At 41.8% G+C, this 71591-nt stretch overlaps 3 protein-coding genes and 1 pseudogene across 4 annotated transcripts; 1 reads left to right on the forward strand and 3 right to left on the reverse strand.

Moving 5' to 3' along the window:
* Positions 1-1502: 1502 nt before the first annotated feature.
* KARS1 (lysyl-tRNA synthetase 1) lies at positions 1503-16190 on the reverse strand. 2 transcript variants are annotated; one of them, XM_066348088.1, is made up of 15 exons: positions 16039-16184; positions 13560-13739; positions 11881-12040; positions 10599-10764; positions 8902-8995; positions 8354-8540; positions 8144-8269; positions 7079-7198; positions 5762-5924; positions 5488-5661; positions 5244-5329; positions 4889-4974; positions 3659-3785; positions 2352-2495; positions 1503-1779 (listed from the first exon to the last, which is right to left on the reverse strand). In XM_066348088.1, the coding sequence occupies exons 2-15, from the start codon at positions 13703-13705 to the stop codon at positions 1681-1683; spliced, it is 1878 nt and encodes a 625-aa protein (XP_066204185.1). In that variant the 5' UTR covers positions 13706-13739; positions 16039-16184; the 3' UTR covers positions 1503-1680. The 2 variants fall into 2 exon arrangements, with proteins under 2 accessions (XP_066204185.1, XP_066204186.1); XM_066348089.1 differs by lacking the exon at positions 13560-13739 and having other exon boundaries at positions 16039-16190.
* A 14-nt stretch (positions 16191-16204) lies between these two features.
* Positions 16205-27813, forward strand: TERF2IP (TERF2 interacting protein). The gene is made up of 3 exons (XM_066348090.1): positions 16205-17001; positions 24337-24461; positions 26570-27813. Exons 1-3 carry the CDS (start codon positions 16329-16331, stop codon positions 26960-26962), a joined length of 1191 nt encoding a protein of 396 aa, XP_066204187.1. The 5' UTR covers positions 16205-16328; the 3' UTR covers positions 26963-27813.
* Positions 27814-33712: 5899 nt separating this feature from the next.
* On the reverse strand, positions 33713-34196 carry LOC136381398 (UBA-like domain-containing protein 2 pseudogene; annotated as a pseudogene).
* An 808-nt stretch (positions 34197-35004) lies between these two features.
* Positions 35005-43020, reverse strand: DUXB (double homeobox B). Its single transcript, XM_066350198.1, is given in 8 exon segments — positions 35005-35112; positions 35114-35171; positions 36662-36808; positions 38142-38234; positions 38870-38883; positions 40954-41019; positions 41021-41109; positions 42996-43020. Coding segments are annotated over 8 exon segments (600 nt in total).
* Between the last annotated feature and the right edge of the window lie 28571 nt (positions 43021-71591).

The raw sequence follows: 71591 nt of genomic DNA on the forward strand, positions 1-71591 counted from the left end.
GAGTCAGAGAGGGATAGATAGGGACAGACAGACAGGAACGGAGAGATGAGAAGCATCAATCATTAGTTTTTGTTGCGACACCTTAGTTGTTCATTGATTGCTTTCTCATATGTGCCTTGACCGTGGGGCCACAGCAGACCGAGTAACCCCTTGCTTGAGCCAGCGACCTTGGGTCCAGCTGGTGAGCTTTGCTCAAAGCAGACAAGCCCACGCTCAAGCTGGCGACCTCAAGGGTCTCGAACCTGGGTCCTCCGCATCCCAGTCCGATGCTCTATCCACTGCGCCACCACCTGGTCAGGCCATATCGTTGTCATTTCTTGAATTGAGCTGAAAATAAGAGAATTCCACATTGACTAATCAACATGCTATCCCCATCCAACATCTAACAGGCACGTCAAACTTAGCCACATGCTCAACCTTCTTTTCAAAACTGCCCTTCCTGTTTTTTCTATCTCAGTAAATATAGGGCAACTCTACTTTTCAGCTGTTTAGGCCCCAGACTTTGAAATCATCTTTGACTTTGCCATCAGCAAATTTTGCCAACTTCAACACTGACAGAGTCCAATGACCAGTAACCATTTCCTTTACCTGAAACCACCCAAGTCAAAGCCATCATCTCCCCACAGCCCACTGTAATAGCGTAAAGGGTCTCCCTACTTTCACTCTCTCTTGCTGTCCACGTGCTAACTAGAAGTCTTTTAAAAACATCCCTCTGCTCAAAATCTAATGGCTTTCTTTCCATCTCATTTATAATTAAAATAGTCCTCTGCATGACTTCCGGAGACCTGGGCGACGTGGCTGGTCCCCGACCTCCATGTGCCCCTTTCCAGTCACACGGCACCTTTGCTCTTCTGCAGAAACGTGTCGCTCTTGCCGGTTTGTCCTTTTCTCAGACCTCCATCTCTGATCTCTAGTTATGGAGAAGAGGGCTTCCCTGATCACATTTTCTTTAAAGATTTTATTTATTCATTTTAGAGAGGAGATGGGGGGGGGGGAGGAGAGGGAGAAAGGGGGGTAGCTGGGGAAGAGGGGAGGGGAGGAGCAGGTAGCATCAACTCTCTCATATGTGCCTTGACCAGGCAAGCCCAGGGTTTCAAACGGTGACCTCAGTGCTCCTGGTTGATGCTTGATCCACTACACCACCACAGGTCAGGCTGATCACATTTTAAAACCAGGACTGTCCCCATCTGTCTCCCAACTCTGCTTTATTTTTCTTCTTAGTATGTACCACTACCAGAAATAATATGTACTGACTTGGCTCGTTTGTCAGCTCACCCTTCCCTGCCCCCCCCCCCCCCCCAATAAAGAATATAAGTTCCATGAAGGCAGAGACTTGGCTTTTGTTCACTGCTGTGTCCCTAATCCCTTAGAACAATGCCTGGCACCTAGCAGACACTAAGATAAATTTGGTAAATAAAGCGGTATAATCCTGAACTTTCATCAGGCCAGCAACCTGAGAAAAAAGGTGACATTCCAAAGGTAAAAGAGTGCAGCGGCAGAAATAGAGACAAATGGTTTATTTGGTAACAAGGACTAAAAGAGGAATTCTAAATTCCCTCTCTCTGGTGACTGAACTGTGATAGTCAAATGCATAGCAACATACAAGGATTCCCTTGCTGTCCTCAATCTTCTGACGAAGCACAAAGATGCCTGAGTCATGTGACTTGCAATTCTTATTTTCTAGACAGAGGTGCCAGCTGCTGTGCCTTCCGACATATCAGCAGTTGCTACATTCTCTTTCTTGTCTTCAGGTTTCATGGCAGGAAACAGAAGTACTTCCTACAGGAGATAAAATGCATTTTGAAGCTAAGAAACATGCTCTTTTTTTTCATGGTTACCAACCCAATCCTTTTGCCTCTAGTTATTGTTACAACCAAAACCCAGAGATCTGTACATCCCAGCTGCAAAGACAGATGTGTTCTTCAATTCAGCTCAGTCCCTTTCAACTCAAGAGAATGGAAAAGAACACATGAAAAGCACTGCCCATGACACAATGTAATGTCAAAAGAATCAATAAACATGGGGGTTCTCTGAAAATTTGATTTTGTTACCTATAAAAATGGGGTAATAACAGTATCTACAAAGGACAGACTTAAGTTAAATGTGATAATGCATGGAGAGAGCTTAGCATGTTTCTTGGATCCTCAAGAAATGTAAACAATTAGTATTCCTTCTGCCTCAAATCCTGTAAGGTTAGATGCTCTGGCCTTCTGCCTGGGGCACTGCATATACAGTAACTCCTCTGCCTGCTCCTCCCTCCAGCACAAAGCTCGCTCTTGTTCTCCAGGCCCAGGCCCCATGTACAACACAGTGGAGCGCTGCAGGCCAGTGTGCACGGAGGGCCGCTGTACCTTGATGTTATTGGAGTCTGTGAGAAACATGGTGACTCGGTCGATGCCCATGCCCCAGCCGGCTGTGGGGGGCAGCCCATATTCCAGGGCAGTGCAGAAGTTTTCGTCTATGAACATGGCCTCGTCATCACCAGCGGCCTTGGCCTAGAAGAGTGGACAAGCAAACAGTGACACTTCTGGGCTGCATCCCCTTGCCTGAGTAAGCATGGTGAAACGTTCAGAGGGATGGCGTTCCAGGGACGCTGAGGACACACAGCACTTGCTGGGTTTCCTAGGAACTACTGGATGAAGTCTGGAGGTCAGGACTGACAAAATCTACCTCCGAACACACGCAAACTTCTCTGAAACTAAAACAGCTCCACCACCTGGGGCTCTCTGAGCCCAGGAAGACTGATTTTTTCTTTTTTTTTAAAAGATTTTATTTATTCATTTTAAAGAGAGGAGAGAGAAAGAAAAAGTGGGGCAGAGCAAGAAGCATCAACTCATAGTTGCTTCCCATATGTGCCTTGACCAGGCAAGCCCAGGGTTTCGAGCCAGTAACCTCAGCGTTCCAGGTTGACATTTTATCCATTGCACCACCACAGGCCAGGTACCAGTGAGACTGATTTTCAGACTTGGTGATTCCCAAGAGTCCTCCTCTCATTTCCTGAAACCACCTGTCAGTGGCAATATTCATGCAGGCAGCCTGTGGGGCTTTGTTTTCATTAATCTGATTCTGCCTCTCATCCACAAGCCACTTCAATAAATTTGCCATCTGAGAAAAATCATATTGTTGTTAGGCATATGTCTTTTCAAGACAAGTGTCACCTGACCAGTGGTGATGCAGAGTGTCAACCTGGGATGCTGAGGTCCCATGTTTGAAGCCCTGAGGTGACCAGCTAGAGGGCAGGGTTACTGGCTTGAGCAAGGGGTCACTGGCTCAGCTGGAGCCCCCTGGTCAAGGCACACATAAGAAGCAATCAATGACCAACGAAAGAGATGCAACGACAAGGTTATGCTTCTCATTTCTCTCTCTTCCTCTTTCTTGCTAAAAACAAACAAACAAACAAACAAAAACAAATGTTATACTCCCTACACAGATTATCACGGCTAAAACCTCCTCTTACGTAGAAATTCTAGGGCCAGACTAGTCAAATTCTCAATCTTGAAGTGTGACCTCTTCCAGTAAAGCCAGTGGCGTTATCCTTCAATTGTTTGTTAAAGTCACCAAGAGATACAGATGATGGCACAACCCAGGGTTAAAGCCGATTTCCTGGGGAGTACGGACACTAGTGAAACACGTGCCTTTGCTCACTCTCCTTCCTTACCTTGGCCTGTTCTTCAAAGAGCTGCCGCTGCCTCACAGGGTCATTCAGCTCAGTGTAGGCATTGCATATTTCCTTCTTCATGACAAAAAGCTCAAAGCGCTCAGTCAGACCTTCTTTAGAGCGGTGCCTGGGAGAAGAGACCAAAGGGGAGGTTCACAATCTAACACGGGGGACAATGTAAGAAGAGTTCCTGAATTTCAGTCGACTCAAAAGTGTTACTAAAACCTGCGTGTATTTGCAGCACCAATTCACCTGGTACAATAGCAAGGGGAGGGGGTGTGAAAGAAAGAGGGGCAGACGAGGACGATCTAAGCATCTTCACAAACAAACCTGTGTGGCAGACTTACTGAACCACACCTCCTGCTTCTACAGTCCCTGTCACATGGATGCTGGGTTGCCACATGACTTGTTTTGGCCAACAGGACACCAGCAGAGGCTTGCTTTGTGTTTGCATACTAGGGTATATCCCAGGGGTCCCCAAACTACGGTCCGCGGGCCACATGCGGCCCCCTGAAGCCATTTATCCGGCCCCCACCGCACTTCTGGAAGGGGCACCTCTTTCATTGATGGTCAGTGAGAGGAGCACTGTATGTGGCGGCGCCGCAAAGCGCAGCGTCGCTCACGTACAGTACTACTTCCAGTGACGCGGGATGGACGCCTCACGGCTCCAGAAGTGTGTCATATCACTTGTTACGGCTAGCAGTGACAAATATGGAATTGGACATTGACCATCTCATTAGCCGAAAGCAAACCCATAGTTCCCATTGAAATACTGGTCAGTTTGTTGATTTAAATTTACTTGTTCTTTATTTTAAATATTGTATTTGTTCCCGTTTTGTTTTTTTACTTTAAAGTATGTGCAGTGTGCATAGGGATTTGTTCATAGTTTTTTTAATAGTCTGGCCCTCCAACAGTCTGAGGGACAGTGAACTGGCCCCCTGTGTAAAAAGTTTGGGGACCCCTGGTTTATCCTGTTGGTATGCTTCCTCTCAGAACCCAGCCGCTATATAAGAAAACCCAGGCTATGCTGACAGAGGCACAAGTGGAGAAGCAAGGTGCCTGGCAGAGTTCCCAGGTGAAAAAAGCCACGTGAGTTACCCTAGCCAACACTACATAGAGCAGAGACTACCCAATGGTGCACAAAATCTTGAGGACAAATAAACTGTTTTGTGCTAAGTTGTGGGGTGGTTACGCAGCAGTAGATAACTGACACACTACTCTTTAACTTACCATTTTGCCAAAGGGCTCATTATCTGCGGGTGATCACAGATGAATGTAGGATTGATGCATGTCACTTCCAGGAACTCCCCAACAAGCTTAGTGAGAAAGAAAAGCAGAGCTAGAGATCCTTTCTAAATGGCATTTGGATTGTCCCAGTCTAGGTGTAAGAGGATCAGCTTCCACCCACACCTGAAGCTAGAGGGCTTTATCTTAAACTCTTCAATGGCTAAGGATCAACGGAGGTACACCCATAACTATTTTGTACAGCAAAACTGAATTCTCTTAGCTCTAGTTCACCTTCATAAGGAGCAGGGGGCTGGTTAGCACAGGATGAGGGCATGTTCTAGGGTGCATGGCCTTTCACCTTGTCAAGGAGCCTGGCTGTGGTCCGAGGTGGAGGGCATTCAATAGCTTTTGCCACACAGATATCATCAAGAATTTTGCGAGTTTCTGTAATACAAATGCACGAGTTAGGATAGAAGACATTACACTACCCCAGTATAAAGGAATAGAAAGGAACATGTGGGAAACGCCAGCCCTGACACAATCTAATTCAGAGCTAAACAGAAGGAAGGAGAGGCATAAAATGGAGGAGCGCCCCACTTTACCTTCTGTTTCAAAGAGATTAGTTTCGGGCAGCTTCACCCCCAGGGCTTTCTCAAGCTCCTCGACCATGCTGATTTTTCGGAAGGGTGGGGTGAAGTCAATTTCATAGGCTTGGCCTTCTGGGCCATCTGGATGATAGGTGACCTTGTAACCGCCTGTAATGTGCTTTACCATGCCTGGGAAAGAAATCTCATTTAAAGAGGCCCAACAGGAAGTCCTTCTGAAAGTAGCACACCAGTTCCTCAGACTTGTGTGAAAGATGAAAAGAGGGGTCACCTGAAATCATCTTCTCCGTGATTTCCATGAGATCATGATAGTCAGCATAGGCCATATAGAACTCACAGGTGGTGAACTCAGGATTGTGAGTCAAATCAATTCCTTCATTCCGGAACTGGCGTCCAATTTCGTACACCCGGTCAATGCCACCAACCACCAGTATCTAGTAACAGCATATGGCACGGTCATAGTGGGTTATCTTGTCTTAATGGCTCTGCAAAGTTTCTGTCTATAAAAATACAACTTGAGTTTTACAGCTCAGGCATGATCTCGGGTCCCTACTGAAATGCTGAGTATCGACTCTCTTTAGGACTTTGTAGTGGGTAGTAATCTCTTATTCTGGCTGCTCAGGACCTCTGAATACTGAACTTTGTCTGGGCTGTCCCTCTCATCTTCTGAGTGTGAGCCTCGCCAAAGAAAGAAGCATCTGTTGGGGTTAGGATGCAGACACATGACCAAAACTCCCAGCCAATCAGACACAACTGGGAGACTTCAAAAAGGAAGCTACTGAAAGATGTAGGCATCGCACAGAATTCCTCCTGGAGATCTAACTTTTAGGGGTAGTAACTGCAGAGGTCCTAAGGGCAGTGACCTGTGCCTAGTGGAAGGAAAAGATATGAGGTACTCCGTGCAATGATCTTAGAGCAGATTCAGAACCCTCATTATGTGGTCATCAAGCCTGATCCTCAGGTCCTCCTGGAAACTGAGCTTCTGCATATATTTTAATATACTTTTCTTTTGCTTAAACTAGTTACAATATATTTTGTTGCCTGCACCTAAGAATCATAAATGAGTCTTCAATATTTACCCTGGTGATTTGAAGGTAGTTATTTTAAACATCTAGAGAGAGATTAAGTTCTACAAAAAACTAAAATAAGATCTAATTCAAGGAGAACTATAAACGTAGAGTATAATGTTAATCAAAGTAGCCTGAACAGGCGGTGGCACAGTGGATAGAGTACTGGCCTGGAACACAGAGGACCCCGGTTTGAAACCCTGAGGTTGCTGGCTTGAGCGTGGGCTCACCAGCTTGAAGCCCTAGGTCAATGGCTTAGCTGTAGCCCTCTGGTCAAGGCACATATGAGAAAGCAATCAATGAACAACTAAAGTGCCGCAAAGAAGAATTGATGTTTCTCATCTCTCTCCCTTCCTGTCTGTCCCTATTGGAACTCTGCAAGTTGACACTCACATGCCTGATAAACTAGAATATCCTCCCGGTAGTTCAACCCTCACCACTCCTTTTATTTCTCACTGCACCTGTTTAGCCAATGGTGTTCCAGCATTTGCTTCGCCAAGGGAACAGAACATCTGGATTACCTTATGGTAGAGTTCTGGAGCAATTCTCATATACAGATTCATGTCCAGATCATTGTGGTAGGTGATAAAAGGCTTGGCTACGGCTCCCCCTGGAATGATGTTCATCATGGGAGTTTCGATCTAAAGGACAAGGAGAAACATTTAGTTCTCAGAGGTGCTCAAACCAGAGGCCTTGAGGAAAGCTCATGTTATATCCCCAAATAAAAGTTATGTTCAATAGTAACGTGCAAGTACTTGACAAAAAAGTAGAGATAGCTTGATTTCCAAAAGTCTTAATTTCTATTAATACCACACACCATTAACATCGTACAATAGCTTCTTGAATATTTCGTTAGTTATAACATTGAGGTGCCATAGGAACTTAATCCTTATTTATATCGAGTAATCTACTATATATGCATATATGCGGAGGGGAAGGATGTATATCAAACTCAAGTTTGGGGCAGGAAGTTAGCTGGGAGAAATAAAAGGAGATTTTCAGTTTTGCTTCTATTTACTTCTCTATTGTTTTGAATGTTTTATAGTAACATGTACTCATCTTTCTCAAACAATTAAAAAACATGTTGTAAAAATGTTTTTCCTAAAAAAATTTAGTGTAAATTTAAATTTTTTAATGCTACAAAAAAGCAAAATGAGTTGATAACACATTGAACGTGGTACCACTACTGTGTGGATGGCCCTACACTTTGTTCTTTGTCACAGAAGTCAGGTCCTGCCCTCCTCTACATAAACAAGGTGATACAATACCGGCAAGAAAGGGGACTTTTTTTTTCTTTTTTTTTTTTAGAGAGGGGAGAGAGAGACAGAGAGAGAGAAGGGAGGAGGAGCTGGAAGCATCAACTCCCATATGTGCCTTGACCAGGCAAGCCCAGGGTTTCGAACCGGCGACCTCAGCATTTCCAGGTCGACGCTTTATCCACTGCGCCACCACAGGTCAGGCAAGAAAGGGGACTTCTATTGAGCATGAAGGATACTGACACAGGACATGCCTTGGAAAGGGAAGGGAAGGAACAGAAAGAGGCAAGCATAGCAAGGCAGCCTATCCCGTCAGGAACTCTCCATCACCTCTAGGAATCCCAACTCATCCAAGAAACTTCTTATGTATGTGATGATCTTAGAGCGGATGATAAATTTCTGCCTCACAAAGTCATTCAGGATCAGGTCCAAGTATCTCTGACGATATCGGGTTTCCTACACCAAAAGCGACAGACAGAGATCACTAACATGTCTGATTCAATGGTATGATAAACCACAGCTGGAAGTTAACGAGCTTACCTTGTCTTTGAGGCCAAAGTGAAGATGAGGTAACATATGCAAGCAAGGAGACAGCAGTGTGATCTCATAGGGGATGATGCTCAGCTCACCCTTCTTGGTTTTTCCAGGATTCCCCTGAACTCCAATTATGTCTCCCCGACGCAGCTTGTTATTGATACGAATAAATTCTTCTTCTGATTTATAATTCCTGAGTAAAAGGAAAATGTAATCAGTATACAATAGTCTAAATTAAAACTGACCACTGGCTTACCCTGGGACCCTCACTAAACTGTTAATGCTTAGTTAAGATAAGCCCAAGAAAAATCTCAGATTCAAGATCAACTATTAAAAAGTATTATCTTTAATTTTTAACTGTTACACAACCCAAGAGCAGTCATTATTCTCCAGGTGAGCACATGACCTTTTCATTCTCTCTTCACCTTTACCCAACCTTACTGCACTCCTTCTAACCTTAAATACCAAGGGAAAAGAACACCTCAAGGGACTTGTCCCCAGCTGTGTTGTTCTGGTCCAACCTAGAAACCATGTAGTTGGATATTTCTATATACCTGGAATTGGCCATGACTTGCAACTTGACCCCCTCCCCTCGAAGGTCATAGAAGATGAGCTTTCCCCCAGAAGCTCTTTTGGCATGGATCCTACCTGAAAAAGAACAGCAAACATACTGACTGATAGAACCAGAAGCCATTTTATCACATCAGTGGCAAAAAAGCTTGCTCTGTATTTTCTTTTCTTTTTCTTATCAAGTGTGGTAGGGAGGCGGAGAGACAGACTTCCACATGCACCCAGACTGGGATCCACCCAGCAACCTCCCCCCCCCCCCCCACACACACACCCGGTCTGGGGCTGGGCTGATGCTCTGCCCATCTGGGACCGCTGCACCGTTGCTTGACAACTGAGCTATTTCATTCAGTGCCTGAGGCGAGGCCATGGAGCCATCCTCAGAGCCTGGCGCCAACTTGTTCATTGAAACCATGGCTGCAGGAGGGGGAGAGAGACCGAGAGAGAGAGGGAGAGAGGGAGAGAGATAGAGATAGAGAGAGATAGAGGGGGGGAGAGAGGGAGGGAAGGGGGAGGGTGTTGCAGATGGTAGCTTCTCCTATGTGCCCTGACTGGGAATTGAACCCAGGACTTCAGACGCCAGGCTGCCGCTCTACTGATAAGCCAACTGGCCAGGGCTCCCTCTGTGTTTTTTTTTAACAATTTGATTTTAGCCAGAGGCCTAGGTCTTGCCTTTGTCTTCATGACAATGTTGGATCTCCATTCCAACCAGTTAAAGATGTGTAGGAAGATCTGACTTTAAAGATGTTCACTGGGCCTTGGCCGGTTGGCTCTGTGATAGAGCATAGGTCTGGCGTGGGGAAGTCCAGGGTTCAATTCCCGGCCAGGGCACACAGGAGAAGCACCCGTCTGCTTCTCCACCCTTCCCCCTTTCCTTTCTCTCTGTCTCTCTGTCTTTCTCTTCCCCTCCTGTACCACAGCCAAGGTTCCTCTGGAGTAAAGTTGGCCTGGGCGCTGAGGACGGCTCCATGGCCTCCACCTTAGGTACTAGAATGGCTCCGGTTGTAATGGAGCAACAGCCCAGATGGGTGCATATGGGAGTCTGTCTCTCTGTCTCCCTGCTTCTTACTTCAGGAAAAAAAAAAGAAAAAAAAAAAAGAAAAAGATATTCACTGGATTCCTAGAAGATGGCAATGTTGGTGGCACATAGGTATTTTTAGATCTTCCTGAATTCACATATAAAAATGAAAAGTACAACTAGAAAGGCAAGGTCAAAAAACCATTGAGAGAATTTACGACAAATTATAGGGATATTCCCAAGAATCCCAATAGAAGGAATAGGACAAATCACCAAGAGCCCCAACACCTCTGTGTGGGGAGCAATGTGGTGCCCAATGGGTCTGAGAACTGGAAATTTCCCAAACAGCCATAGGAATTCACTGGAAAATGTGGCAGGCTAGATGGAAGGTAGTAGGCGAAAAATTGAGAAAGGATCTGTTCACCACCATAAAAATGAGTACAACAGGCTGCATTAAGGTCTAGGAGATGAGGCCCTTTAAAGAAACCCCCAGGAACTCTAAATTTAACAAAGAGGGATCTCTTCTATGACAAGGCCCCACAAAATCAAATAAGACCGGGGAAACAAAGGAAAGAGCCTGGGAATTTCAGAAAGCAAGCTGTTATATTTCTGAACACTTCCTAAAACAAGAGAAGAGGGAGCTCAGAGAATCTGGAGTCTTCCTACCTGCCACCTTTAACGTAATGTCACTCAGGTGGTCCCCAGGCTGCAGGTGACTGTATTCTTGGATGAAGTGAGTGAGAGAGACGTCTACATGGAACTTGTGTGGGTACGGGTCTTCCCCACTAACCTTTAGTTGCTGGATTGCTTGGCTGCGGATCTTGTAGTATTGCTATTTAAATACAAAAACAAAAACGCTTTTGGGAAGCTGAACTTGGTCAGACCAGTGGCTCATCTGGCACAGTACTGTATTCGGTCTCAGAATGGCCCCAACACAGTGGGTTTCTTTAACTGCCCCCACCCAATACCTTTGAAATCACAGGACTGGATGTGGAGTGAGATCTGTACTTAAGCAAGATTCAAAATATAGAAAAATTGGAGTTCTGCCTAAAATAATAAACCTAATTGGTACAGTTGGCCTTGGTTACCACTTTTGTGGACACATCTGCATGGTGAGTCAGTTCTTTCCCACTTTCTAACCTACATCAAACGTTTCCCCAAGGCAGATAAATGGGGTCTGGATGATGTTGAAAGATATTCTATAGCAGGGGTCAGCAAACTTCTGATGCAACTACTCAACTGCTGTTGTAGTCTGAAAGCAGCTTCAGACATTTGTAAAAAAAAATGGGAATGGCTGTTTTCTAATATAATTTTATTTATAATACCAGGGAGGAAGGATGAGATGGGGGATGAGGGGAAGTGGATCTGGTCCACAGACCATAGTTTACCAATCTCTGGTCTAAAGTATACCTTAGCCCAGTGTTTTTCAACCGCTGGTCTGTTGACGGGATGGGTCTGCCAGAAATTTCATGCCGGTCTGTGCAATACTTAACCAGCCTGATGTTGTATGTAGATTAGAGACCTAATGATCTTAGTCGAATTCACTTATGCTCAGGGTGATTTCTGCCTTAGGGGTCCCTGAAATAATTCTATTTTCACTGGTCCCCCAGTATAAAAAGGTTGAAAACCACTGCCTTAGCCCATCTTTAGGAAGACAGTTTTTCTGGGACTTCATTAAGGCCTAGCTAGTTCCAAGAGGAAGAAGAATCAGTCACTTTGAGTACTAGATTCTCCTAAATGTCCGATGACATCTGATTAGAAAAATGCTCAGGGCCTGTGTTTTTAACCAGATGGAGTGGCAAGCTCTTCCTGATCCTTTTGCAGTGACTTAGGGCCTAGAGCCTCTTCCAATTCCTAGTTTACCTTAGTCACTGGTTCCCAGAATTTGCCAGAAGCCCCAACAAAAGCTTCCCTGTGCCCAGCTGGGGTGGTGGTCCAGGGGACTCACGTTTGGGTCCAGGCTCTCCTCTTCGGCCCCCACATCATTGTCAGTGGTGTGGTTGGTGGCATTGGCACTGGCCTGGCTTAGTTGTTTCTCACTGAGCTCCTTCAGTTTGGCCTCCTTCTCCGCTACTTTCTTCTCAGCTTTCAGGCGTCTCTTTAGCTCACTGTTGGGAAGATGAAAATGTTCAATGTGACAGTTGTCTGAAGAGTCCTCTACTATGTTCTGCCACATAGCCACTTGTCAGAAATGGGGGAAATGCTCTTGATCAGTTTTCCACCCCTCGTCTAGTCTCTTGGTCACTAACTTTATGCAAAAGAGAGACAAAACAAAAAATAAGCTTAGAATAAAGGTGTGAAAGTTCTTTCTCAGTATCTTCTTTTCAGTTTCAGGTCCATGGCAAAGAAAAGTCCTACACATCAGTTTATATATAGCATAGGAAAAAAGGTTTTCCAGAAAAATCAGCAAGATAGGTTTTTCTCAAGCTAATCAGGCTAGGGAGCCCCTTGAGGCCCGGGACTGAATCTTAGTTGTCTGGTATTTATCTGTTGTAGAATATGAAGTTCCTTGAGTATCAGACCTGATACGATAAGGTAACATCTCCAGCTCTGTCTGCCACCTCTCCCTGCCCCCCTCCAAGGAGTGGTTTAGTCTGGGATGGGAAGGGTGGCTCTTCAGAGTTCAAGGGGACACTCCACTGATAATCTCTCCTTCAGCAATGATCAGTGCATTGACAATGGCCTTAGCATTAGTCTCACTTTGCCCACTGGAGCCTGGCTCTGGCAATAACTGGATAGAACAGTGTACAAAGCTGCACAGCAGAGAGGTTAATGTACCATCTCTGGAGTCAGACTCCCTGACTATCAATTATGTGACCTTGGACAAGTGACTTAATTTCTCTCCATCTTGTAAAATGGTCAATAGACAACCCTCTCCCCAGATGACTCCTCAGTAAGGACTGAGATAATGTATACAAAGAGACAAGCCTGGTCCTGGCATTTAGTAAACGAGCTATTACAGGTATCCCTCACTATCTTAATCCTTTACTCTCTGCATCCAGGACAGAAGCCATACAAATTTGGTCAAATCCCTCACCACCCACTCTTGGTACCTGTCATCTGAGACTCAAAAAGTAAAGCAACTCAGATAACTTGGTATTCCTTATGATCTGAAACCTTGCTATGTGAACCCAGAAACCAAACACACTTGGGTAGGGAGGGATACTCTACTCTCATTATTCAAATAGAATAGATCATTCTTTCAAACCACCCATGTTAATAGTGTGCTATAATTCAGTCAGAGGTCATCTAATCCTATCTAGTTCTTCCTAACATTAATATAATAAAGGCCCTGGGAATAGAAATAAGACTGGAAACCAAATTAATCTCAGGAACAAATCCCCAAAAGACAGGAATGGGAAAACAACCAAAACTATTGTAGCTATCCTTTACACAAGGGATTTGTTTCAGCTCTGTTCTAGAATAAGATCCCCAAGTTATCTCAAGAATTTAAGGACAGAGAATATGAATTTATTAAAGAGAAAATGAGAAAGGACTATGGTTTTGGTAGTAGGACTTTTTGTTTTCTTTAGCAACAAAGACTTAGCCAGAGGCTTAACAGAAAAGGACCTAAGTAAGGGGAGGACTTTTGCTCCCAGAACAATAAAGAAGGTAATGAGCACCAACCTTCTTTTATTAGAAAGTGGCTTGTCCTTGTGAAGCGCCGTGAAAGGAGCAAGTGGACCCAGTCGCAGCTCCCTCTGCCCCCACTGTGCCCAGGAGGATTGGCGCACGGACCCCCTAACAAGCCTTACAGCAGCTTGCGTCAACATGGCAGAACACCCTGGAACTAATGATTACCATCACCTAACAGGAAACACAGAGATGTGGTGTCAGATGGGACAGACAGTATACATATACCCAACCAGGACTCCTACTCTTATGGGTTGGGAGTCGGGGAGGTTGCAAAACCTTTTAATGTCCCATTTTACTTAAGACCCTCTTAACTGACCATAGCCCCTAACACTCACTCTGCTGCAACTGGAACTGACGATGTTCTCAGTCCTGGCTATGATAAAAAGATCTGGGGTTGAAAGTCAACAGCAAGTAAATCAATAGCTTACAGGTAGAAATAAAGGATCACAACATTCTAGAAAATGGAAACAGGACCTAAAACTGTGTTTCTGAAGCCCCTGAAGTGGTTCTCTCTTGGCACTGGAAAACATATAAAATGTCACTGTCAACTGCAAAATGGATGAAGCTAAAAGTAAGCCACACAAAAGCAGCTCTGAACAAGTTAAGACTTGTTTGGAGCTCTAGGAATAAGGAGGAAAGGAGAATTTTGGAAGGGTCTTAAACTACATTATGTTTAACACTGGAAGGCAACAGAATTAGAGGAATCAAGTTCATTTACTGGAAATGAGTCACCTGGCAGGCAGCCCAGCTCAGCTGTTTTCAGTATGGGTGGGGATGAGAAACATCAACTCTTAGTTGCATCAGTTTAGTTGTTCATTGATTGCTTCTCATATGTGCCTTGACTGGGGGGCTCCAGCTGAGCCAGTGACCTTGGGTTTCAAGGCAGCGACCATGGGATCATGTTGATGATCCCATGATGAAGATGGCGACCCCAGGGTTTTGAACCTGGGTCCTTAGTGTCCTAGGTCGATGCTCTATCCACTGCACCACCACCAGTTAGGGAGCAGCCTGTCTGTTTTTAAACTTGGAGAAAATAACTGGGGTAAAATGGTCATGAGAGGAATATATACATCAACAGCAGGTTCTTTTAGACAATGTGAGTTATGGTACAGTCAGTATAAAGACCCTGGGTTGTGGAGTTTGATTTTAGATCTGTTTCAGAGCTTTGGATTAGTGACAGACCATACTTTAGGTATGCACACTTCAGCAATGTATTTAATCACCCACAGCCTCAGTCTATTCAACCGAAGAAATGGACACTTGCTAGGTTATTACTGAGATTAGACAAAGTTTGTATAGTTCCAGCACAGTGCCTGAAACAGAAAAGCAGCTTTAAAAAGTGATAGCTATGCTTAATCTAAAAAAAGTCAGTAGAAACGAACTGGCCAGATTCCTCAATTTACCTTAAAATCATACTTTCAACTGGAGACCTTGCTTAGGAAGTACCTGTGACTTACAACCCTGAGGTTCAATTACTGATGCAACAGATCAAAGTCCACTCCATTTTCCCAAAGGCAAAAAAAAAAAAAAAAAAAAGGTCCAAGACCAGGTTTCACACATAGAGATCCATCAGACCCAGCAGCAAACACCAGTTTTTATATAGTTGAGTGCAATCCCGTCAGGGATCAGCAAGAGATTTGAGCCCGAATGTACTAAAGCTACCATTACATGTAATGCTAATTTCTATGCTTCTGGAATGGATCTATTTATTTTATGTACCATCCTTGGGAGAACTGAGAAAAGTCACTCAAATCTTTGCCTATGTTCTGTGAAGAACCCCAGTTGAGAGAGAGTAGTATGCAGAGATACAAGACATAGTTAAAAAGGGCGGCTCACCTGATTTATTTATATTTACCCTCACACTTCAAGGATTTGTGGTGGCTAACAAAGTTATATCCAGAAATGTTAAGTGAAGTGTGGTGTACCCGGCTGAGTAAGACAGTCCTTATTCAATGCTAGACATAGCAACGTTATAGACATTGGTCATTCCCTCAATTCTCACAGATCCTTTGAATAACACACGTGGATGGGTGCACGCCACTTTTAGAACTGATCACTTTAATACATAAGGTTCACAATGGTCTTAACTGAAGCCAAGGAAAATTAAAGTCTTCTAGAAAAGCTGGGATATTTAACATTCCTCCAACCTCCTTATTGGGGCGTGGCTCAATATTAAAAGAACGCATGTCCTAGAGGGGACGGGAGGAATTAAGTTTCGCTTTTCATTCTTCTCTCACTTCTCCGCATTCTAATTCCAGGAGTCCAACAGGTGGGGACCCAACCGGCCTCAGACCCTGGGGCACCCTGGAGGTTGTAGTTTCGGGAGCGTAGCGGATAACGCCCCGCGTGTCAGCATCCACGAGAACCTGCAAAAGGCCCCACACATGATCGCCTCGGCCGAAGCCTACAGGCACTTCCTAGCTCGTACTCTTCGGCTGCGAAGGCCTCAGTGAGCCGCAGCGACACTTACTTTTTGCTCAGTTTTGGCTCGCTGCCGTCCACATTCACATCAGGCCCCTGCACCGTTGCCATCTCTCCCGAAGCCCAAACTGAAAGAAACGCGAGTCGCCGCGCAATTTCTAGGTCATTGCCGGAAGCCCCGCCTTTTCCGGGGCGAGGGGGGCGGATACTCCTGTGCGCTTCCGGCGCGCAGGCGCAGTGCGGAGCTTCGCCACAGCGGCGTCTGAAGCGGTACGTGAGCTCAGTCAGCAGTGCTCTGTGCGCCGGACCTTAGTTCTCCTGGTGCTTGACGTCTCAGCTATGGCGGAGGTGACAGATCTGGGCAAAGACCTCAACGGGCCCACTCACTCCTCGACTCTGTTCGTGAGGGAAGATGGCAGCTCTATGGTCTTCTACGTGCGTCCCAGCCCGGCGAAACGCCGGCTCTCGACGTTCATCCTGCACGGCGGCGGTACCCTGTGCCGGGTGCAGGAGCCTGGGGCCGTGCTGCTGGCCCAGCCCGGGGAGACGGCGGCCGAGGCCTCGGGCGACTTCATCTCCACGCAGTACATCCTAGATTGCGTGGAGCGCAACGAGAGGCTCGACTTGGAAGCCTATCGGCTGGGCATGGCCCCGGCGGCCGAGCAAGCACCGGACACGAAGCCCGGGGCTCAGGCCCAGGGCGCCGCCGCGGAGCCAGAGCGGCAGCCGCACAAGGAGCGGATCGCCTTCACCGATGCGGACGACCTGGCCATCTTGACTTATGTGAAGGAAAATGCCCGCTCGACCAGCTCCGTCACGGGCACCGCCTTGTGGAAAGCGATGGAGAAAAGCTCGCTCACTCAGCACTCGTGGCAGGCCCTGAAAGACCGCTACTTAAAGCACCTGCGGGGCCAGGAGCATAAGTATCTGTTGGAGGGCGCCCCCGTGAGCCCGGCCTCCCAGAAACTCAAGCGGAAAGCTGGGGAAGACCCGGAGGCTGCTGAGAGCGGGGGTGAGGCCTGCAGCCGCGCACGCGCGGGCCCTCCGCCTCCACCTGCGTGGTGGGCGGGCCTTCTCTCCCCTTCCGTCTGGCGTCCCCTTTGGCGTCTATATACAGTAGTAACAGTTCCCGTTCCCTCCCTCCTTTGACATCTGGATAAAATTGAACCATGTCCTAATCTCTTTACTTTTCTCATAACTAGGCTATTGCCATGGTTTGGCATCCAAACGGTACAAAAAGAGCAGTGTATATAGAAAATTCTTCCCTTCTACCCACCAGTCATCTAGTTTTCTTCACCACAGGCAAAGGGGAAACCAGCTTCTGGGGTATCTTTTTCAGATATTTCAGACACTCATCCTATTTTATTTTAAGCAATCATATATTTGTATTATAGTTGACATACAATATTATGCTAGTTTCAGGTGTACAACATAGTGATGTGTTTTATACCGTATAAAATGATCACCATAAGCTAGTCACCACGTCACCTAACAAAGTTATATTGTTGACTGTATTCCCCAAGCAAGAGGTTTGGTGTGCCGCAACAGGCACATTGGTGTACTGACCTCTTTTCCCTTAGATTGTCAAGTAAAAAACCGACAACAGCCAACACAACAATAGCTATCCGGTGCAAATTAATCAAAATTATTTGTTTTTTGTCAGATAGGCAAAAAATAATTTTTTTTTGGTGTATTGCAGAGTTTTAGTATTTAGCTTATGTGTGCCATGAGGTGGAAAAGGTTGAAAATTGCTTTCCAGTGCTTTCCCCGTGACTGACTTATTTATTTTTAGAGAGAGGAGAGAGAGAGAGAGAAAAGGGGGGGGGGAGCAGGAAGCTCCAACTTGTAGTTGCTTCTCATATGTGCCTTGACCAGGCAAGCCCAGGGTTTTGAACCTGCGACCTCACCATTCCAGGTGGTCGGGACGGTTTATCCACTGCACCAGCACAGGTCATAGTGACTTCTTTTATAACTGGAAGTTTGTACTGCTTAACCCCCATTCTCTACATTGCCTGTATCTCCCTATTTCCTTCTCTTTAGCATCCACCAATTTTAAAAAACATTTCTCCTAAGTTCAGGGAGATTTCAGTATAAACTATTAAAGGCATGCTAGATCAGTTTATTTTCACGTTTTGGCTTAATTGAGTGCGTATTTACATAAGAAGGTTCTCGTCAATTGGAAGTCTTCCTGGGTCTGATGGGTGAAGTGGGTTTTTAAGTATTGATAGTTGAATGTTGAGATTCTGGTGTAGTTAGTACCAAGTGCAAAGCCTTTAAGATGCTTCACTTTTTACATAATAATGGGTATAGACAACAAATTGACAGACCCTTTAATTTATTTATTCTTTTTCTTTTGTATTTTTAATTTTTTTTTTTTGTATTTTTCTTTAGTTGGAAATGGGGAGGCAGTCAGACAGACTCCCACATGCTCCCGACCGGGATCCACCCCGCACGCCCACCAGGGGGCAATGCTCTATTGCAACCAGAGCCATTCTAGCGCCTGAGGCAGAGGCCGCAGAGGCCACAGAGCCATCCTCAGCACCCGGGTCAACTTTGCTTCAATGGAGTCTTGGCTGCGGGAGGGCAAGAGAGAGACAGAGAGGAAGGAGAGGGGGAGGGGTGGAGAAGCAGATGGGTGCTTCTCCTGTGTGCCCTGGCCGGGAATCGAACCTGAGACTCCCGCACACCAGGCTGATGCTCTACCACTGAGCCAACCGGCCAGGGCCTTTCTTTTGTACTTTTTATTTTTCTCTCTTTGCTCCCCCCCAGCCCTTTTGTTTAAAGAGGCAGGCTTTCCCCCCACTTCTCTTCTATTTCTTGTAATGGTTGAAGTTGAGGGAGGTAAATCTGTTTCTCCTGTTCAGTATGCTTAGTAGGAATTTGGTTTTGGTAAAAGTGACATTTCAGATTTATTCATTCAACAGATATTTGAATGCCAGACACTGTTATCCTGCTGGGATGTAACAATAAGTCCCTGTGGTCATAGAGCTTAACATGCTAGCTGGGAAGTGGTAAGTGCTATAGAGAAAAATCAGGGTAAAGGTTGGGGACGAGGTTGTTTTCTATAGGGTGATAGGGAAGGTCACTAAGGCAAGCTGATAATTTGAGCAGAGACCAAAGGAAATGAGAGTAAGAAAGTGATTATTTGAGGAAGTGTTCCAGATAGAGGGAATAAATGCAAAGGCCCTGAGGTGGAAATTATTCTTGGAGCAACAAAGAGATCAATGTGGTTGGAATGGAGTAAACAAGAGGGAGTATTCTAGGAGAGAGGACAGGGCTAGGTGTGTGGGTGAGTAGGGCCTTGCTTTTGAATCAGTGGTGTTGGGAGTACTGGCAAGCCATTTTCAACTTGGGACAAAATTAGGCTGGTTAAAAAAAATGGGCTGAATTCACACCCAATTCAAAATACTATTTTGATGATCAGATATTTAAATGTAAAAATTAAAATCCTGAAATGACTAAGAGAAAATGTGAATATACATTTTAATATTATCATGGTGGTAATTCTGAAATTAAGAAGACTAAGAAAAAGTTTGTATATTTGATTACTAAAAATTAAAAGCTGCTTATGATAAAGTCAGAGAGCAGACTGAACAATATTGCCAGTACATTGCAACAGAGTTAGTTTCCTTAATGTCCAAAGAGCTTGCAGAAGTTAGTAACTAAAAAAAACAAACAAAAACAAACTAGTAGAAAAATGAGCAAATGAAATGGAACAAGAGGTTTCCAGGAAAGGAAATAAATAAATGGCCAATAAACAAATACAGAAATATTGTTATTAAAAAGTAAACTAGACCCTAAACAGAGGACCAGGTAAGCCATGCCTAGACTTCTGACCCATGGGAACTGTGAAATAATAAATGTGTGTGTGTGTTTAAATAGACCAGAGCAAGGAAATATCATATTTTATCTATCAGACTGGCAAAAATTAACAAAATGGGTAATATACAGTTAGTGAGGTATATGAAAACAAGTAAACTCCTACATTGTTAATAGAAGGAAATTGGTGTCTAATGATGTTTAAATTGCAAATCCTTTAAATGGAATATTGCTTTAGGAATTTATCCTACAGATATACACAGAGTACAAAAGGGTACATGGTGAAAAGTAAGTCGCCCTGCTATATATGCCTTCCCCTTGTTCCTCTCCCAGAGGCAACCGTTACTATTGTAACTTAAATGTTAGATCTTGAAGTCTTTGTGTCTGCACATTGCTTTGACTCATTCTTTCCCTCATTGCATTGTATTCCATTTTGTGAATGAACCATAATTTTGTTTATTATACAAAATTTCAAACATTTACAAAAGTAAAATAGTATAATGAACTATACTGCAAGTGCCCATTGCCCAACTTCATCTGATTACAGTGCATGGTCAATTTTTTTATATCTACCCCTTGCATTCCAGTCTTTGGGGATTAGTTGAAGCGAATGCCCGGCATCATTTCATTTTATCTGTTTTAGCATGTATTTCTAAAAGAGAAGGCATCTTTTTAAAATTACTATTTTTAAGTATATATAAAAGAGTATTGACTTTTTTTTTTTTTTCTTTTCTCAAGCTGGAAACGGGGAGAGACAGTCAGACAGACTCCTGCATGCGCCCGACCGGGATCCACCCGGCACGCCCACCAGGGGTGACGCTCCGCCCACCAGGGGGCGATGCTCTGCCCCTCCAGGGCATTGCTCTGCTGCGACCAGAGCCACTCTAGCACCTGGGGCAGAGGCCAAGGAGCCATCCCCAGCGCCCGGGCCATCTTTGCTCCAATGGAGCCTTGGCTGCGGGAGGGGAAGAGAGAGACAGAGAGGAAGGAGGGGAGGGGGGTGGAGAAGCAAATGGGCGCTTCTCCTATGTGCCCCAGCCGGGAATCAAACCTGGGTCCCCCGCATGCCAGGCCGACGGTCTACCGCTGAGCCAACCGGCCAGGGCCAGTATTGACTTATTTTTGTGTAAGTTTATGCATTTTAAAATTTTATTTTTTTATTGTGGTAGAATATACATTACATAGAACTTACCATTTAGCAAGTTTTAAGTGTTCATTGGCATTAAGTACAATACATTCGTACGGCTGGACAGCCATCACCACTACCCATCTTCAGAACTTTTTGATCTTCCAAAATTGAAACTCTATATCCATTAAACAATAACTCCTCATTTCTCCCTCCCCCCAGCGCCTGACAAAACATCATTGTACCTTTTGTCTATAACTTTGATTTCTCTAGTTATCTTATATGAGTGAAATCATACAATATTTGCCCTTTTGTGTCTGGCCTATTTCACTTAGCACAATGTATCATGTACTAGAATTTCATTCCTTTTTTTTTTTTTAGAGAGAGAGGGAGAAGGATAGACAAGGAGAGATGGACAGGCAGGGAGAGAAATGAGAAGCACCAACTTGTAATTGTGGTGCCTTAGTTCATTGATTGTTTTCTCATATGTGCCTTGACTAGGGGCCTCCAGCCAAGCCAGTGACTCCTTGCTCAAGTCAGTCACCTTGGGCTTCAAGCCAGTGACCATGGGTTCATTTCTGTGATCCCACACTCAAGCCAGCATGCTGTGCTCAAGCTGGTGAGCCTGCGCTCAAGCCGGCAACCTTGGGGTTTTGAACCTAGGTCCTCAGTGTTCCAGGTCGACACTCTTGCCACCGTGTCACTGACTGGTCAAGCTCATTACTTTTTAAAAAATATTTTTTTAAATTTATTGTGTTGACATGATTCTAAGTGTCCCATTCAATATACCATCTTCTACACCCTGCATTGTGCACCCTCATGCCCCAGGCAGAGTCTCTTTCCACCCCCACTTCTCCCTTTTTGCCCCCCTCCTCGTATCTTCACTCCCCCTTTCCCTCAGAATTCCATTCCTTTTTAAGGCTGAATAATATCCCACTGTATGTCTGTACCACTTTTTGATTATCTGTTCATCCATTGATGGACATTTGAGTAGTTTCTGTTTCTTGGTTATTATGAATAATGGTGCTAAGGATATGAGTATAGTAATATATGTTTGAGAACCTGCTTATATTTTTTTTTGGGGGGGGGAGCAAGAACCCAGAAGTGGAATTGCTGTTTCACAGGGTAATTTTATGTTTAATATTTTGGGGAACAGCCATATAATTTTCTAGTTACGTATTTTAACACATAGATAGATTTGTGTAACCACCACCAAAAATCAGGATACAGAACAGTCCCATCACAAAAGAACTCCCTCATTCTGCCCCTTATTAATCTGTTTTTGTTAAGTGGAAAAGAGATCAAAGTAAAATCCTTGGAAGACAGGTGAAGGGGAACCAAGACGATGTTTACCTTTAGGGCAGTGATTTTCAACCTTTTTTGAGCCATGGCACATTTTTTACATTTACAAAATCCTGGGGCACACCACCTACCAAAATGACACAAAATGACACTCTAACACAGTTCATATTATACATATAGTTAATAATATAGTTTCTAAATATATTTATAATCACTTAGTGTGAAACCTGGGCCTGTTTCAATGAACACAAAAGGGATATCCTGGCAGGAATGGTAGAAAGACACACACGAAGCTCTTCCTCAACCGTTCTCAGTCTCGCTCTGTTTTTAGTTTTTATCGCAGTCAAGCTTGAGAAGCTCAGCTCACATAGATATGTGGTTGAAAACGGGAGCAATGCCAAAATAGCTTTGTTGGCCAGAATGGGGAACTCCTTGGCAACAGATAACCAAAAACTGTCCAAAGGAAGATCAGCAAACTTTAGCTTTAAAGTTAGATAACATTGTGATGCTTTGTATATCACCCTCTGCGGGAGCCTCTTTTAAAAAGAAAAAGGTCAAATATCTTTATACACCATCAGGATAGACATAACCAGCTGAGGCTGAGGCTTCATCTAGTGGTGGCAACATTTACCTCCAGTCCTGACCAGGATTAGAAGTCGGGACCATGGGGAGGAGTAGCAGCTTCAACTACTCACCGCGGCCACACAATGACAAGTGCGCGGCAGCCCGAGCGAGGACCTTCCTGGGTGTGGATGAGAGGCGGCCTACTATTGGTTCATCACTAGTGGTCGGGATGAATCCTAGAAGGTGATTGGTCAGTGAGCGTTCCCTGTGCCTCCACTCTTCCTGTCGCTGATAGCTGGAGGGATTGTGAGGGGAATGTTTATGTTCGGATGGAGGTGGCTGGCAGCCGGGCGGATAAATAGCCTCCTCCATGGGCCCTATCCCACACGAGGGCTGTAGTTTGGGGACCCATGTTTAATTTCCCCACAGCACACCTGACCATGTCTCACGACACACTGGTTGAAAAACACTGCTTTAGGGGACCCTTCTTTCTATTAGATGGTATGTGGTATATTTTTGTGTACCCACTTGGTCTGCCTTCAGTAGCTGGGAGAGCTACCTTGCCCAAAGTTTTGTCATCTTAGGTGGCTAGTATCCAGTGTCTCATCTATATAGTTATTAAGTCTTGGCTCCCTTACCCCAACCGGGTCAATTCTTAGCTGAAGGACCTTCTTAGCTTCAGTTGAGACCTAGTTGGTATTCTTTCATGGCTCAACTTTTCTCTATCCATCCTGCTTTCTTCTCTACAATGGAGGTTTTCTCAGGCACATTCCCTAATAAACTATTTACATAGTTACCTCCATTTCAGGATCTGCTTTTTTTTTTTTTTTTGGTATTTTTCTGAAGCTGGAAACGGGGAGGCAGTCAGACAGACTCCCGCATGCGCCCGACCGGGATCCACCCCCGGCATGCCCACCAGGGGGCGATGCTCTGCCCATCCAGGGCGTCGCTCTGTTGTGACCAGAGCCACTCTAGTGCCTGAGGCGGAGGCCACAGAGTCATCCTCAGCGCCCGGGCAAACTTTGCTCTAATGGAGCCTTGGCTGCGGGAGGGGAAGAGAGAGACAGAGAGGAAGGAAAGGGGGAGGGGTGGAGAAGCAGATGAGCACTTCTCCTGTGTGCCCTGGCCAGGAATCGAACCCGGGACATCCGCACGCCAGGCTGACACTCTACCACTGAGCCAACCGGCCAGGGCCAGGATCTGCTTTTTAGAGAACTCAGTTTATTCTACAGTTTTGTTAATTTGCAAAGTCCATCAATAAAAGGCAAAAATAAATTGTTTGAAGAGTATTTTTTATATATCAGAACTTAGGAAAATTATCACCATTTGGATAGTAAAACTTATCAGAAGCAAGAATAGAAATTATTGAACATGCATGAGTTATGTTTTTCTTACCCTTCTGGTCAAAAATAGGTGCCTTCTAGTGGGAAAAAAAAAGTCCAAGCTCACTTTTGGCCCAGAGCTCACAGAACATGCACTATATTTTTTCTGTAAAAGAAGCTCATTCTAATGTAGTGCTGTTCTTCTGTGTAATAGAACCACAGAATAAGAGAACTCCAGACTTGCCTGAAGAAGAATTTGGAAAGGAAGAGATCAAGGAGAATGAAGCAGCGGTCAAAAAGATGCTTGTAGAAGCCACCCGGGAGTTTGAGGAGGTTGTGGTATGTTAACTCAATTTAACTCACTTTCTTCTGTACCTCCATTCTTTGAAATTGGTCACCCCATCTACCCTTTTTATACACCCAAGGCCCAGAAAGGTAAGAGAGATGGTCAAGAATGGAAGAAGAAAATGGAAAGTGGGACTGATTTCGCTTCTAGGCATGTGGCTTGTAGTTTTTGGAGGGAAAGCTTGAGGGAGAGAGGTAGAAAAGTTGGGGAGAATTATTTTTAAACAATATAAAGCATCCCATTTTGAGTTTTTTTATTTCAGTATAACCTTTTCAAAATTAAGAATGGATTTATCTTTTAAAAATGTTTTTATGCTTCTTAGTAATTTTTAAGAGTTTAATTTTTTTAACCAAGCAGCTTTAGCTTTTTGTGTATCGAACTTTTAAGGAAATTTTTAGCTCTTCCATATTCAGTCTAGCTTCTAATAGTACTCTTGGAATTCCTATGTAATCATCATTATAAAGAAAGGCAGGAGCTGTGAAATAATGAGGAGTGATTGAAAAACACCCCAAATTATATGTGCATATCTTCTTAAAGAAAAAACATCTTTTTTTTTAAATTTTTTTTATTTGTATTTTTCTGAAGCTGGAAACGGGGAGAGACAGTCAGACAGACTCCCGCATGTGCCCGACCGGGATCCACCCGGCACGCCCACCAGGGGTGATGCTCTGCCCCGACCAGAGCCACTCTAGTGCCTGGGGCAGAGGCCAAGGAGCCATCCCCAGCGCCTGGGCCATCTTTGCTCCAATGGAGCCTTGGCTGCGGGAGGGGAAGAGAGAGACAGAGAGGAAGGAGGGAGGGGTGGAGAAGCAAATGGGCGCTTCTCCTATGTGCCCTGGCCGGGAATCAAACCTGGGTCCCCCTCACGCCAGGCCGACGCTCTACTGCTGAGCCAACCGGCCAGGGCAGAAAAAACATCTTTTAAGTTAACTTTTTTTATTAACACAAAGGAAAATGGTTAGGTCTCTGTCTAAATCAGGAAAATGACTTAAAGCTTCTGAAATTGGTGAGTGAAGAAATGCACAAGAATTGGCAGAATTGTGCATTTTTGTATAATGTTCCCTTTGTTATTTTTTTTATTTTATTTTTTTTGGTGAAAGAGATAAGGAGACAGAGAGAGACACAGATAGGGACAGACAGACAGGATGGGAGAGATATGAGAAGCATTAGTTCTTTGTTGCAGCACCTTGGTTGTTCATTGATTGCTTTCTCATATGTGCCTTGACTTGGGGGGCTACCGGAAACCGAGTGACCCCTTACTCAAGCCAGCAACCTTGGGCTTCAAGCCAGCAACCTTTGGACTCAAGCCAGCGACCAAAGGGTCATGTCTATGAAACCACGCTCAAGCCAGTGACCCCGTGCTCAAGCCAGTGACCCCGTGCTCAAGCTGGTGAGCCTACAGTCAAACCGGTGACTTCAGGGTTTCAAACCTGGGTTCTCTGCATCCCAGTCTGACACTGTATCCACTGTGCCACTGCCTGGTCAGGCACGTTTTGTTATTTGAGTTTTGTTTTATTACTTGATAATAGATTCATTTTCTATGAACTTCTAAATGCTCTTAACAGCTCCTAAACATGGCCTACATAGATCTTTTCTCACATGACCTACTTTATAATACACCTAAATGCAGTATAGCTTGAATGCCCTAAAACAACAGTGGTTTTTGAGTGCTTAATTATGTGCAGCTATTGGTAAGCACTGGGGATGTAATCATGAGCAAAACAGGTATATTTCTGTCCTTATGGAGCTTACAATCTGGGAATGAAGTGATACTTTTAACAAATAATTAATGCAGACATCTGTACCCATGTGTGTATGCATATACATATATTTTTTTTATATTCAGTGTAGCTTCTAACATTCTGGTGGAGTACCCTAGTTAATTATACATGTACATACATGCACATATGTGCGCATGCACACACACACACACATCCAAGACAAATAAATGTAAGAAGGAACGTGACATACTAGAGAACCTGAAGGAAGTCAGTGTGATTGGAGTGAAAAGGGCAAGGTGGTAGTTGGGAGAAACCAGATATTCTAAGAGTAAGTGTCTGTAACTGGGTAATTAACCTGTTTTATTCATCACTTCCTCTAGGTGGAGGAAAGCCCTGATTTTGAAATACACATAACAATGTGTGGTGATGACCCACCCACACCCGAGGAAGACTCAGAAACACAGCCTGACGAGGAAGAAGAAGAAAAAGTTTCTGCACCTGAGGTGGGAGCTGCCATTAAGATCATCCGGCAGTTAATGGAAAAGTTTAACTTGGATCTATCAACAGTTACACAGGCTTTCCTAAAAAATAGTGGTGAACTAGAGGCTACTATCTCCTTTTTAGAGTCTGGTCAGAGGTCTGATGGGTATCCCATTTGGTCCCGACAGGATGACTTAGATTTGCAGAAAGATGATGAGGCTACCCGAGATGCATTGGTCAAAAAATTTGGTGCTCAGAATGTAGCTCGGAGGATTGAATTCCGAAAGAAATAATTGACAAGATAATGAGCAAAGAAAACAAATGTGACAGATGAAATGGAGTGGCAGAATGGGTGGTAAAAAAAAAATTGTGACCATTAAACTTGGGAGATTCTTATATTGGAACTAACACTGGTTCTCTGACCAATGCTGTCATTGCTCTGTGAGTCCTAGATTTTGTAGCCACACATAGTTGCATAGGAAGATGAAAATAAAAGATGTTGGGTACGTTTAGAGCTGTCCAGTAGCAGTGTGTTTCTGAAAGGAAATAAAAACCAGAGAGAAGTTGGTCTACATAATTACCTTTTTTGAGAATGAAACCTCTATTATATTGGTGACAGGAGCTAGTGACCAAGTCAAAGGAGGAAAACAAGGTGACAGGTCTTTTCAGGTAGTGTGAATAAAGAGCCTCTTATCCTTTGGCAGAAACTCCTCTAGATTGTGATAGATTCTAAATCAAGAATCTAGAAATATGGAAATATTTCATTATAAGTCCTTGAACATGAACTCTCCCAAACCCTTGCTCCCTCCTCCCCCCCCCCCCCCCCCCCCCCCAGTGAACTCTGATTTCTAAACTGTGAAAACTCCATGTTTCCTTTGCGTAGTTAATATTTGAAAACCCCGCTTCTTGGCTATTCTTTTCTTTGGGTCATTGTCAGTCAAGTATCTGGCATCCAGTTTTGTTTAAAATACAAACAAAACCCTAAAGAGTCTCAAGAATAGTCTTATTTGATTGCTAGTGATGTGTTTTTATTTACTGAGTATAGTTTTGTGTTATGGCTGTGTTAGATTTAAAAATTAGTGGATTAATTCCTCTTCGTTGTGTTGCTTTTTTTACTGAAAATAAATGGAATTTTATATTTGAGTCTCCAACAAGTGTTTGATTGTATTCACAAAAACTTTTGTCTATAAAAACCATAAAGGAACTGATATTTTTTCTTATTATTAATTAGATAAATCAGGGGTCCCCAAACTACGGCCCATGGGCCGCATGCGGCCCCCTGAGGCCATTTATCCAGCCCTCAACGCACTTCTGGAAGGGACACCTCTTTCATTGGTGGTCAGTGAGAGGAGCATAGTTCCCATTGAAATACTGGTCAGTTTGTTGATTTAAATTTACTTGTTCTTTATTTTAAATATTGTATTTGTTCCCATTTTGTTTTTTTTTACTTTAAAATAAGATATGTGCAGTGTGCATAGGGATTTGTTCATAGTTTTTTTTATAGTCTGGCCCTCCAGTGGTCTGAGGGACAGTGAACTGGCCCCCTGAGTAAAAAGTTTGGAGACCCCTGAGATAAATAATCAATAAGTGCTTCCATTTTAGAATAGGCCATTAGAAATATGCTAGTTCTTCTGGATGGAGCAAAGAGAAGATCTGTGTCAAGGACTGTGAAAGATGGCAAAATAAGGGGACCTGCTGAGAGCCAAAGGGGAGAGAAGCCAATCAGGAGCAACCAGGAACCATCAGGTGTGTAATAGGAGTTGTTAGTGTCCCACCCTATCCCCTAGCAGTCACTATTCCAGCACATGCTCCCAACAGGAGTCCTGCAAGCACCTGTGCTTGAGGCTTTCTTTCAGCTAGTGCTGTGTGGGAATTAGAGGATGTGTACCCAGCTTCCTTGCTGACCAGAGAAATGACACAACTGAATAATGTTTGAGAATTACCCTGTGTGTGGGCTAATGGTTTTCATGCCATTTTCAGCGGTCCCCAGTAGAAATAAACAGTTTCCCACAGTGGTAATTGGGTTATGAATGCACCCTGCATAGGCTTCCTTCTCTTGGTCTCATTCCTGCTTCTCTACTAGTGCATCCTTGAAGAACACAAATTCTATGTTTAGAGTCTGCTTCTGGGAGAACCCAGCCTAAATCAAAGTGCTTAACCTTTCCCTGTTTCTCGGTATGTTCGAAGGTAAACCACTCCCAATAGTAACTAGCTCACTACAGTGGTATTCTTAAATGGGGATTGGGAAGGGGTGAGTGATGGGCATTTGATGTCATCTAGGATGTCTGTACCTCGGTAAAGCTACCAAAGCCTCTTGGCTTAATAGGACTAGAATTTCCAGTTTTGTCAAAGCAAATGCAAAAGGGTGTGGTTTATTATACCCAGACTCTCAAAAGACACGTTTAAACCAAATACACAGCAGCTTAATAGTGTTCCTAATAAACCACTGACTTTCAAAATATCTGGTTTTATAATTTCTCTGGTCATTTCATATGTTGGGCTTAGAGATGTATCTAGGGAAACAAATTATGAGAAGTATTTTTGGGAGCATTTATCTAAGCAAGGAAACTGAGTTGGATTTAAATTTTTTAAAAAATATTTTATTTATTGATTTTAGAGAGAGAGGAAGGGAGAAACAGAGAGGGAGAGAGAGAGAGAGAGACAGGAACATAGATTTGTTCCTGTAATAAAACGGGCAATTTCTGTGCCTTGGGACGATGCTCTAACCAACCGAGCTTTTGGCTTTTTTTTTTCTTTAAGTCTCACCTTGGCATTTTTTAAAATTGATTGATTTTAGAGAGACAGAGAAAGGAAGGCGGGGAGAGAGAGAAGGAAGCATGCATTTGTTGTTCCACTTAGTTGTGCATTCATTGATCACTTTCAGTAAGTGCTCTGACCAGGGATTGAACCTGCGACCTGATGTTTCTGACTGAGCTAACTGGTCAGGGCTGGATCTTAGTAGTTAATGGTTAATGGCATGAGCTATGGCTGGATTGACTCCAAAGATCAGCTGTTCAAGTCCTTACGTTGGGATACCTCTCCCTTGAAGCTGCCAGATTCTTGTTGTTCTTTGGGTTTTTTTTCTCAACTTCATGAATCTGGTTCTGCTTTTCTGCCTGTGCTCTGGGAGACTTCAGCTTTTGAAATTTTCTCGGCCTTATATAACTTGTACAACTTCATTACAAGTGACAGAAGCATTTCCCTTTTGTCTCTTTTATTCCTGCAGCAGTGAGTTTTGCTCTGTTTTCTATTCCTTTTAAGCAGGGGCAGTTGAATTTTAAAAGTTTATACTGCTGTTTGAACTGTTCTGATCCTCCCTTGTTTTTGGTCTATGATGGTTGCTGGATCATATGCCCACCTGCCTATGTCAGTAAGTCATATTTAGTTGCATGGAACAGAAAACATAACCCAAAGGACTTGAAACAATAAGGAGATTTATATCTTGTGCGTATAACAAGGAGTCCTGAGGTGGGGTGGCTTTGGGGTTCTATTTTTCTAATTTGCTCTTCTTAGCTTATTCTGTGGGCTGCTCCCCTTGTGGTCGGAAGGTGGCTATTACAGTTTCAACTGCAGAAGAGAGGATTTCATCTAGGTATCTTCCTGTCTTAGTAGGCAGTCTTTCTCAGAAGCCCCTCCTCGACTTTTCATTGTACAGAATTATAGCACATGCCTCTTCCTAATTAAATTGACTTGATGGACATAAATCAATCAAGATCTATCCTCCTTGGGCTGCAGATTGTGTAACCGTGCCTGGGAATGTGGCCTGAATGGGGAGGAAAAATACCCACACAAAAGTCAGGGAATTAGGGTTTTTAATTTGCTTCTTGAGCATATTTCCTTATAACAAATGCAATTTATGCTTCTTTATCAATAATAATCATCACCTTGAAACTCATTCTGCATATCTTCCTGGTCTCTTTCTCTCAGATTCTTCAGCTTCCAGTATAGTTGTGTCTGTCAACAAGGAGGGCTTCCCCAGTGGTTCTTTCTTTTGATTTTTCTACTTGCAGCTTTCAGTTTTGATAATTTTTTTTTTTTTTTTTTAAACTGATCGAATCAGGCCGTTGTTTTTTGTTTTTTATTTATTCATTTTAGAGAAGAGAGGGAGAGACAGAGGGAGAGAAGCGGGAGGAGCTGGAAGCATCAACTCCCATATGTGCCTTGACCAGGCAAGCCCAGGGTTTTGAACTGGCGACCTCAGCATTTCCAGGTTGATGCTTTATCCACTGTGCCACCACAGGTCAGGCTCAGTTTTGATAATTTACTGGCACTGGGATCTTTCTAGGGGTACATATCAGGTGGACTTCTGAGCTTATCACTTGCCACCTGGATTTGCCAACCTAAGGACTTGAACAGCTGATCTTTGGAGTCAATGCAGGCATAGCTCATGCCATTAATTTATGAGGTCATAAAATTTTGTACAAATATTTGAAGAGCTCATCTTGCTCTGCTTGCTGATCACTGTTTTGTCTGATAGTTTATGTATTTAATTGATAGCTACAGAATTAAGTAAATCAAATCAGTTTTTATTTTAAAAGTGATCAGTAGAATCTTTTTAAAAATACTTTTAAAGATTTTATTTATTGATTTTATAGAGAGAAGATAGAGAGAGGAGGGTGTTGGGAGAAGTATCAGGTCATAGTTGCTTCACTTTATTTGTTCATTGATTGCTTGTTATATGTGCCTTGACTGGGCAAGCCCAGAGTTTTGATCCGGCAACCTGAGCGTTCCAGGTACTACACTTTATCTGCTGCGTCACCACAGGCCAGACAGAAACTTTTTGAAAATAGTTTCGTATAGGTGTTAAAGTAGTTAAACAAGGATGCCCTTAGACCGCGATGGCTTTGGTATCCTTGTAAACCAAAACCTAAGCCAGGGCCAATGCACTTCAGTCTAAGAAAATGAAATTCAAGAGGGGAAATTTGGATACACCAACAGGCGCAGCAGGGATGTGCACACAGAGGAAAGACCACGGAAGGACACAAGGAGAAGACGACCATCAGCATAGCAGAGAGGAGCCTCTGAAGAAACCGAACCTGCACACACTGAGCTTGGAATTCCTTTCTCTAGAAGTGTGAGAAAATAAATTTCTGTGTTTAAGCTGCCTAGTCTGTGCATGGCATCAAATTATATAATTATATAAGATCCTTTTTTTGGGTAGACTTGTGCCACTAATGTGTCTGTGCCTGTGTGTACACATAACGTGAGTTTTAATTCCCTAGGTCCTTGGCAAACCGTGGCTCGCCAGCCACATGTGGCTCTTTGGCCCCTTGAGTGTTTAGCAAAGGCCAGCTTAGGAGTACCCTAATTAAGTTAATAACAATGTACCTACCTATATAGTTGAAGCTTAAAAAATTTGGCTCTCAAAAGAAATTTCAATCGTTGTACTGTTGATATTTGGCCCTGTTGACTGAGTTTGCCGACCATTGCCCTAGATAATATGAAGGTACAGCTAGGAAAAATCACTTCTGCTAAGTATAATCTGAGGATAAACATTGATGTTGGAATATTCTGGCACTTGTGCTTTAGTGTATAAACACATAGAGAAGCTCTTGCACATAATGTACCAATAAGGACGTCTACCTCACAACTGTTTGCACTAATTTATTTGTAGAACTACAAATACTTGTAGATACATTTGTAGAACTACATGTGTGTGTACTGAACTTGTTCCAATACCTTCATGTTGAAAGTAAACAAAGCAATAAAAGAAAACAATGCAAATTGATAAAATGAATGAAGAAGTAATATTTTTCAAAGATACTTATATTGTACCAAGGTAAACACATATACACCTTCATACACCAAAATCTGTTTTAAAAAGTTACTGTTTCAAAAGAAGGGAAAGGTGTGAGACTTGTTATCCCAGGTTTTAGATTGATATTTTTTATAATAAAGTGAATTTTATGGGTATGTAGAGATATAACTAAATATAAGGTCTCCCGGAAAGTTCTGTCCGTTTTTGGAATAAAACAAAATATAAATTTTTCTTACCATCAATAAACTTTATTAAGTAATATAATTGCCATTATCATTAATGATTTCTTGCCAGCGTGAGGGCAATTTGTATATTTCATTTTTGAAAAATGTTTTATCTTTTGATGCAAAAATTTGAACCAGTGCTTGTTTGATATCTTCTTCATTTTTGAATTTTTTGCCCTTCAAAAAATTTTGTAAGGACAAAAACAAGTGATAGTCGGAGGGTGCTAAGTCCGGGGAATATGGTGGATGCGACAGACATGCTTCTGTAGCATTTCTTCCTTGTTGAAATTCGTAAAAACTATAGTGGCGTAAATGAACTTTATCAGTAGCCATGGGTAGACTATCGCTTCACACATAAGACTAACGTGAATCAACTTTGTTTTAGTTAATTTGCTACATCAGTATGTATACATTAAGTGATAAAAATAGAGAGGCACACATGCGCCAAATAGACATGTGCTTACGTGTTGAAACTTGTGATAGAAACGGACAGAACTTTCCGGTAGACCTTATAGATATGAAAAACCTAAAAAAATGTAGAAATCTTAACATTAGACTGTATTCAATGACTATATAGTGTTGCTACTATATTTTCCATGTAATTTTTTGGTATGTTTAATTAGTCAAAGGAAAAAATATACATGAAAAAATATTCAGTATTATATCATAGATCTATCCTAATGTAATCATCCCCTTACTGCTGAACTTGCATCTAGGAAATATAGCATCCCTTCATTTTCTGCATGACAAACTAATTTTGTTTGCATTCCCATCTTTTCTTTTTTTTTAGTTATATTTATATATTATAGTTAAAGATAGAAAAAAAATTAAATTTAAAAAGAAAAAAATTGCCTGAAGAGGAACTCCTGAAGGACCAAAGTGCCTCAGGAAGTTTACTATCCCCCCCATCCCCCAAAAGTCCTTTACAAAATCTTCCAGTGTGATCTCCAGGAAACCCCTGCCTGCCTCCGCCCCCTCCCCCGCCCCAACTCCCGCTCTCCTGTGTCTCCATGGCCTCAGCCTGTACCCAGCTCCAGCCTAGTGTGCAGCAGCGTCCAGTCTCATCTCTGGCCGTACACTGCCGTCACGGCTTTCTGCTGGCTGCCCCTTGCTATGCTCTGGGGGGCCCACGTGGGCTATGGGTGGTGGGAGGATTGGGGCTTCGGGGTGGGTGTGATCCAGGCGGCCTGGTGGCTGGGCAGAGAGGAGGCCCAGAAAGGGCTGAAGTTTGCAGGGGGTGAGCAGCCCACAGCTGTCCTGAGGCTGTTGCTACTCTGCAGGTCATTGCAGGTGAGAAGCTTGGAGAACACGGCCAGGGCCTTAGGGAAGTTGGGTGGTGTGGCTGGTGTGTTGCTGGAGGAGCACATCATCTGGTGGTAGTGGCTGTTGAGGATGTTGGTTTTTTAGAAAAACATTCTCAGGGTGGGCTCGACCTGCCAATGGGCTGCCTGTAGCCACTGCTTTGCCTGTCAGCCACACAGCCTGCGGCCAGCACGAACTGTTGATCATGACCTGGTGCCGGAGCTCCTCCGTGTTCACTGACATGGCCCTGCTGGCTGGCTGGCTCAGTGGCTGCAGGAGTGTATGCCTTCAGCTCGCATACACTGCCACCTGCCCAGCAAGGGTGTTGTTTTGCCTTCCCATCTTGCTAGAACGTTAAAGAAGTGCCCACGTGTCCCCTGTAGGCCTGTTCTTACCTGGGTTCAGTTCCAGTTTGTAGATTTTCCAGCTGCGGGAGGACATGGTGATTACAAGGAAGAGTTCATATTTGGGATAAAATGCTTTTGATCAGAAGGATTGAGCAAATGTGTCCACTGCCTCATGCCCCAGAGGCGATATGGTGCTTGGAAACAATGCTTTAAACAGTGGAGTGAGTGCAGAAAACAACCACTACCCACAACACAGAGTAAGACCTTTATTGGGGTTTCCAAGTGTTTTTTTTTTCCTTTTCATTAGTCTTATCCTGAAAAGGGTGACTTTATTGTTTATCATTTTTTAAATTGCACTGATCCTGCCTCCAAAGGAAAGAGGCCTGGACCAGGTTCCATGAGAATGACGTCACCTTCCTCCTTCTGAAAGGGAGCTTTGCAGCATGGGGAGCAGAGCCTGAATTTTCACTGAGGCGCAGCTGGGATCCTGGAATATCCTTTTCCTGTGGTTCAGGACTCAGAAAAGGTCGTACCTTTTCATGAAAATTTGGAGATTGCAGGAGTTGACCTAAGGGCTGAGGTTTCTACATAATTTTGGTGCAATTGGCCCAGGAGATGAGACGGTTCTCCAGTAGACCTTGTGTACTGATGTGGCCAGTATGTCTCGAGGATCCCATTCTGCAATCAGAGCTTGGCAGCTCTCATCACTGTGGCATAATGTAAGATGTGTCCATCTGACCCACATCCTGTAGAGTGGACAGGTTGATTTGGCACTGCTAAACTGTCAGATCTGGTGTCTTATTTGGGCCATCTTACCAAGGAATTCACAGGCTCCCTTCTGCTCTGCCCGGGGTAGAGTAAGAATTGGGTTCTGAAACCACATATATGCAAGGAAAAGCAAAAACAGACATTATATGACATAGCAGTCTGGCTCTGTTTCTCCTACTATTTAAAGCAAAGGGAGTATTAATATAAGCCCTAATATCAGGGTGGTTTTATATATTATTCATATATACATATATATATGAAAATGTGTTTAATATGTATGTGTTTATATATGTGTGTGTATGTATATTATGTGTATATACACAAACATACAAATACCTAAATTGAGGTCATAACACAGCAATAAATAAATGAAACTGGCTGAATAGATGTTCTAGAATCCTCCCTTTAATTACAGTAGTGGATTAGCAAACAAGTTCTCTTGACCAGGTTGACGTTTTCCTCCTCTTTGCCAGTGTATGCATATGACTACATATCTTACATACACCTGTATACATCTGAACAAGGGTTAGTAAGTGTTTGAGGGTTTCTATGCTTATAAACCTATGAATGTGCTTCTTGGTATGAACATTTAACATATACTAAACCACTATCCCTACAACTTAGGTAGAAGGAACTCAATGGGAATGATGTTTTTCTCCCAACTGGAAGATATTTAACTTGACTATGTCAATAGATTTTTTGAGGGGTGTCACAAATGGTGGGAGGGGAGTAGGCAAGGCATCTGGTTGTTAGAGGCCAGGAATACTGAAAAGTATTCTACTAGGCACAGGACCACCCATTACAAGAAAGAATTCTTTGAACCAATATGATAACAGGTCAAGGTGTAGAAAACCTGTCAGGGTTCTCAAAATAGATATCAACTTATACATTTTCCCACATTTGCTGTTGGTGATTTTAAGATTTAAAATTTATTTACTCATTTTAGAGAGGTGGGGGTAGAGAGAGAGTAAGAGAGAGAGAGTGAGCAAGAGAGAGAGAAGGGCGGGGAGAGGAGCAGGAAGCATCAATTGACTCCCATATGTGCCTTGATCTGGCAAGCCTAAGGATTTGAACTGGCAACCTCAGTGTTCCAGGTTGATGCTTTATCCACTGTGCTGCCACAGGTCAGGCAAGATTTTTTTTTTAAATATTGATTTTAGAGATAGAAGAGAGAGAGAAAGGGAGAGAGCGAGCGAGAGAGAGAGAGAGCGAGAGAGAGAAAGGAGGAGGGACAGGAAGCATCAACTCCTAGTTGCTTGTCATATGTGCCTTGACCAGGCAAGCCCAGGGTTTTGAACAGGTGACCTCAGCATTCCAGGCTGACATGTTATCCACTGTGCCAACTCAGGTCAGGCTTGCTGTTGGTGATTTTAAATGGACACACCACTGACAATCTGAGGTGAAATTCTTCCTTTCGTAAGAATCTGACTTCCCATACCAGGTCTTGACCATCCATACCTCTGCCCCTTGACGACTGATAATTCAAGATCGGTCAACCTTTTTCCAGCAACCTTTTTTTTTTTTTTTTTTTTTTTTTTAAATCCTGTAACTTTTGAGAGGGCAATATCATAGCAGATATTTAATGCTACAGACATTGAATCAAGAATTATCTGAACTCTTGATTTCTGAATGCCTGTTTGGTTAGACAGTATTTTCCTGGTTGCAGCATCAGGGAATCAGTTCCAGTTAAAGGCTTAAACTAAGGTGTTTGATTGAGATCTTGTAATGGATGTCTGGCTTCTTTCATAAGTATTGTAAAGGATAACACAGGAACAAAAGGCAGCTTCTAGGACAGTTTTCACATTTGAACTGGAAACTCAAACTTGAAAAAATAAAGCTGACCATACTTACTCCCTCTGAATCCCAGAGTTGACACCATGCTTAGCGTAGCAGGCCCCAAAGGCCCAGAGACCTGCTTGCTAAGAACTTGCCTGTCCCAGCCAACTGTGGGACCATGCTTATATTTCTTTTTTTTTTAATAAATAAATTTTTATTTTAATGGAGTGATATCAATAAATCAGGGTACATATATTCAAAGAAAACATTTCCTGGTTATCTTGTCATTTAGTTCTGTTGCATACCCATCACCCAAAGAGAGATCATCCTCCGTCACCCTCTATCCAGTTTTCTTTGTGCCCCTCCCCCTCCCCTTCCCCCTCTCCCCCCTTCCCTCCCCCCACCCTCCGTAACCACCACACTCCTGTCCATGTCTCTTAGTCTTGCTTTTATGTCCCACCAATGTATGGAATCCTGCAGTTCTTGTTTTTTTCTGATTCACTTATTTCACCCCTCATAATGTTATCAAGATTCCACCATTCTGCTGTAAGTGATCCGATGTCATCATTTCTTCTAGCTGAATAGTATACCATGGTGTATATGTGCCCCATCTTCTTTATCCAGTCTTCTATTTTTTTTTACAGTGATTAAAAGCCTTTAAGCGAACTCCTGGCCAATACAGCAAGAATCCATAAAAGAGTAGTGTCCTTAACATGTTCACCAAGTCCAAGTTGGCCCCATCACCATGCCAAATCCCTGAAAAATGCAACCCAACCACAGTTCAGTCTGTTAGGAGCTGTCACAGGGAGCAGGAGTCCAGGAAAAGTCCACATCCAGGAAAAGTCCGCATGGCACTGGAATTGTTGTCACCATTCTATACTTTGCAGCTCATGTCCAAGTCCCAATGACCGCTGCTTCTAGCTGGTAATGATTCAGGTAGACTGGAAAAGCCATTTGCAGCATGCGTGGATATGGAGCTTCTGTTCTCCTCTGCCTGGAGAGATGAGACCAGGTTGCTTTTCCCTGGAACTCTGCGACTGTGGCATGGTAAAGAAAACCTTGGGATACACTAAGCAGTCTCGGTGTGGCTTCTTCAGTGTTCCTTGGTTGAAGAGTCCTCTTAGTTTGATGCTTATATTTCTGATACTAGGTTGCCTAGAACAAGCTGTGACTGGGTCCTAAGATAAGGACTTTTTGTGGAGAATTTGGACAAAACATGTGCAATCGTTTTTACTCTATGTGGGACCCACTTAAGAAATGCATCTGGGCTTGTGCGTTCTTACCTGGAGTTCATGGCTGATGTTGGTGCTGTTCCTGGGTGTGGTCTTTTCCTAAGGACCATTCAGATCTCAATTGTCTCTGTTTTGCTCTATGGTTTTTAAAACCAAATCTAAGTGGGAGAAGACATGGAAGTCATGTAACTCAGTCTATGTTATTGCAAATATCAATGCAGTTAAACAAAACTGATTTGATCAATTGCCATTGGGATAATCACAAGAAAAAGGTGATGTTATCCTAGGAATGATGTAACTATTAGTCTACAATTCAGGATAGCACACAATCTGCTCTCAGCTCAAATTAGCATTTCTTTTATGGTCCTTCTCATAATATCCCAAGTAAATTTCCCTGATTTAAGAGATACTGTTAGTCCCTGGCTGGGTGGCTCAGTGGATAAAGTGTCAACCCAGTGCACCAGAGGTCGTGGGTTTGACCCCCAGTCAGGGCATGTATGAGAAGCAATCAGTGAGTGCACAACTAAATGAAACAACTAAGTGAAATAACGAGTTGATGCTTCTTTTTCTTTATCCTTTCTTCTTTCTTTCAAATCAATGGAAAAACTAAAACAAACAAAACCTGTAGAGAGAGGGAGAGAGACAGACAGATAGACAGACACTGTTAGTACTCTCAAAGGAAATCAGTATTTCTGTCCCTTAATCTCTCTCTACAGCAGGTCTCCAGTGATTAAATGTCTTCTTGGCTCCCATCATGTCTTCATAAGAAATACCAGTTCATAATACACAGTACATCTGGATGCCATCCTGGAAAAGAATGTCTTTAACTGGGGAGAACTAGCTACAGTCAAGAGCTGGACTAACACATTTCCTCTTACTTATGTTATCCCATAGTGAGCGATAGATAACGAGGACTCCTGTATACCCCATTGTGAAACTACTGTCACTGACATAAACATGTGAACTCTTTGCTTGTTTCCTCATTACTGGAGTCAGAATTGCAATGTACTTTCTAATTATTGCTGAATGTCTTATTTTTATAATTTGATAATTTGTGGTAAGAGTTAGAGTATTAATGACAACCAATAAGCTAGGGACTCACTCTTATATCCCCGGTGTTGTACTAAGAGATCATATCTGTGCTCTAACCGTAATTAATCAAAATGTTTTTAGGGAAGTTTTAAGCATAGGTGGAAACTGGAATAAATTTGTGGACACTATGGCAGAGCCAACCTCATCCTACATTGTTTTCTGGACTTACCATCTTCCACATCTGTTTACAAGGGCCCAGTATCCCTCATGCCGCTAATCATCAGCTATTCTCATAGGATGAGATTTGAGCAAACTCTGTCTCCCTAAAGAAGCATAAATTCTTTGTTGTGGCAGTTTAGTTGTTCATTGATTGCTTTCTCATATGTGCCTTGATTAGAGTGGGGGGGCTTCAGCCGAACCAGTGACCCCTTGCTCAAGCTAACCAGTGACCTTGGGCTCAAGCCTGTGAGCTTGGGCTTCAAGCCAGCAACCTTTGGGCTCCAGCCAGTGACCATGGGGTCATGTCTATAATACCACCTAGAGCAAATGCACAAAGAGTAAAGGAAAATTTCTTTTCCCGGCATCTCATCAGACTGAGGACCTTATAGCCAATGGCTTATTGGAGTCTATATATTTGAAACAAAAATCTGCACTCATTTTTTTCCTTTAAAAGCACATTTTTCTTCATTGCTTTAAATACTGTTTCACCTGGTTGAATTGTGTTGTTTCTCTTGGTGACTGAAGACATCTAATTTAGTTCAGTTTTACATCAGTAGTTCTATTCAAAATAATACAATATGGGATTTTCCTTCATACACTCCTGTTTATGAATCACATTTAAGATATTAATTAAAAAAAAGCTAGTCTGAAAATCAGGAATTTACATGAGTTCTTATCCCACAGTTTCTTTCTTTTCCTTTTTTTTTTTTAATGGGAGTTGGAGACAGAGAGAGGGACAAATAGGGACAGACAGGAAGGGAGAGAGGTAAGAAGCATAAATTCTTTGTTGTGGCAGTTTAGTTGTTCATTGATTGCTTTCTCATATGTGCCTTGATTGGAGTGGGGGGGGCTCCAGCCGAGCCAGCGACCCCTTGCTCAAGCTAGCCAGTGACCTTGGGCTCAAGCCTGTGAGCTTGGGCTTCAAGCCAGCAACCTTTGGGCTCCAGCCAGTGACCATGGGGTCATGTCTATAATACCACGCTCAAGCCAGCAACCCTGCGCTCAAGCTGGTGAGCCTGTGCTCAAGCTGATGACCTTGGGGTTTTGAACCTGGGTCCTCTGTGTCCCAGTCTGGTGCTCCATCCACTGCACCACCACCTGGTCAGGCATTCCTTTTTTTTTTTTTTTTTTTTTTTTTTTAAAGAAAGAGGAAGGGAGAGAAACATCGCTTTATTGTTCCACTTAGTAGTTGATTCTTGTATGTGCTCTGATTTGGGATCAAACCCACAACCTTGACAGGTCAGGATGATGCTCCAACCAACTGAGCTATTGGGCCAGGGCCCAACAGTTTTTTCATAATTACATAATCATTCTGCAGCATTCCAATACTTGATACCATATTGTTATCATAGTGATCTAATTTCCTAAAATTGATTTAAGCATCTCCTAGTGGGAGAGGCTGAATCAGTATATTCTCCTCTCTCCATCAGTGAATATATGCAACCAGTATTTCCCCCACTGGTAAAAGATATAAACCAAGTTCTTGTCCCTTTCATTTTGTTTTGAATGTTACGTAACAGGAAAAACCTTCTGGGGAACACCTGACATAAGAGAATTGCCTGATGGTGCTGAGCCCAGCTTTTCTCTTCCTCGACTCAGATAAGGAAATAGAAACCTGATGCTTACCTGAATGTTATACTCCATAACACCAATTTCCTTTGCCAACTGTTTCCTGATAGCTGTATTAGGGTAATGGTTTTTGTTCAAACCATTTTTGAAGGATATCCTTTTGACTTTTGTTGTAAATAAGCCTGCTTTGCTAGGTTTCTTTTTGTAGTATGCCTGATGAGGAGAAAATGGGGAGAAGGGTAGGAAGGATGCATTTATGGATTTGTCTGAACATATGCCTTATATTTACTTCAGGTTGAAAGCCGGTAGATCCAATGATTATTCTGTATTTTTACTTTAGGGATACAGCTAAAGTCATGCTAAATTGGAGACATATAGTTTGGATATATATATATATATATATATATATATATATATATATATATATATATATATGTATACACACACACACACACACACACACACACACATACATACACACACAATAGTGAAAAATGACAGCTGGTGGTCTGAGTTACCCAAGGAAGAAGATACCAAAAAATCCACAAAATTACATGCAAAGAGAATAGCAAGCAGTAGGAGCTAGGAAAACTAATGGAAATAAGTGATATAAGTAACACATGGAAAAAATTAATAGGATAAATAAAATACACAACAACTGACACTTTAGTAGAATTAAATATAAAATATCTAATTGTTCTACATATGTTTTTCTTCATTTAAAGTGTCAGCATTAGGCCCTGGCCAGTTGGCTCAGTGGATAGAGCATCAGCCTCATGTGTGAGCATCCTGGGTTCAATCCCTGGTCAGGCACATATGAGAAGCAACCGTCTGCTTTTCCCCTGCTCCCCTCCCCCTTCTCTTTCTCTTCCCATCTCACAGCCAAGTGGGTCGATTGGTTTAAGTGTTGGCCTCAGGTGCTGAGGATAGCTCAGTTCATTTGAGCATCAGCCTCCAACAGGGTCTGCCGGGTGGATCCCAGTCACTGCGCATGTGGGAGTCTGTCTTTCTATCTCCCTTCTCACTTAAAAAAATAGAAAAAATAGAAAATAAAGTGTAACCTTTAAAACTTTTGACAAACCACATATGGAACTCATGGCTATCTCTTTATTTATTTATTTATTTATTTATTTATTTATTTATTTATTTACAGAGGCAGAGATAGACAGGGACAGACAGACAGGAACAGAGAGATATGAGAAGCATCAACCATCAGTTTCTCGCTGCGCGTTGCGACTTCTTAGTTGTTCACTGATTGCTTTCTCACATGTGCCTTGACCGTGGGCCTTCAGCAGACCGAGTAACCCCCTGCTGGAGCCAGCGACCTTGGGTCTAAGCTGGTGAGCTCTTTGCTCAAGCCAGATGAGCCCGCGCTCAAGCTGGCGACCTCGGGGTCTTGAACCTGGGTCCTTCCGCATCCCAGTCCGACGCTCCATCCACTGCGCCACCACCTGGTCAGGCTCATGGCTATCTCTTATGTCATGTAAATTGAGAAGGTTTTTCTTGTTATAGATCATCTTTTTTTTTTTTTTTTTGTGAGAGAGAGAGGGAGGGACAGATAGGGACAGACAGACAGGAAGGGAGAGAGATAAGAAGTATTAATTCTTCATCGAGGCACCTTAGTTGTTCATTGATTGCTTTCTTATATGTGCCTTGACTAGGGGGCATCAACCAAGCCAGTGACCCCTTGCTCAAGCCAGTGATCTTTGGGCTCATGCCAGTGACCATGGAATCATGTCTATGATCCCACACTCTTGCCAGTGACCTTGCACTCAAGCTGGGAGCCTGTACTCAAGCCAGATGAGCCCATGCCCAACCCAGCAACCTTGAGGTTTCGAATCTGGGTCCTCAGCATCCCAGGCCGATGCTCTATCCATTGCACCATCTGGTCAGGCAGTTATAGACCATCTTAAATTCCTAGTTTCCAACTTGAAAGCATCCATCAATCCCTTGATGCAGTGTATCACTGTAAAATACCCCTGGCTGCAACAATCGATTCCTCTAATTGTGATTGTGATTTTAACCTTAATGAACTCTGGAAGATAAAGAAAGCATGTGGCATTATCAAAGAAGAGAGCAAAACGGAGCTGCCAGCTTACTATGTGCAGTGCTGTTCAAACCCATCTTGAGTAGAGGTACCTGGATTCTGCAGAGTGGGTGACTAAGCCACTCTCCAAGACACAGGGCATATTAATGCCCAGGATGATACACCCGTTCCTTAAATTATACCCTTCCATTTAATTCCTTAATTATTTAACTCATTTAGAAAGAAATCTATTTTCTTTTTAGAAAGAAATTTGAAGTAATCAAATGAAGAGAAAGTAGACTCTACTAGGCAATTTTACTATCATATCTTTCCTAATATGACTTAGAATCTGTGCTCTCTAATTTACATGTAGTCATATACACAAACATTTTTTCTCTATAATGTTTTAAAACTCTTGCTTCTTTTTTTTTTTTGGTTTTGATGATATTATATTTATAGTATTATACAGATGTCGTGATTTCACTTTGGATTTTTCCTGTTTTCTCAGCTCTTACACATTTCTTTCCATCGTTGATCATAGTGTTTACATGTCATCTTGGTGAGTCTATACTTCACAGTTATTAAGAAAACCTACTAATCAAGGTGTTGCTGTGGACTGTATTTCGTGGACTGATTGAATCACAGAAACAGTTGAAGTTATGTAAAGGAGATTATCTTCAATAGTCTGGGTGGAGCTGATGCAATCATTGATTGTCTTAAGAGCAAAACTTTGGCATTCCACAAGGAAATGAAGTCACACCTGCGCACAGCAGCTTTCTTTTCTGCCAGACCAAGGGCCTGCCTTAGAAATCTCATTCTTGCCTATCCAGGCCCCACAACTGTGTAAGCCCATTCCTTATAGTAAATGTCTTTATATGTTTATGTAACCACACACATGTGTAATTTCACTAGTTCCTTATGCAAGTTGAGTTCAGAATTTTGCTGATTCTGTTTCTCTGGTTGAACATTAAATGATATAGATGTTTGCACTGAACCAGGAGGTTCTGTAAGAACAGACTCTTGCATATATTTATAAATATCTATAAATATTAATAAATATTTGGGTTTCCTGGCCAGGAAGAACCATAAACCACGTGAAGTTATTGCTGAGGTCAAAGCAAATATGAATTGTAGTGGAAGAAAATAGCTAATAATACCAACTATTACCAGGTGACCATTTGTAGAAATGTGGACATACTAGTTGTGAATCTTGTTATGAATCTATATATGTATAGATATATAAACAAAATAGCTTTTGTTTTCTTTCTGCTGTCATTCCCTAATGATCTGATATAAGATGTATTGATAATAGTTAACCTTATTTAAGGAATATCAAAAGAGAAAGACACATCACCCAAGGGTGTTGCATCTTCTTTTGGGGAAAGGATTAGCATGTTTGTATTGTAGGCAGGATAGTTCTATGATATTAGGCAGAAATATCACTTTGTTACTTTATTAGGAAATTTTGGTTTCAGGAGGGGTATATGGTTGACAAGGTGTGGATGGAAATGGTCACTTTTATGTGTCAACATGGCTAGACTGACAGATCTTAGTTGTTCAAACACTCATCTAGGTATTTCTGTGAAGGTATTTTGTAGGTGTGATTAAAGTCCATAATCTTGACATTAACTAAGGGAAATTACCCTATATAATAATCAGGATGGGCCTGAGTTAATCAAATGAAAGGCTAAAAAGCTGGAGGAGGCTTCCCTGCGAAGAAGAATTTTTTCCTGTTGATAGGTACTCATGTTCAACAGTTCAGCCTGTACTATGAATTTCAGACTCGCCGTTCTGCACAGTCACACAATTCAATTCCTTGCAATAAATCTCTACATGCTATATACTGACCCTGTTTCTTTGGTTGAACAGTTGAACTCTGCTTGATACAGTCACCAAATTGTTTTGGAGTGATAGTATTAACAGGAAATAAATATATATGTGAATTTATCTTGAGGACAAGCCTGGGTGGTAGAAAACTTGATTGAATTCTAGAAGGATGGCAACTCATGTTACAATAAAGTTTTTGGTCAATCTCAAAACCTGGAAGGTAGAAAATGGGACAAGCCCTCTTATGAGTTGACCTAAGGATAACTGACTGGTGGTGGCACAGTGGATAAAGTGTTGATCCGGACTGCAGAGGTCGTGGGTTTGAAGCCCCGAGGTCACTGGCTCAGAGTGCAGGCTCTTCAGCACTGGGTCGCTGGCTTGAGTGGGGAATCGTCCACATGATCCCAAAGCTTGCCAACTTGAGTCCAAAATGTCGCTGGCATGAAAGCCCAAGGTTGCTGGCATGAGCAAGGGTACACTAGCTCATCCTAGTCAAAACACATACAAGAAGCAAACAATGTGCAACTAAAGTGAAAGGAAGGACGAGTTGATGCTTTTCAACTTCTCCCTTCCTGTCTCTCTCTCTTTCTCAAAAAACAAAACAAAATCCAAAACAAAACCTAAAAACCAAAACCAAAACAAAAAACAAACAAAAAAACACACAAAGACAAAACAGCCTGACCAGGCAGTGGCGCAGTGGATAGAGCATCGGACTGGGATGCGGAGGGCCCAGGTTCGAGACCCCGAGGTTGCCAGCTTGAGCGCGGGCTCATCTGGTTTGATCAAAGCTCACCAGCTTGGACCCAAGGTTGCTGGCTTGAGCAAGGGGTTACTCGGTCTGCTGAAGGCCCGCAGTCAAGGCACATATGAGAAAGCAATCAATGACCAGCTAAGGTGTCTCAATGAAAAACTGATGATTGATGCTTCTCATCTCTCTCCGTTCCTGTCTGTCCCTACCTATCCCTCTCTCTGACTCTCTCTCTGTCTCTTAAAAAAAAACAAAAAGACAAAACAGACTATCATTATCATGACTCATATATTCTTGGCCACTATTGTCTGGGAACATCCAGAAAGAAATGAGCTCAGAAGGGAAAGTGTTAATAAATGCATACTCTATTAATATTGGTTGGGGTTGGGGGGAAGGAATGTGTTGCCTAATAGGAGAAGGGAAGGGGATAGAAATAATGCATAAATTACAAGGTAAAGTATACAGGTAGATTTTATACTCATTTAAATGAAGAAATAAAAAATTGGAGATACACTTTCTAACAAAAATTTTACTTGTAGTTAAGAAAAGCAAAAATCAAACCTGCATTGTGACTTAAAACGCTTAGTTTAAAGCAATGATTGCATTAAAATTTCTGTCAACAAATTATTCCTCTATTATTAAAGAAAGCATTCCTATCTACTGACACAGGGGAAAAAAATGGTGTCCTTTTGCAACAGACAACTGATAAATAAGCTCAGGAATTCTATTAAGATGAGATACAGAAAAACTAGGCATAATGAATTGGGGAAATGGACTAATTATACCTGGAAAGAAATACAATCGGTAAGTTAATTGACCTTTATTTGTGTTTTCCTCTGTCAGTATATGTGTGTGCTATTATTGGAAAATTTACACGCTTGAACTAAAAGAAACTTAATTTTCTTTTGGTCCTGGTTGGTTAGCTCAGTCAGTTAGAGCATTGTCCTGAAACACCAAGGTTGCAGGTTCAATCCCCAGTATTTGGGAAGCAAACAAAAATGAATGCACAACTAAGTGGAACAACAAATGAATGCTTCTCTCTTTCTTCCTCTCTTTCTCTCTGACCAATCAATAACTAAAATAAAATAAACTTAATTTCTTTGGATAAAAATATTGTAAATTCCACCTTCTAGGATAATACCCAGATGGTAAAACCCCGTAAGAGCGATAGTCTCTAGTGCCCCTACACATGAGGCCAAGTAAATGACATCTAAGGATATGGTCTGTACCTTAACTAGGAAGCAGACATTGATCTTAAGGGGGGAAATGCATTCTTGTTAAGGGGAGCTCTCCCTTAAAATATCTCCCCAGATGATGCTTGCTACCGCTATGTTCCAATGAGTGTAATGCTCCTCTTCTTCTTCCATATTATGAGAGGACATTTAATACATGGATTGAGTCCATGTTCCTACTGGCTCCTAGTATGGACTTTTGTTCTGTGAAAACTTGAAGGGTTTTATCTGGATCTTCCAATTGCTTTGAGTGTGAATGGAAGCTTTGGCTTGGAAAATCATATTGTGCCTAGTGGAGACGGGTAGTAATTTTCTGGATGGAAGCTAATAATTTTGACCAAATAAATGAACAATATATTTTATAGGGGCCAAATATTTTATGTCTATCCTCATGACACCAGCCCAGTCAGGCCATGTTTACCAAGGGGATTATATTTTCCAAATTATTATTATTTTAAATATTTTATTTTTATTGATTTTACAGAGGGAGGAGAGAGAGAGAGATGCGGGAGGGTGAGAAGTATCAACTCATAGCTTGTTGTATGTGCCTGACCAGCAAGCTCAGGGTTTTGAACTGGTGACTTCAGCATTCCAGGTCAATGCTTTATCCACTGTGCCACCACAGGCCAGGCCATTTTGCAAATTACTGATTTCAGTCTTTGCCTTGTGATATTCTTTCAGCCCATGAACTATGACCTCACATTTGTTTGCCACAGTGCCTATCCTTTAGTACATCTGAGAATATTCCAAAGATAGAAAGTAGAAATTTCTTTCATGAAATGCATTTTACATAATATATCCACAGCTCTGAAATAATACTTTAATTCAGGAAAACTGGAAATATTTTGGCACTTACCCTGAAAATAAATACTTAAACCATTCATGATTAACAGAATAAAGTGACAATGCACACTGGATCTAACAAGAGTGCATGTGTGTGTGTATTTGTGTACATGCATACACATTCCTTTGATAAACTTTGGGTGCCAGGGTGACTACTGAGTCATTCTCACCTGTGCACAGTGAATCAACTCTCTTAGAGACAAATTTCCTCATTGGTTTACAGCAGTGGTCCCTGGGCCGTGGACCGGTCCCAGTCCGTGGGCCATTTGGTACCGGTCCACAGAGAAAGAATAAATAACTTACATTATTTCTGTTTTATTTATATCTAAGTCTGAATGATGTTTTATTTTTAAAAAATGACCAGATTCCCTCTGTTACATCTAAGACTCACTCTTGACGCTTGTCTCGTAAGTTCGACAATTATATTTAAAAATACCACACTTTTTACACCGGTCACATAATTTTATTTTGTGCGTTTATCCGTCCCACCCTAAAGGCCGGTCCGTGAAAATATTTTCTGATATTAAACCGGTCCGTGGCTCAAAAAAGGTTGGGGACCACTGGTTTACAGTACATCTTCATGAAAACAAGACTTGTCCATTTTGGGGGGGAGGGGCTCTGAGGACTTTTTTTCTTCTCCAGGAGAGCACGCCTTCTTTCTACTTTCTAGCTTTTAGTCTCAAGCTCTTTACTTTAGTTAAGGCGAAGAGTGACAAAGAAAGATGCTGGGAATTACTGTATGTTAGTATATGAGATCTCCTTTAGCTGATGAAGGGATAAATAAAATGCGGCTTATCTATACAATAATATTATGCTAGAACATGAATGGACCTTGAAAACATTATGTTGAATGAAAGCAAGAAGACACAAAAGGCCACAAATTGTTTGATTTCATTCATATGAAATGTCCAGAATGGGTGAATCCATACAGACAGAAAGTAGGTTATTAGTTTCCAGGGACTGGGAGGAGAGAGAATGGGGACTGATTGCTGATTGGTAGGAGATTTCTCTTTAGAGATGATGAAAAATTTCTAAAATTAGCTACTGTCAATGTTTGCACACTCTAAAAGGATAAATTTTATGGTAAATATCTATATTTAAATAAAACTCTAATGAAAAAGAATAACATAAAAAGGTAGCATAGCCCTGGCTGGTGGTGCAGTGGATAGAGCGTTGTCCCGGAGTGCCGAGGTCACTAGCTCCATCCTGGAGTTGCCAGCTTGACTCCAAGGTTACCAGTTCCAGCCCCAGTTAGGGCACATATGAGAAATAATCAATGGGTGCATAACTAAATGGGACAACAAGTTGACACTTCTCTCACTCTTTCCCTTCCTCTCTCTCAAATTGATGGAGATAAAAGAAAAAAAGAAAGATAGTATAATGGAAAGGGTCATGAAATGTTCCACCACCTGGATAAATGAATGTGCAGAGAAAACTTCCCCAAAACAGTGAACATTGCAAAACTGTTTAAAATAAAAATGTAAATTAGAGTTGCACACTAATTATTAAGTTGTGAAACTTAATGCCATTGGTATTAACACTTGTCAACATATTATGCTGTCAGAGCACATACCTTAGGTTAAAACAATCTAGTTGACTAATTTATATAAAGCATCTTAGACCAGAAAGAAATATTATAAAGTATGCATTTAATTTTGTAAATAACTTTAATTTTTCAAATGGGGTTATTAACAAATACTAAAAATTTCAAAAGTATGGACTAAATGATATGATCTAATTATGTTAAAAATGTAAGAATGAAAACAACTCAAAACTATATTCATTTTCAAGCATTCACTTTCTTTTTTTTTCATTCAAACAGAAAGATAAGGAATATCACTTTATTTATTGACCAAGATATAATTGCATATGATTCTATATAATTAATGATAAACTTAGAAAGTATTACCCTAAAAGATTTTGAAAATATATTTTATAATCACTAATATACCATTGCAACATTTTTATTCAAACTTAAATTTCTATTCATCAATATTTTAATTATAGTTTGTTATAGAATTATTTTATTAAATAATTATTTCATATCCCAATATCAATAGGAGCCCAGGTGATATATTAATTGGAATTTACAGTGTTTATCATTAGAACACTCAACTGTAACTAATGTTTAATATTTTTGTTAATTATTCTATCATTAAAATTGTAATTATATCATTTAAAGTTACCCTTCTATTTTAGATTTTAATACCATTCTGATTTCCCATGATCTTCATGCTACTATACTCTTGATTTTCAGACTTGATAAAGATCAAGATATCATCGAACCCCCCTGTTCTAAAATCTGGGGCCTTCACTGTTTGGGTGCTGCAGAAAGAAATGTAAGTAGGTTTCCCTACCCATCTTTTTTTTTAATTAATTAATTAATTAATTAAATTGTTTTATAGAGACAGAGAGAGGGTCAGAGAGCGGGATAGACAGGGACAGACAGACAGGAACAGAGAGATAAGAAGCATCAGTCATTAGTTTTTCGTTGCGACACCTTAGTTGATCATTGACTGCTTTCTCATATGTGCCTTGACCGCGGGCCTTCAGCAGACCGAGTAACCCCTTGCTCAAGCCAGCGACCTTGGGTCCAAGCTGATGAGCTTTTGCTCAAACCAGATGAGCCCGTGCTCAAGCTGGAGACCTCGAGGTCTCGAACCTGGGTCCTCGGCATCCCAGTCCGATGCTCTATCCACTGCACCACCTCCTGGTCAGGCACCCATCATATTTTATTTCTAATATTCAAATTAATAAGTTCAAAATAAAATATGAAATTCCCAAGAATATAAACTTTATGAAATATAATGCAAAAAAAAAAGAAAGAAATATAATGCAATGGAAATGGGTGCATATGAAATATATTTCTTCTCATTTGATCTTGGGATCCACTGTTTCGTGTGTACCAGCAACATTTTCACGTGAATAAATTGATTAAGTTGCCATGGCTGGAATGCTAATAATCTGGAAGACAATGCGAGACCCTGGGATAAATGTGACGGAGGCTAAAACACAGAAAACTTGACATAAGTAGCCAGAATCTTCATAATGGTATTCAGACTTTACGATTTCCTTGACTACCAACTTTTATGTCAAATCACATCTTCTTACCTCTAACTCTGTACCCATCATAGCACACACTTCATTGTACATTGCTGAGAAATAATGTAGTATGGCATATTCTTCATATTTGTTAGAATATAACACACTACATAGATGAGTATGAATAAATATATGTGCATTTATATTTATTTATAGAACACATATACTTTTTAATCTTGATAATTTTCTTCTGTTATTTTGTCTAAGAAAAACACTGCTTGCCTTTCTGAAACCAGAAGTGTCCTAAATATTCTATCCATTAGAAGGAATATAAAATAAAACATTTATTTAAATAATTAGGCCTCACTTCTAAAACCTCTCCTTTTCTCTAATTTTGTTTTCTTAATTTTCATGCATTTCCCAGTCTACTGAGGAAGTACAAAAGAGTTATTAAAGAGAGTGCACCTATCAATTGAAACTCAGATTCTATGTTTTTTTGGAGCTTGTTGGTTCAGGCAATCATTTAATTAACAAAATAAAAGGATTTTTTGTCTTTTAGAACAAACCATGAAATCATGCTGAATAGTTTTCAATTTACTAGGGAATGTATATTCATTTGCTACATGCCTTTCCCCTCAAATTCAATTCTAAGACATTTCTAAGTTGGATTCAATGTTATTTCAAAATTCATAAATTTATGCCTACTACATCAAGAGGAATAAAAACTAAAGTTACAAAGAATGACATAATTGCAAATAGGATAAAAAAGAGATTAGTAGATACAGTGCTCATGTTACTAGGACAAAACCAGGGCTTGTGTTGCCCGTCACCATGAAGCCAATACACAGAGACTAGGGCTGAAGTGGATATAAGTGTCTTTAATGGAATTGCCAGGAAACCCAAGAAGGCAGAGGGCTTCAGACCATAAGTCTGCCTTAACATTCTCAGTTTTCAGGCCTCTTTTATAGGGTGATCAGGGCTAGTTAAGGATGAGAAAGGAATGTGGCTAAGTGTTCTTTCTCAGGTCCAGACTGTATTCTTCATTAGGCCTTGGCATGTTCACCATCCTTGGACATAAGGTTTCTGGCCTTGTTACTTTTCTCCAGGACTTGGATCAAGTCTGAGGGTTCCATAGTCAGGGTTGTGGACTCCCGTGTTTGACCTGGTTTTCAAGGCCTGATATCCAGGCTAGGGAAGCAGTTCAGCTGGCATTCCTATGCCTGAAAAAAAATTTAGACGATTCTACATCTAGAGCAGTGGTTCTTAAACTTTTTGAAGTCAGGGAGGATTTAAAATCCTACAAATAATTGTAGGCGCACTATATACAAATTTCTGAGAAATATGTTATAATAATTAACTCAAATATTGCAGAAAAAAATATAAAGTCCAAGCATGCTTTTATGGTAATTAAATGAAATAAATAAGAAAAAATTAAATTTATTCTGACATTAAAAAAACATTTTTATGTTACATTTTTTGAGTTATGCATTTTAGAATTTATAAAAAAGAGGGGTTAAAAAATAAAAAAATGACAAAAAGTTATCTTTCTATATATAGAGATAAATTCTTAGTAAGATTTAGTAAATTTGGCAGGTCCCAGCGCAAATGTGTTAAGTTTTTTCATTCTTGTGTTTATGAGAAACATGAGCCTGATGTGTCCTAGTGATTTCTTCAATGTTTGGGCATATATTTGAAAGGCAAACTCTCATTTCCTCTTTAATACATTGAAAAAATTTCTTTCTTTTTACTCTTAATTGTGTTGAGGGTAGAAAAGCCTAATTCACATAAATAGGATGTTGAAAACTGTAGTAAAATGTTCAAAGCTTTTTTAGATATTGCCACATATTCTTCTTTTATAGAAATCCAAAAGGCTTCAAGAAACAATTCTTTATGTTTAATCATCAATCCAAAACCCCCACCATACATATCATCTTAACTTTACATCAAACAAAGGATAGAAGAAACTTGCCTCCAGTCTTTCCGGGGAACATGGGGGATAGTGTAAACAATCCAGCACCACAGCTTAACAGCCTTTTGCAACCTAATCAAGCAAGTGAGGTGAGGGGTTGGGCAGACTGTAAGCTTACAGCCAATTCCCCACACCTCTGTCCCCCCAAAACCTAAACTCCAAAAATCCTGTTGGTTTTTTGGTCCCCAACAGGCACATACCTGGAATATGGTCTGGGATACCATAAGGTGCACCTGGAAATCTTCTAGGGCTCACCAGTGCACCCTGGGGCACACTTTGAGAACCACTGACCTTAATGTATTGGGACTATGTGAGTGGTGGGATTCAGCTGGTTCTCACCTGTTGGGCAGAACCGATATCTAATATTTTGTTGAGTTTGGCGAACCGGCTATTAAAATGGCACTTATAACCAGGGTTCTCTCTAAAGTGGGTGCCTGGGCAGCTGCCCAATGTGGAAATCACAAATTTACATTCCTTACTTTTTTTTAATGTTCATCTGTGCAACAGTGTATCCTAATAGCCTGTAGTAATGTTCATTCTGTCCATAGGTGAAAAAAAAAAATGCAAGTGAGAACACCAATCAAGAAGCAATAAGGAAATAAATAACAGTTTTATTGTCTTTTGTTGGTTATTATTTAATAATTTTTCATTAATATTTTAACACTCTTTCTTATATCATAATCTGGTTTTATGTGCCTCTTTTATTCTCCTTATTTAAATATTAAATAAATGAAATAATAAGCTGCCTTTCGGTATATCATTTTTTTATACTTAAAATGGTCATTAGGGCAGAGAACCAGTTGTTAAACTATTTGAATCCCACCACTGGACTATGTCTACTGTCTGTCTCCTTACATGCAGATCTTTGCTGAGAAGTAATTTGTCTGGACCCATGTTGGGCTTGTCCTGGGTACCAGGTTACGCAGGCACATTTGATGTTGAGAGACACTTCAGGTAAATCAATACTCAGTGATATGTCCAAGGGTCAGGTCTCATTTTGGGTCACGTCAAGGGTTCAGAGAGTCAGGTTCTGCCTCCATGGGCACTCTGTTCAGGTGCAGGCTGTACCAGCAAGCCTCCAGGCAGAGACAGTTCTAGAGCATCACCTAGGATAAAACTACATAAACTGATTGAAATCTCATATACTTGGGTTAACTGAGGACATATCTGCCAATCTCCAAAGCATTTATAAATCATTATGATAAAAAAAAAACTACAGTCACATGATCAGGCAGAATGTCACAATATAACCAAAACCTTACAATGTATCTTTGGCCATGGGAGGAGGGTACTTTCTCTAGGCTACTATTTCCCCCAAAATAACCATGTAATTTGTCTTCATAAATGAATAAAACAATCAAGAGACACACTGGAATTTTGTATGCAGAATCAATAGTAGTCTCATTCACCCATGGCTAAGGTCCAGGACTTGCACTACTGCCGATTTTATGCTCGTCTCTGCAAGACTGTGAGCTAGTCTGTATTTTGTTAACTTGAGTAACAGAATACATTCACTCCCAGGCCCCACCTCATTCAGATCAGCCATTCTCAAGGACCTGAGTGTCATTGGGAAGGTGGCCTGCTGTGGCCCAGCTGCTGTGGATTGTTGTCTCTGCCTGAGACTTGCTGTGAGCTGTGCACTGACAATGCTGGGAGGATTGAAGGACAGCTGCATGCCCACAACCTTGCTCAGGACTCACTGCGTCCTGCAGTGATGAAGAGGAACATGATCCTGGGGAAGATAGGGGTCCCCAAGGTCCAGTTTGGCAGGCTGATCCTCAGGGCGGTGCCTTGAGCTTCCTGGGCCATGTGCCCTTGCTCTCTTCTGGTGGAAGGCATACTTCTAAAATGTTGGTGGACATCAGTTCCAGCTGTCACTGGGCTGGCCATTTGGTGACTGAGGATGGAGATGACAACCTGGGAGCAGGGAAGGGCTGACAGCTTGACTGAGGTCCTTTCTATTCTCAAGACAAGATGTGTGATGGAGAGGGAGAAGTGAAGGACATTAGAACAAAGAAGGGAATCAGGAGTCCTAGAAAATATTTCACCATCATAATATTGGCTTGGGCTGACAGAAGGGGTCTGGGTATGGAGTTTTAGCCAGAGGAGGGTGAAGCATCTTGTGGTCTCAGGGTTAAATGAACTCTGAGCTCAGCCCTGGCGGGTTGGCTCAGCTGTAGAGCGTCGGCCTGGCGTGCGGGGGACCAGGTTCAATTCCTGGCCAGGGCACATAGGAGAAGCGCCCATTTGCTTCTCCACCCCTCCCCCTCTCCTTCCTCTCTGTCTCTCTCTTCCCCTCCCGCAGCCAAGGCTCCATTGGAGCAAAGATGGCCCGGGCGCTGGGGATGGCTCCTTGGCCTCTGCTCCAGTCAGGGAGGGCACATACAAGAATCAACCCAATGATCATGCTCTCCCTCCTGGGAGCACGCCCATGCCTTCCCTCTCCTCTTCTCCCACAAGTGTGCATCTCCTAAACTTAAGGAGACTTGCAACCAGGGGAGCAATGGGCACTGGCAACTCACCCCGGGCTTAACCCCCTGAACCTGACTCTGAGGCCCCCTGTCCCCTGACTTCCCAGTGAGCTAAAGCAGCCCTGCCTAGGCTCTCCTGTGCTTCTTTATCTTAAACCCGTTCTTGTTTCTCTGTCCTCAGCTTTCATAAACGTACTCTCAGAATCAAAAAACAACAACAAAAGAATCAACCAATGACTGCATAAATAAGTGGAACAGCAAATCAATGTTCCTTCCTTCTTCTCTCTCTAATAATAAATAAAATTGTAATTCTATTGAGCTTCAATTTGAGAAAAATCTGAGCAAATATACAATTACTTAGCAACAATAGTGAAAACAATTACAAGAAAGTCCAAAATTACATTAAAGAGAGAAAAAATATTCCTGTTTCTGGGAGAAATAACAAGGACAAAAATATTCTCTCAGTACTATTTGGAAATCAGATAATATGTGTAGAAACAAATTACTAACACAATTTAAATTTTGCATAATGAACATTTGTAAAACACTATCGTAAACATTATAATCCTATTAATTCTCTGATTGAGATATTGTACAGTCACTTAAATAGCAGGAAAGCAAAGAGAAAGAAATCAAAATTATTTCAAGAAGCCAAAGATCTTGCTGTGTTTCTAATTGTTTTAGTGAACTTGTTAACAAGAACAAAATACTGTCATTATACCACCTACAAATGGAATAACATGGAAACATTTAACTTGGGGAGTCACATGGAATAATGTACTCTTTTAGAGACTAAGAATTATAATCCTATCAATTCTCCATATGGAGTGGTCTCTGTAAAGCTCTGCGGGTCACCAACAGCCAGGAGTCAGGCAGAAACATCGCCACACTCTGAACTTAAAAAGAGGCCCAAACTCAAATGCTGGTGACACCGGATGATGACAAATTAGCGAATGTGAGTGCTGAGAGCAGGGCAGTTTGGGGGGAATTACTAAGATTTATATGTTATGCTTTCAGGAAAGTCCCCAAATGTTTTATTCTAATATTACCTGAGGTACCCAATCATGTTTATTTCAATAGTAAGCTCCCACATCTTTTGTCAGTGTACAGAAAATATCCCTCTGTGGTCTGAGATCACACGTGTTAGTGACCTTCTCAGCATTTCAATGCTTCTCAGTAGACTGAGCCGGAAATGCCCCCTCCACCTTTGGTTTCTCTCACCCCAGGGGTGGTTCTTGCTGCCTGGCACTCCAGGCTCGCTGCTGGCACTACAGGCTTCTCCCACGGCCCCACTGCTGGTCAGATCTGTCCCTGAGCGCGTGCTCATATGCTTCCAACCTGTGCACACCTGGCCCTGGCCGATGTTTATTCACAGTTGCTGTATTCCCTCCTACCGAGTTAACGGTGCTCACCATTTCCTTCCAGGAAGGATCCGCATACCCGCAACACTGTGAAGCAGTCTACAAGGCAAACACGGTTTAAACATAGAAAACATTTTTTCATAGAGTGGGAAGTGAATGGAATTTGGGGGTACAGGTTCCAGATTCAGTGCCAGGTATGTCATTAGCTTCGTTTGTGATGAGGAAAAGAGCAGTGCATTTGTAGGGTTTACTATGTGCCAAGAGTGTTGCATAATTTCACCTCAGTTTTTTTTTTGTGGTTGTTGTTTTGTTTTTGGCTTTTTGTGTTGTCACAAGGTAGTTTTTAAATTTATTTTTTTATTGAAGTTTACATTCAATATTATTTTGTATTAGTTTCAGGTGTACAGCATAGTGTTTAGATAATCATATACTTTACAAAGTGTTTCCCCTGTATTTCCAGTACCCACCTGGCACCATACACAGTTACTAAAGAATTATTGAATGAATTTTCTACGCTGTACTTTACATCCCTGTGACTATTGTAACCACCAATTTGTACTTATTAACCCTTTCACCCTTTCCAGCCAGTCCCCCAAACCCCTCCTATCAGTCTGTGCTCTGTGTCTATGTATGAGTCTGTATCAATTCTGTTTGTTTGCTCATTTTGTTCTTTGTATTTCTCTGACTGACTTATTTTTTTTTTTCATTTTTCTGAAGCTGGAAACAGGGAGAGACAGTCAGACAGACTCCCGCATGCGCCCGACCGGGATCCACCTGGCACGCCCACCAGGGGCGACGCTCTGCCCACCAGGGGGCGATGCTCTGCCCATCCTGGGCGTCACCATGTTGCGACCAGAGCCACTCTAGCGCCTGAGGCAGAGGCCACAGAGCCATCCCCAGCGCCCGGGCCATCTTTGCTCCGATGGAGCCTTGATTGTGGGAGGGGAAGAGAGAGACAGGAAAGCACGGTGGAGGGGTGGAGAAGCAAATGGGCGCTTCTCCTGTGTGCCCTGGCCGGGAATCGAACCCGGGTCCTCCGCATGCTAGGCCGACGCTCTACCGCTGAGCCAACCAGCCAGGGCCCTGACTGACTTATTTTATTTAGCATAATATTCTCTAGGTTCATCCATACTGTCTCAAACGGAAAGATTCCATTCTTTTTCATGGCTGAGTAATATTCTATTGTATATATATGTATGACAGCTTTTTTATCCATTTGGGCAGTTGGATTGCTTTCATATCTTGGCTATTGTAAATAACTCTGTAGTGAACATAGGCGTGCATATATTCCTTCAAATTAGTATTTTGGGTTTCTCCAGATAAAGAATCACTGGGTCATAAGGCAGTTTCATTTTAAAAAATTTGAGATACTTCCATACTGCTTTTCATAGTGGCTACACTGATCTGCCTTCCAACCAACCAGGCACGAGGATTCTCTTTCCTCCTCTTCTTCACCAACACTTGTTTGTGGATCTATTGATGGTAGCCATTCTGACAAGTGTGAGGTGATGTCTCATTGTAGTTTTGATTTGCACCTTTCTGATTAGTCGTGAGCATCTTTTCATATGCCTAATGGCCATCTGTATATCCTTTTTGAAGAAGTGTCTATTCAAGTCCTCTACCTCCCCTTTTTTTTGGTGTTGAGTTGTTTATAAATTTTGGATATTAATCCCCTATCAGATGTATCATTGCTGAATATGTTCTCCCATTCAATGGGTTGTCTTTTCATTTTGTTGATGGTTTCCTTTCCTTTTAGTTTGATGTACATATAGTTCCATTTATTACTTTTTCTTTTGTTTCCCTTGCCTGAAGAGAGATATCGGAAAAAATATTGCTATGAGAAATGTCCACAAAAAAAGAAGAAAAAAGAATAAAAAACCCTGGCTAGATAGCTCGGTTGGTTGGAGCATCGACCTGGCATGGAGGTTGCTGGTTCTATTCCCTGGCCAGGGGACACATAGGAGCTGCTTGATGTTTCTGTCTCTCTGCCTCTCTCTCTCCCTCTCTCTCTCTTGAGAGAGAGGGAGAGAGAGAGAGAGAGAGAGAGAGAAATGCCCAAGATTTTACTGCCTATGATTTCTTCTAAGAGTTTTATGGTTTTGAGTCTTACATTTAAGTTTTTAATCCATTTTGAGTTTTTTCTTGTGTATGATGTAAGAAGGTGGTCTAGTTTCATTTCTTTGCATGTATCTGTCCAATTTTCCAAACATCATTTATTAAATAGACTGTTTTTGCCCCATTTATGTTCTTGCCTCCTTTAAAATAGTAATATTATTTTATTTCATTTTTTTTAGTGCCCTGACTGGGGATCAAACTCACAACCCTAGAATATTGGGAAAATGCTCTTCTTACCAACTGAGTTACCCAGCCAGACATCAAATATTAATGGGCTATAAAGGTATGGGTTTATTTCTGGTCTCTGTTCCATTGATCTATATGTTTGTTTTTTATGCCAGTACCATGCTGTTTTGATTACTATCACCTTCTAGTAAAGTTTGATATCAGGTACTGTGATTTCTCCAACTTTGTTCTTTTTCAAGATTGCTGGATCTATTTGGGGTCTTTTGTGGTTTCATATACATTTTTAGATTATGTGTTCTAGTTATGTGAACTATGTTCTTGGTATCTTGATAGGAATTGCATTGAATCTATAGATTGCTTTGGGTAGTACGGACATTCTAATGATGTTAATTATTCCTATCCATGAACACATTGTATGCTTCCACTTATTTGTATCTTTAATTTCTTTCTTCGCTGTCTTATAATTTTCCAAGTACAGGTCTTTTAATATTCTTGGTTAAATTTATTCCTAGGTATTTTATTTTTTTGATGCAATTGTGAATGGTATTGTTTTCTTAATTTCCCTTTCTGATAGTTCATTATTGGTGTATAAAAATGCAACTGATTTCTGGATTTTATTTTGTATCCTGCTATTTTATTGAATTTATTTATCAGTCCTAATAGTTTTTTGGTAGAATCTTTAGGGTTTCCTATGTACAGTACCATGTCATCTGTAAATAATGACAGTTGTACTTCTTTCTTTCAAAGTTGGATGCCTTTTATTTTTTCTTCTTGTCTGATTTCTGTGGTTAGGATTTCCAGTACTATGTTAATTAAGAGTGGTAAAAAGGGACATCACTGTCTTGTACCTGATCTTAAAGGAAGCACTTTTAATTTTTGCTCATTAAGTATGATGTTGGCTTTGGGTTTGTCATATATGGCCTTTATCATGTTGAGGTATGTTCCCTGTATTCCCACTTTGTTGAGAGTTTTTTATCATAAATGGGTGCTGGATTTTATCAAATGCTTTTTCTGCATCTGTTGATATGATCATGTGATTTTTACCCTTCATTTTGTTTATGTGGTATATATTGTTAATTGATTTGCTATTATTGTACCAACCTTGTATCCCAGGAATAAACCCTACTTGATCATGGTGTACGATCTTTTTAATGTATTGCTGAAATTTACTTGCTAATATTTTGTTGAAGATGTTAGCATTTATGTTCATCAGGGATATTGGCCTAAAGTTTTCTATCTTTGTAGTGTCTTTATCTGGATTTAGAATTAGGATAATGCTGGCCTCATAAAATGAGCTTGGGATTCCTCCCTTCTCTTGAATTTTTTGGAATAGTTTGAAGATAGGTGTTAGTTCTTCTTTGACTATTTGGTAAAATTCACCTATGAAGCCACCTGGTCCATAACTTTTGTTTGTTGAATATTTTATTTGATTACTGCTTTGATTTCTTTAGTTATAATCAGTCTGCTCAAACTTTCTCTTTCTTCTTGATTCCATTTTGGAAGATTGTCTGTTTCTAGGAATTTTGTCTGGGGCAGACCCTGGGTGAAGAGTGGCTGAGTTTGACCTGTGAACCCAGTCTGCACCCCCCCCCCCACCTTGGGCACATTTCAGAGTCAGTGTTTAGGTTGCCTCCCAGTCAACTCCTCAAGGGGTTTAGGAGGGCGAGGCAGCATTGCTTCAGGGTTAAATCTGATTCACACTCAGGGAAGGAACAAAATAATTTATAATTCTAAAGATTGCAATACATTGGTTTCCTTTTGAGATGTTTTATAATCATTTTATATAATGGCAATAAAATAAATAGAAGAAAAATCATAATTATTTAAAGGAAAATCAAAATAAAATATTTGCTGGTTTCCTGGATTTATTAAACTTTTTTCCCCCTTCTTCTTCTTTTTCCAAATGAGAGGAGGAGAGACAGAGAGACAAACTCCTGTATGCACTCCAACCAGGATCCATCTGGCAACCCCTGTCTGGCACTGATTCTCTGCCCACTTGGGGCCATGCTTGTAACTGAGCTATTTTTAGCACCTGAGGCAGAGACTCCATGGAGCCATCCTCAGCACTTGGGGCCGATGTGCTCAAACCAATCAAACCATGGCTGCAGGAGAGGGGAGAGAGAGAAAGAGAAAGGGGAGGGAGAGGTGGAGAAGCAGATGGTTGCCTCTCCTGTGTACCCTGACTGGGAATTGAACCCAGGACATCCACATGCCAGGTTGATGCTCTACCACTGAGCCAACCATGCAGGGTGGATTTGTTAAACAAACAAAAACTTGTAATTCTGCTGCTTGCAAATAGAATAAAATGGAAGCAATTAATTTGGCATCACATGGAAATAATTTACAGGCATAGAATGTTACATGTAAGAAGTATAATCCCATGTGGCTTTTATTTTAGACATTATATATACATTATCACTTACTAGCAATGAAAATAAGATAGAAAAAATTATTTTAGTAAAGAAGAAAAATAGCTCTTGCTATGCTCTGGTTCTATAGGCTCAGTGGGAGGTGAAGTCAACTTAGATGTGACTCACTTCTGTTTTTAGGTTGTGTGGACAACCTTTGGTGTAAAGCCATTTCTTGTGGTTAATGAAAGATGAGGAGAAGTTTGGAGGCTGGGAAGGCTCTCCTTGAAGAAGGTTCTGTGGACCAAAACTGGTTCTACAGAAGGTAACCTCACAGGGTGATCAGATCATAAATTCCTAACTGGGCAGGTCATGGTAGGTAGTCATGTCCCATGTATATAATTTCTCTAGTGAAAGGCTTTTGTTTCCTTAAGCAAGCCCTGTCCATCGCCTTGTGCATCTAGGTCAACACACCTTTGAAATGCCCCCCTTCAGACCCCTCCTTCTAATACCTGCCCACCCTTTCAGCTCCTTTCTTCTAAAGTGTGACCACTCTTAAGAGACCACATAATCTTGTTAATTATCCTGTAACCCAACCTCTATCTTGCTTTCTCTCACCTTTGTGAACTCTTCCTTAAGTTCCCTCCTTAATTCCAAATGCACAAAAACTGCAAAACTGGGCATGTGATGGCACAGTAGATAGAACATCAACCTGGAATGCTGAGGTTGCAGGTTCGAAACCCTGGTCTTGCCTGGTCAAGGCACATACAAGCAAGCAATGAACAACTGAAGTGAAGCAACTATGAGTTGATAATTCTCACTCCCTCTCCCTCTGTAAAATCAATAAATAAAATCTTAAAAAAAAAAAATAAATAAAAGCCTGGCCTGTGGTGACTCAGGGGATAGAGCATTGACCTGGAACACTGAGGTCGTCAGTTTGAAATCTCGGGCTTGCCCAGTCAAGCACATACAAGAAGCAACTACTATGAGTTGATGCTTCCTGTTCTTCCCTGCCTTTCTCTCTCTCTCCCCTCTTTCTAAAATCAGTAAGCAAAATCTTTTTTTTTTTTAAAGGTGAAGATTAAAAAACAACTGCAAAACCAAGCTGTCACTCCCTGAGCATTTGAGATCTTGCTTCCTAGCAATTGCTGTCAGTTTGACTCAAATAAACTATTACAAAATTCTCTACGTGTGTTGGATGTTTTTTATGTCGAAAATTCTTAGCTAATTTTTAGAATGGGGGAGACCAGAGAGTTCTCTTCTCTGGAACTGCCCATAAGCCTCTAAAACAGGGGTCCCCAAACAACGGCCGCGGGCCACATGCGGCCCCCTGAGGTCATTTATCCGGCCCTCGCAGCACTTCCGGAAGGGGCACCTCTTTCATTGGTGGTCAGTGAGAGGAGCATAGTTCCCATTGAAATACTGGTCAGTTTGTTGATTTAAATTTACTTGTTCTTTATTTTAAATATTGTATTTGTTCCCGTTTTGTTTTTTTTTACTTTAAAATAAGATATGTGCAGTGTGCATGGGGATTTGTTCATAGATTTTTTTTTATAGTCCGGCCCTCCAACGGTCTGAGGGACAGTGAACTGGCCCCCTGTGTAAAAAGTTTGGGGACCCCTGCTCTAAAACATCTGACATTTGACAAGGCGAGGTCACATGTCAGCGCTGATCATGGGCCAGTGGAATTCAGATCCCATGATCTGTTGAATCAAAAGACAGTTCCTAGCTGCTGCCTGCACTAGGACTCACACTCAATCTTCAGAAAGATCTGCTGTGTCAGGATGGAGCTGACCTGCTGGCAGGATCTATACCAGGGGTCGGGAAACTTTTTGGCTGAGAGAGCCATGAATGCCATATATTTTAAAATGTAATTCTGTGAGAGCCATACAACGACCCGTGTCCATGAACATGAGCGGTAGGAAATGAGTGGATTGTAATACATGAGAATGTTTTATATTTTTAACGTTATTATTTTTTTTATTAAAGATTTGTCTGCGAGCCAGATGTAGCCATCAAAAGAGCCACATCTGGCTCGCGAGCCATAGATTCCCAACCCTTGAATCCTGATGCTGCTCTTTCCTTGGGTACATCCCTGGTGGTTCTCTTGGGCCTCTGCTGAATGTCCTATTGGCAACATCAGGGACATAAAAAGATATTTTTTAAAATCTTACATTCTTTATTAATTTTTTTTGGCCTCACATATGAATTTTATTTTTTTTAAGTTACTGTGGTGTCTCTCAGCCAAGAGAGCTCTCAGCTCATGGCCATGAGGTTTTTTTCCAGAGAGAATTTTGGCTTTTATTTTGTAGGTGTCCAATTCTTCACATTACCAGCTGGTTTTGATGCCTGCCTTTGTAGTGTATATTCTTTCTAAATCAGGCATCTGGTGAAAATTATTTTTTTCCTGATATAGTTCAAGGAGGACTGAAACTTTCACTAGAGCTGTGGCACCTCTCCTTTCTTTCTTTCTTTCTTTCTTTCTTTCTTTCTTTCTTTCTTTCTTTCTTTCTTTTTTTTTTTAAATTCTCCATTGATGGAGAAAGAGAAATAGAGAGAGAAGAGAATCATCAACTAAATGTTCCACTTAGTTGTTCCATTCAGTTGTGCACTCACTGATCCCTTCTTGTATGTGCCTTTACTGGGTTTGAACCCATGATCCAGTGCACAGGGAGGACACTTTATTCACTGAGCCACCTGGCCAGAGAGGAGGCACCTCCTTTTCTAACTGTGCCTTCATTTGACTGCAGTGAAACTTTCCAAGTCTGGAGATGCTTCATATTATCTTTAAGGGCACCAAACTCAGCCACATCAATCATTGTCCTCAAAACTCCCTTTGATTCATCTTCTACGTGGTTTCTGTTTTCTGGTGAATTTGTTACCTCCAAGTCCAAGCTCCCACCATCCATATGCTCCTGCTTCTCCAGGAGCAGAAGTCTGATCTGTTATATTCTACAGTGTTTATCCAGAAGCTTGAACTGGCATTTTTCTTTTTAAGTTTATTAGAGAGAGAGAGAGAGAGAGAGAGAAACATTGAATTGTTGTTTCACTTATTTATGCATTCTTTGGTTGATTCTTGTATGTGCCCTGAGCAGGGATTGAACCTACAACATTAGAATATCAGGACAATGCTCTAACCCTCTGCCCCATCCTGAGGACTGAATCATCAGCCCGGTGACGGGGTAGGGTGGGGGGTGGGGTGGGGTGGTGGCGGGAAGAATCTGGGAGAGAGGCAGACAGGACTCTCAGAAAGCATTAAAGGGACACTGACCCTACTAACTACGTCCCAGGCTCTATCTAGAGGCCTGCCCGTGAGCTGCTAGGAATGCCACACCTGAAGATCCACACCCCACAGCCCCAGGTGGGGCAGGTGCACCCCCAGTGCTCTTCATGCTTTGTTCACAAATGCTATGCAAAGCAATTTTAGGTTTACAGAAAAGCTGAGCATAAAGTACACAGAATTATAAACACACAGTTTATAACATACAGTTTCCTCTATAACTGACATCTTGCATTAGAGTAGTACATGTGTTCAAAATGATGAACAAATATTGATACATGATCAATAATGAGTCTACTAGGCTCCCTGGGCTTCTCTCCTTGCACTGTGGCCTGGAATCTCTTTCAAGGCAGCAGTCTGGGGACAATTGAAGGGCTGACTTTTGTTTCCTGTTTCACAGAATCACTGTCCTTTATTGCCTTTTGTCACTGTTTTGCATACCATTGTGTGGTAAATATATATATATATATATTTCTGTTGGGAGGGGAAAATTGGCTCCCTGTTATTCCATCATGGCTAGAAACTAAGGTCCTATTACATATATCTTTGAATCAGTAATAAGAGGATTATTTTGTTACTGTATTTTGAAATTTACCACTAGGTGGCAGTGTTATACAATGAAGATGCTTTTTAGAAAAGGCACAACACAAAGCATTTCTAGGTTCTTTTCAGAGATGTATGAAACGATATATTTGGTGAAGATGGCATCCTCCAAACTGCAATAGTTGCTGGGAAAAGTGAATTTTGTAAATAAAAGCTGAAGCGAGAGAAACTAACATGTTAATGCAACCCTGGATCTGATTGAGGGCAGTATTTCTGTTAGATCCATATGTCATCATTAGGGTCAGGGCCATAATAAAACTTTAGTGAGGAGTATTTCATTTAAAAAGTATGAATTCTTCAGGATGATGTTGCATGTGACATCATTAAAATAGGTTCATTAAAATCTTAATAATTAGCCTGACCAGGCGGTGGCGCAGTGGATGGAGCATCGGACTGGGATGTGAAAGGACCCGGGTTCGGGACCCCGAGGTCACCGGCTTGAGCGCGGCCTCATCAGGTTTGAGCAAAAAAAAAAAAAAAAGCTCACCAGCTTGGACCCAGGGTCGCTGGCTCGAGCAAGGGGTTACTCGGACTACTGAAGGCCCACGGTCAGGGCACATATGGGAGAGCAATCAATGAACAACTAAGGCGCCGCAACGAAAAAGTGATGATTGATGCTTCTTGTCTCTCTGTTCCTGTCTGTCTGTCCCTACCCATCACTCTCTCTCTGCCTCTCTCTGTTCCTGTAAACAAACAAACAAACAAACAAACAAAAAATCTTAATAATTAGGCCTTGGCCGGTTGGCTCAGTGGTAGAGCATCGGCCTGGCGTGCAAGGGGTCCCGGGTTCGATTCCCGGCCAGGGCACACAGGAGAAGCGCCCATCAGCTTCTCCACCCCTCCCCCTCTCCTTCCTCTCTGTCTCTCTCTTCCCCTCCTGCAGCCAGGCTCCATTGGAGCAAAGATGGCCCGGGCGCTGAGGATGGCTCCTTGGCCTCTGCCCCAGGTGCTAAAGGGGCTCTGGTCGCAACAGAGCGACGCCCCGGAGGGGCAGAGCATCGCCCCCTGGTGGGCGTGCCGGGTGGATCCCGGTCGGGCGCATGCGGGAGTCTGTCTGACTGTCTCTCCCCGTTTCCAGCTTCAGAAAAATACAAAAAAAAAAAAAAAAAAATCTTAATAATGACACTTTGCCAACTCTTGTTTAATCATTAAGGTTTTTTTTTTTTTAAACATAACTTCATTTTTTTTAAAATTTATTTATTTATTCATTTTTTTAGGGAGGAGAGGGAGAAACAGAGAGAGAGAGGAGAGACAGAGAGAAAGAAGGGGGGAGGAGCTGGAAGCTTCAACTTCCATATGTGCCTTGACCAGGCAAGCCCAAGGTTTCGAACCGGCGACCTCAGCATTTCCAGGTCGGCGCTTTATCCACTGCGCCACCACAGGTCAGGCTAATCATTAAGGTTTTTTTTTTTTTTTTTTCCTCCTTTTTTTTTTTTTTTTTTTTGTATTTTTCTGAAGCTGGAAACGGGAGAGACAGTCAGACAGACTCCCGCATGCGCCCCACCGGGATCCACCCGGCACGCCCACCAGGGGCGATGCTCTGCCCACCAGGGGGCGATACTCTGCCCCTCCGGGGCGTCGCTCTGCCGCGACCAGAGCCACTCTAGCGCCTGGGGCAGAGGCCAAGGAGCCATCCCCAGCGCCCGGGCCATCTTTGCTCCAATGGAGCCTTGGCTGCAGGAGGGGAAGAGAGAGACAGAGAGGAAGAAGGGGGGTGGAGAAGCAAATGGGCGCCTCTCCTATGTGCCCTGGCCGGGAATCGAACCCAGGTCCCCAGCACACCAGGCCGACGCTCTACCACTGAGCCAACCGGCCAGGGCCTAATCATTAAGGTTTTAATGTTATAATTTGGATAAATATTCGTCATAATATCTAGGGATACTTTTAAAACCACGATAAGGTCCAATATCTGAAACTGTGTTTCCCTGAACCATAATGTAAGTTTGTTAAGAGTTCCGATGCCTTCAATATAGTTCCTTTGGGACCAATAAGCCATTTGTCTTCCTTTTACAAATCTTTCTTTATTTCATACTAAAGAACCTATTTGAATGATGTTACAAGCAATATCATCCTGAAGAATCTGTATTGTTCAAATGAAACACTCCCCTTGTGCACTGTTAGTGGGGATGCAGACTGGTGCAGCCACTGTGGAAAACAGTATGAAGCCTCTTCAAAAAATTAAAAATAAAACTGCCTTATGATCCAGCAATTCTACTTCTGGGAATGTACCTGAAGGAAACAAAACACTAATTTGAAAGAATATCTGCACCCCTATCTTTACTGCAGTGTTATTTCCAATAGCTGGTCTCGGAAGCAGCCCAAGTGCCCCTCAGTAGATGAGTGGACAGAAGAGCTGTGGTACATTTAAACATGAAATACTATGTGGCCATAAAAAAGAGAGGAGTCTTACCCTTTGTGACAGCATAGATGGACATGGAGAGTGTTATGCTAAGTGAAATAAGCCAGTCAGAGAAAAACAAGTACCATATGATTTCACTGATATAGGGAATCTAATGAACAAAATGAAGTAACTAACTAACAAAATAGAAACAGACTCACAGAGAGAACAGACTGACAGCTGTCAGAGGGGGGCTGGGTGAAAAAGATGAAGGGATTAAGAAAAAAAAAAAATCTCTCATAGACACAGACAACAGTACGGTGATTACCGGAAGGAGAGGGGACCACGGGGAGGTGGAAGAGGGTAAAATGGGGATAAATGGGGATAATTGGGGTGGTGAACACACAATACAATATACTGATGATGTATTATAGAATTGTACACCTGAAAACGATATAATTTTATTAACCAATGTCATCCCAAATAAATATAATAAAAAAGAAAATAAAAATAATCCTCCCAAAAGAAACAAAATAAATGAATAAATAAATATGTATCAAATGATGCCTCATTTCTAATATGCTCTGAATCTGACACTATAATAAATGCAATTTATTTCTAAATTTTAATAAGCTCTAAATAACACGTTAAAAAGAAAACGAATTGGCCCAGTGTGCTCCCTGCCCCCTCTCCTTTCCCCCAGCCGCGTATACTTGCCTTCTCTTTCCTAAGCTCCAAGGGCCCTTTTCTGCCTCTGTAACTTGTTTCTGAGCCTGTGCAGCCCAGCTGGCTCACTTCTACTACCTTTGCAACTTTCTAAATAAACTTTCTCTTATATTTGAACAACAACAAAAAAAAGAATTGGCTAGTGGTGAATGCTTTCTGAAGGCATGTCAAAAGAAGCGACAGAAAATAGAAGCAATAAAGGCTAAACAAGCCAAAGCGCTCAGTAAGAGACAAGAGGAAAGAAACAAAGCTTTCATTCCACCTAAAGAAAAACCAGTTGTGAAACCTGAGGAAGCTTCTACTGAAACTAAAATGGATACGGCTGCCATCCAGAAAAAGATTAAGAAAGCAGCCTGACCAGGCAGTAGCGCAGTGGATAGAGCGCCAGACTGGGATGCAGAAGACCTAGGTTCGAGACCCCGAGGTCGCCACCTTGAGTGTGGGCTCATCTGGTTTGAGCAAAGCTCACCAGCTTGGACCCAAGGTCGCTGGCTTGAGGAAGGGGTTACTCGGTCTGCTGAAGGCCCTCGGTCAAGGCACATATGAGAAAGCAATCAATGAACAACTAAGGTGTCGCAGTGAAAAACTGATGATTGATGCTTCTCATCTCTCTCCGTTCCTGTCTGTCTGTCCCTCTCTCTGACTCTCTCTCTGTCTCTGTAAAAAAAAAAAAAGATTAAGAAAGCAAAGAATAAGAAACTGGGAGCTCTCACAGCTGAAGAAATTATCTTAAAATGGAGCAGATGAAAACAAAAAGAAGAAAAGAAATTAACACACACATACACATCCCCTGAACTAGAACTCATTAAGCTATCTCCTTTCATAAAGGATTTTGAGATAGGTCATTAGTTGCCTTATGTGTAAGGCAACTGAGCTGAGTTTGTTTTGCTCTTTATAACAGTGTTTATATATGCGGCTGTTCTTTATACATATAAATTATTATGTTATTGAAGTGTTTTTGGAAAAATTTTGTAGTAGACAGTGGTACATATTGTACTTTGTTTATATTGTACCTAATCTGTTCCAGACAGGCATTGTCTAGCGTGATTTTAGGAGTAATTATTATTATTTTTATTTTATTTTATATATATATATATATTTATTTATTTATTTATTCATTTTAGAGAGGAGAGACAGAGAGGGGGGGGGAGACAGAGAGAGAGAAGGGGGGAGGAGCTGGAAGCATCAACTCCCATATGTGCCTTGACCAGGCAAGCCCAGGGTTTCGAACCGGCGACCTCAGCATTTCCAGGTCGACGCTTTATCCACTGCGCCACCACTGGTCAGGCCAGTAATTATTTTATTTAATTGAAAATTTTCCATTGAGAGAGAAAGAGAGAAAGAGAGGGAGAGCAGCATCAACTCATTCTATTTCAACTCGTTCCCTTTAGTTGTTCCACTTAGTTTTGTATTCATTGGTTGCTTCTGGTTGCTTCTCGTATGTGCCCTGATTGGGGTTTGAACCTGTTGTTTTAGTTGACACTCTATCCACTGAGCCATCTGGCCATGGCCTAGGAGTAATTCTGTAGGTTGTTTATATAAAGATTTTTGAAATGTGACTTTTGTAATTATCCATCAAATTAAATGTCTGATGCCATTGGTTAGTCTTATCTCAACATTTGGTTTTGAGGAAAATAAATGCAGATTTTTAAGTGCTCTCTACTGATAGCAACAATAACAACAAAAAAGAAATGAAGTGTTTGATATTAGTTTGGGCACACCAGTCTATTTTGTTGAGCTCCATTTTATTCATATATATATATAGTAGTTGACAATCCATCAGGGTTCAAAAGATGTGTAGAAATTTCCCAGGTGAGAAAGCAATCCACAACAGTGCATCCCAACAGTACAAATATCATATAGAAGGAGATAGTACTCAAAGTATCGTAAGAAGATCAGGGAAGATCGAGTGAGTCCATATGGGTGTCAGGAATGAGAACAGTGGCAGGAAACAAGGAGGGGGTTGGGGTCACCATGTGAAAGGCCAGATTTGCCACAATGAGAGTTTGAACACCTTGTAGCCAGTAGAGATTAAAAAAATAGTTTTCAATTAAGTGATTGGTGTGATTAAAATGGTGTTTTAAACTAGAGTCTCCAAACTATTTTGATCAAACAGCCTTTGTAATAAAATATTGTTCTAGTAAATACTAAATATATTTATATCTAGTTATTTATAAATTATACATATGTAGTACCATTCAAACATATTATGTAGATTACAAAATAGTACACAAAACTTTGAATCTTGTGGCAATAAATAGCATTGACAAATTTGAATTTCTTTGTAGATTATATGTCAGGCCTGACTAGATCACTGTTTTATGTCATAACAGAGCTGATTTAAGTGGAATAGAAGACATTTTAGTCTTGGTGTTCTCTTGTTCACTTCAAGAAATGCAAACATCTCAGTGAATCTCCATTATTTCTTTTTTTTATTTTTTATTTTAAAATTTTATTTATTTATTCATTTTTAGAGAGGAGAGAGAGAGGGAGAGAGAGAGAGGAGAGAGAGAGAGAGAGAGAAGGGGGGAGGAGCTGGAAGCATCAACTCCCATATGTGCTTTGACCAGGCAAGCCCAGGGTTTCGAACCGGCGACCTCAACATTTCCAGGTCGATGCTTTATCCACTGCGCCACCACAGGTCAGGCTCCATTATTTCTTTAAGCCATTAGTCCTTCAAATAAATATGCCTACTTCAGCCTGACCAGGCGGTGGTGCAGTGGATAGAGCGTCGGACTGGGATGCGGAGGACCCAGGTTCGAGATCCCGAGGTCGCCAGCTTGAGCACGGGCTCATCTGGTTTGAGCAAAGCTCACCAGCTTGGACCTAAGGTTGCTGGCTCAAGCAAGGGGTTACTTGGTCTGCTGTAGCCCCATGGTCAAGGCACATAAGAGAAAGCAATCAATGAACAACTAAAGTGCCACAACGAAAAACTGATGTTTGATGCTTCTCATCTCTCTCTGTTCCTGTCTGTTTGACCCTATCCATCCCTCTCTGACTCTCTGTCTCTGTAAAAAATAAAAAAAAATGCGTTTTTCACTCAACGTGCTGAGTTTCCCAAGTATAGCAAGGACTGACACACGTTTGCCTCATTTTTGCAGAGATACTTTTATCGTAATTTATAAATTCCATCAACTAATTGAAAAATAATACATAAATAGAGATGATTTCTCTCCTAATATTAAGTGAAGTAGATATCTTTTAAGTAATGGTTATAAATAGCATAACTAGACCATTTGCAGCTAATTTTTCCTTCCCAAACTGCATTTTGACCTTGTTAATTTGTTGGTTGGAAAACTGCATGTTTTTTCTAACTTCTAAGTGCAGTGGTGATTATCAGCAGTTCAATGGGATAGTTCAGAATTCACAGTTCTTGAATCCTGTCTTCCAGAACAGGTTGAAAGTGTGCTTTTTTTTTTTTTCATTGTGAAATATTGGAATTGTGGCCAGTGTTTAGGCGAATACCTTTTGAAAGCTGAAATAGGATAGAGCTACCATGTGTATAACGGTGCGCTCAGTAAACCTAATGGGAGTCTTACTAAAGCAGACCCCAGTGAAACCTCATGTAAATTGAATGTTT

The sequence above is a fragment of the Saccopteryx leptura genome, chromosome 9 (genome assembly GCF_036850995.1).
Source record: "Saccopteryx leptura isolate mSacLep1 chromosome 9, mSacLep1_pri_phased_curated, whole genome shotgun sequence".
NCBI lineage: Eukaryota > Metazoa > Chordata > Mammalia > Chiroptera > Emballonuridae > Saccopteryx > Saccopteryx leptura.

Bases quoted from the DNA above. Each gene is read 5' to 3' on its own strand.
- KARS1 (XM_066348088.1), bottom strand. From the start codon at position 13,705: ATGTTGACGCAAGCTGCTGTAAGGCTTGTTAGGGGGTCCGTGCGCCAA. The intron at 8,996-10,598 runs GTAGGAAGACTC...GTTCTTTTTCAG, and splicing joins CATTACGTTAAAGGTGGCAG to GTAGGATCCATGCCAAAAGA. The intron at 2,496-3,658 runs GTAAGGAAGGAG...CCACTCTTCTAG, and splicing joins TCTTTGAAGAACAGGCCAAG to GCCAAGGCCGCTGGTGATGA.
- TERF2IP (XM_066348090.1), top strand. From the start codon at position 16,329: ATGGCGGAGGTGACAGATCTGGGCAAAGACCTCAACGGGCCCACTCAC. The intron at 17,002-24,336 runs GTGAGGCCTGCA...TCTGTGTAATAG, and splicing joins GGAGGCTGCTGAGAGCGGGG to AACCACAGAATAAGAGAACT. The intron at 24,462-26,569 runs GTATGTTAACTC...CACTTCCTCTAG, and splicing joins GGGAGTTTGAGGAGGTTGTG to GTGGAGGAAAGCCCTGATTT.